Raw genomic sequence first — 72,089 nt, 5'->3', positions numbered from 1 at the left:
ATGTAGGTTTTAGTTTCTCGATCTCCTTAATTCTGGTGATTTTGATCTTTACCCAACTTGATCCATTCATCACCCTGTATTAAACTTTGAAACTGCCCCCTCTCAGGGCACCTGCGTGACTTAGTCAGTTAAGTATCTGCCTTTGGCTCAGGTCATGATCTCAGGGTCCTGGGATTGAGCCCCCCCATCTAGCTCCCTGCTCAGCAGAAAGCTTGCTTCTTCCTCTCCCACTCCCCCTGCTTGTGTTCCATCTCTCATTGTGTCTCTCTCTGTCAAATAAATAAATAAGATCTTTAAAAAAAAAAAAAGAAAAGAAAGAAAGAAAAGAAAAGAAACTGCCTCTTCTATAGTCTTGAACTCTGAATGTTGTCTTTCTTCATTTCTTCATGACTCTTGCCATCAAAGTTCTTAACTCCTCTTATCAACCCCCATAACGATGGGTATAAATTATGAAGATGGTTAGAAACTTCTGTCTATCCTTCACTTCAGTAATCCGATGGATATTTCCAACTGGTTGTCCCAACAGCCACACGAAGTCCACATGCCCAAAGTCAAACTCATCTTTGCCCACAAAATAGGTGGCTTGTTGCTTCTCCAGTTTTCTGAAGGGTGCTACCATTTCCTCTATTAACCATGCTCTTAAATCCCAGGAGGAAAGAAAATGAATCTAAATAGAATGCCAGGTACCACATTACTTATACTTATCATCACCCCCTAGTCTCATTTAATCCTCACCAGAGACAAAGAGGTAGACAATACCATCTCCATCTTTAAATGAGAAAACAGAGGCTGGGAGGAGTTATAAATTTGGCTGAGATTGGAAAGTAGAGCTAAAAGTAGCTCTAAAAAAATAAGGCTAGGATTCAAACTCAGGTCTGTTTGATTCTTAAGTTTGTGTTCTCATCATTCACCAAGAACTTTTCGTTTCCCCTGAAATAACTCTTTACTTTGTTTATCCCTTCCATTTCCCTGCTACCCCCAAGTAATGTCACACCCCATGGGGGAGTCTCTAACAGGTCTCCCTGCTCATAACAGCCAAGGTCAGCAGGTGCACACAACTTGGCAGTAAGTGCGTGCTATGGGAAGACTGATGTTCAACCTGCTTAAAGCACGGTCTCTGGCCTCAGAAGAATTTACAACTCAGCAGAGACTATAGGAGAGAGATGGTGGGAGGACTGTGAGAGGAAAGAGTAGGAGGTGGAGAGAGGGGAGAAGGGAATTGGGTGTGGGCTATGGAGAGAATCTTCCAGTGTCATGGTTTGCTATGGAAACCTTTAGTCTGTTCCATCCCCAGTGTATTTCTATTTCTAAACCCTCCCTGTTATCCACACAGGTACAAGATGGGCAATGATGACTGTAAAATGGGCCCTTCTTCCCCTAACACCATCCTAAATGCAATACCAAGCAGCCTAAGGAAGCACTTCTAGAGGGTGTTTGTGAACATTGGTTGGATTTCTTTTTAATATCAGTAGCTAACAGGGGCACCTGGGTGGCTCAGTGGAGTATCACTAGCTAACATTGTCAAGCTCTTACTAATGGACTAGACTCTCTGCTAAGCACTTGTTAAGCACTACATTAGTTAATCCATACAACAACCACCTTCTGCAAAAAGGTAGGTTAGGCTCACAGAAATGTACCTGGGGTCCCAAGGTTGAGACTGCCAGCTCCAGGTACCTGTGTATGTCACCACTATATTAAAGTACCAACTTAGCACATCCTTAAAAAAAAAAAAAAAAAAAGGTTCTTTGTCACAAAAGTAATGGTCATACTGCATGCATGTGTATATGTGGTCATTATAAATAATAGATAAACAAAAGAAAATGAAAAATCCTATTACCTCACCATCCTGAAATAACTACTGTTAACATGTTGGTAAATGTGCCCCTGGACTTCCCTATGCCTATACACACTTTCTCCTTTAATGAAAACAGAATTATACTGCACAGATAGTTTTATAATTTTGGTTCATAAAACAGTGTATCAGGCATTTCTTTCCTTATCATTAAATAGGTCCTCCATGCTATGGGAGGTTGTATAGAGCTGCTCTATTCCTTTGAATGGATATACCACAACTTATTTAACCAGTCTTTATTGTTAGACATTTAGGGTTTGGGTTTGATTTGGTTTGTCAGCATTGCATTCTTGTAAGTAATTATGTATGTATGTATGTATGTATGTATGTATGTCATGTGTGTATGTCTTGTAAGTAATTCTGTATGGTCAATTCTGGAAAGGTTCCTCAGAGCCTCCTCCAAATCCCTTGACACCGTGCAGCTGGAGCGAACATGGTTTTGTCACACGACACCTCATGTGCCTGGTGCGCTCCTCCTCACTCTCCATTCTCAGCTTCTCAAGTCTCCACCCAAATGCAGCTTCTTCAGGAAACCTCCCAGGATCAGATCCCTTGGTTGTGCTCACAGACACTATCAGCTCCTTTGCTGCACTTACCACATTTGTAATTCATAAAATGGTCATGTAATTCTTTGTCCAATGGCGATCTTCCCTATTAGATTATTAATTTCGTGAGGGCAGCCTCTGTGACTCCCTTTTCCACCATGCTATCCCTAGAGCAGAGCAAGGGCAAAGAGTAGGTACTTAGTGTCCTTGAAAAAATAAATGAATGAATCTTGTGGACATCCTTAACTACTTTCTTGAATAAAACTAAAGCATGGCTCAAATAACTGGCACATTTTTATGATTTTTCATACCTTGTTCAATTGTCCTCCAGAAAAGTAGTGACTCCTATCCCATCGTTAGTGTGTACATAGAGTGCAGGTCTCCCTTTTGTGTGCCTTCAGACAAATCATCAGTTATTTTTAAAAAGCCAGTTGACAATGACTGCCAAATTACATCAACAGTATTGGAATTGACCCCCAAGTCATGTATAGACGGCATGTTCAGTTACTATTTTAGAAATGCACTCAATCCACAGCACAGATCTTTCTGCTTGTGTATTTATTATGATTGTATGATATCATTTCTACTCTCAAATCCTAGGTTACCTGATTTTTACAATGATAACTAACATTTGCTGCGTCAGTGCACCATGCCCATGCTTTTCCTGCATTGTCTTATTTAATCTATGCACAGCCTTAATGAGATAAATGTCATGATGACTCTCAATCACAGTTGAGTAACAGACATAGAAAGGTTAGGTGACTTGCCTGACGTCACACAACTCACCAGTCATGGTGTCAATATTTGAATGCACACAGCCTTGATTCAAGAAGCTATATTCTCAGCTAAGCATTACACAGTTTCCATTTTCAACAAATAGCCCCTACATTTTCAGATTCCACTTCCAAGCTGCCTTGAGTTAAAAAAATCTTGAAACCAACATTATTTCAAAATTGTCCTTCTAGAGATAATTTAAGGACCTACTATCTGCTATACATCTTACATCAATTCATTTTCAGTATTTTTATTTCGGCATTAGGATTATTACCATTTTACAAACGACAGACTGAGGCTCACATAAGTTATATAACTTGCCCGTACAGCTAGGAAGCAGTAGAACCAAAATCCCCATCTTCAACCTGTAACTCCTTGCTGGCTTCCCCAGCTGACTCCCGGCTTTTTACATATTGCTTCTTCATTAACCACTTTTTTTTTTTTTTTAGCCAATATTTTTTATAAAATCAAATCCTCTGCTGGAAAAAAGCACTTGAATAAAAGAGTGAAGATTATGGTTCCAGTGTTGCTGCTAACTCTGTGAACTCAGGCACAGAGGAATCATGAGCTCTAAAGGCCCTTCCTTCCACTCTGGGGGGCCCGGGTGGCTCTGTCAGTTAAGCAATGGACTCTTGATTCCACTCAGGTCACGATCTGAGGGTTGCGAGATGGAGTCCTGCATCAGGCTGCACGCTCAGTGAGTTGTCTGCTTAAGATTCTCTCTCCCTCTGCCCCTCGCCCCCACTCACACATACTCTCTCTTGAAACCAACACTCTTTCTCTCTCTCTCTCTCTCTCTCTCTCTCTCTCTCTCTCTGTAACATAAATAAAACAAATAAATTTTAAAAGGCCCCTCCACTTCTAAACTTGCCACCCCATGCACTGGGCAATGGGAAGAACATCAACTCTGACCCCAAAAAGATCGGTTTTCAAAACGTGGCTTGCCACTTCCCCAGCTGATGGATCTTGGTCCTGACAGTTAAATGTTTTGAAATTAATTTTCCTCATCATTGAAATGGAGATAATAGGTTCCTTGTTGTATAATTACAAGAGTTAGACCTAGCACATGGGACAATTGCTGGCACGTGGCAGGCATCTGTGAGAAGAGGGGCACTGGCGCCAGTGTGGGCTATGTTGGTGGCTGGCACGTGGCTTCCCTCCGTGGCCTGTGCCAGTCTCAGTCTCACTGTAGGACTCTCCACCCACCTTCGTCTCTGCTCAAGCTAACACACACTCACACCTTTGAACTCTCCTGTGACTATGAGACAAACTTTTCAGTCTCTCTTCAGGTGACCTTCACTTGTACGGAAAATCTGAAACTGTACAGTCAGAGTTGTGTAACTATGAGGCTGGCCTATAAAGGAAGCCGCTCTTCTCTTCCTCCTGCAATTTTTTTTTTTTTTTCAGCAACTTGAGGCATTCCCCTTGTGGGCGTGTGATCTCCCCAAAGGCAGCAATAGCTCAAGCAGCCACAACCACAGCCCTCAGCCACTGCAAGTGAGCGTGCAGAGCACCTGGCCTCCTGCAGATCCGAAGCTCTGAGAGGTTCCATCTGGTGGCTGCCCAAGAAAAGGCTGGCCTAGCTTAAAGGCCCCTGGACTGGCCCAGAGCAGTGAGTGCGTGAGCCAGCTGTCCTTCTCCGGTGCAAAGCTGCCTCTGGGAGAACATCAGTCAAATGCCAATGATGTGGGACACTAGACACCAGAAGAACCAACACACTCAGATGACCCTCTGCCCACTCTAAACGCACCCTTAGCTATGGTCCAAGTAGGATGATGAAGTGCTACCATGTCCGTGCAACATCATGTTGCAGGGATAGCAGAAATTTCTTAATCTCAGAAAGAGGACAAGAGCTACAGAAAAGGGCTGTCTTCTCTCTGTTGGTCCTTAGCCGTGGTCATGCTTTGATATCGCTGCACGAGAAAAACGGGCAAAAGATGTGGCCAAATATCACGACAGCGAATCTTTGCATCAAGCTCACTATGTGGCCACTCCCCCCTGGGTTATCTTGGCTCCCCTGCTCTGGGGCTCCTGATTGGGTTCAGCCAGTGGGACACACCAGCAGAACAGAAGGAGGACAGAGAGGATGGAGCACTGATTCCCCTCTCCTCTCCTTCCATGCAAAGTTGTAGTTTCCTGAATGGTTGGAATTCCTCGCAGCCCCAGCTAACCTCAGCTCTCTGTGAATGGTGCCCCTCCTTAACGACTATGACACACCAGCTTGGTGACACCTTTCCTTCCCCTTCAGGTCTCAAAGAGGAGACAATTTCCATTGTCGCTAGTCTCCCGTTGCATCACCATCCCCATTGTTTCCATGTACCTGTCCTCATCTCTGTAGTCCAGTTCATCCCTCTCCCAGCTGAAACAGGCTTCAACTGAAGCCCTTGAGTTCCCCATCGTTTTTGCTAAGACCTAAGAGACTCAACCTCACAGTTCCATCCAGTGCATATTTATGGAGCACCTGCTGTGTTCTGGGAATCAGTCTGGTACTGGTGTTACCAACGTAAGGAAGTCAGTTCCTTCCACCTGCTGACTCGGGGGGCACTTGTAGCATAGGTCTCCCATGGGCCTGTGCAGGACTTTTCCCAAATTTGGTCAGGGCTTAGCTCTTCTCTACGGGAAAATGAATTAAGATGGTGTACATTCTGTTAAATTAGTTCCTGTTCAGGTGTCAGCATCAGATAAGTCTGAACCCAGCGAAAACATCTATGCCTTTAGAAAGCTTCTAAGAACTTTATCCAATAGGACAAATGTAGTGAGTTCAAGGAGGCCGGGGGAGGGGAGCTAAGTGCCTTTCTCAGGTGTCCTCATTTCGGAGAAGGGTACTGCCAACCACCTCGTCCCAAACCGACAGCCCTAAAATCTCTTGCTCCTTCTCTTGAAACCTCTCTCTGGTTCACCGTCTCTTATCCATCATCACTTCTATTGCCTTGGTCCAGGCCCTTAATTTGTCTCATCTGGCTTGGGATGGGCATGGGGAATGGATAGTGTCCTCACCTCTGAACTCCCAGCCTAGTACCCTATCTGGCATCTGGCGGACCCTCAACAAGGTTGATTGCATACTAAAATTCTATCACAGTGGCCTCCTGCCTTTCTTCCCCCACCTGTCTAGCCTGCCTCCTACCCCACCAGGTCTTTCTCAATCAGAGATATGTTTACGTTATTACTTGCAGTCTTTCAGTTGTCCATCATGACCCTTAGCAAAGGGTTGCCGCAGTTGCCAGCCCTGCTAGAGCCCCATCCAAGCTGCCTGGCCTGGCCTGGGGCCAGCTCATGGTCCAGCTTCTCTCTGGCTTTGTCCCCTGCCACTCTTTTGTCACATATCACTCTCCACCTTCCTGCAATCCCTCAAACATGCTATGTGCTTTCCAGTACGTATGGCTTTGTGCCTGTTGTTTTTCCCTTCTAGAAATCTGCCATCTCTATGTCTCAGAAATATGTCTCTCAAGCAACTTGGTTCTTTTTTTTCTTTTAATTTATTTATTTATTTGACAGAGAGAGAGAGAGAGAGAGAATTCACAAGTAAGCAGAGAGGCAGGCAGAGAGAGGAGGTGGAAGCAGACTCCCAGCTGAACAGAAAGCCCAATGTGGGGCTCAATGTGGGGCTCGATCCCAGGACCCTGAGACCATGACCTGAGCCAAAGGCAAAGGCTTAACCCACTGAGTCACCCAGGCTCCCCAAGCAACTTGCTTCTTGATGTCTTCCTTATGTACCCTCCCCTCTCCTGCTCTGGAGCATAACCTCACCCTCCTTCTGTTGTCTTTTTGTTTGCTCCTGCTTCCATGATTGCTCTTGACCCTCTCTCTTGGCATTACTTCTCGACCTGTCCTCATCCAGTTATAGAAGGGGATGAATCCTGGTTCAGAGACCCTTAAGAAATGCTGTTAAATTAGATTGAAGCCAAGATACCTTTCAGCCCGTGATTCCGGGTTTCCCAAAGACAACTCCAGCTTTTGCTTGTGGCCCCAACATAATTTTTCATCAGTGCTCCTTTTCATTCTCAGAAGTGACCCACGCTTATGGTAAATGATATGGTTGCCCCACCTTACTTGAACCACAGTACATAAGTGGCTGGAATGCTTGCTCAGCCTGTCTGTGGGGCCAGCAACAGATGGGCTCAGGTCTCCTTGCCAGTGCTGGCCAGCAGATCCACAGCCCTGGCTTCCAAAGGCCACAGGCCTGAATAGCTGTGGGGCTAGGTCAAAAAGGTTGCCCATGCAAGTTCAAAAGTCTGTTAGCCTGCAGCCCAGTGGGCTAGGACCAATCAAGGCATCCAACATAGTCAAACTTACAAGGAGGGTATGGTCCCATGATGGCGAGTTATCCTTGCCCTATCTATGACCCAGAACAACCCTAACCAAAGTCAGAACAGTAGGGAGAGAGCAACAAGACTCCATGCTCAGTGCAGGAAATCCCTCAAACCCTGGTCCCACCAGGGGCAGGCTATTCACAGTACCTGTCTATACGAAGTGGGGATACTTTATTACAACAACCGTCCCTTAACAAGGGTCAGAGGAATGGCTCCTGGACAAGGTGCCCAGAAAAGAGAAAGAGAAATGATGAATGCCTGTTCCCCCCCACGCCTCCTCCACTTGCTTGACAAGCAGTCTGGTTACCCTAGCCTCTTTTCTGAACTTCCTCCCTCCTCCCCCGCACCTCAGACACTTCCATCTCTGTTCCCTGGGCCCCTCACAAGAATACGAAATGGCCACCCGGATGTGGGGCTGCATAAGGAGCCCTTGGTTCTTTGAAATTCATCTCGAATCCACGAGTGTTTCCCACAGCACTCACAGCTCTGAAATCAGAGTAAAAGGCAACTGAACGCATTTACCAAAAATGTGTCCCTCTGCATGTAAATCTCGAGGAGTTATCTGTACAACCATCTCCCCACAGCTGCCCTCCCAAAAGGTCAGCCTTATTATTTCCAAAAGAATCAAGCTCCTTCTTGACCTCCAAGTTCTAACTTGTGACCTTGAATCCATGCTCCTGACTTTTTGTTTAATTCATCATTTGAGTAGCTTTTGAATAATTCCCATCCGAACCCCGGCTATATTTAGTTTTTCCAAAGGGACATACCTCCCTCATTGTGTATCAGGCAATGCCCTGCTTTAAAAATACATGCCAAGAAGCAAAAATGCAACTTTGAAAACAAAGTGATCACTACCAGACATTCAGAAGGATGTGCATGATGAGCAGTTTCGTTACAAATTGAAAGTGCTCCTGAATTTGCTTGTAACTTCTTAAAGCAGGGACTTTGGGAACCCCTGCCAAGTAAAGACCATCTCTCAAATTATGGTAGAAGGCATTTTGTTTTATTTTATTTTATTTATTCCAAATTTCTTAGAAATACTTTTCCCTTTTTGTCCCCCATCTCAACTTATGTTACATAGAATACAGGTGTCTGCTTGAACTATGCCCTCCAAAATAAAATAAAATAAAATTCTGCACCAAGGAATATGACAAAACAATTTGGTGGCAAAAGCTGTGAATTCTGAGACTTTTCAGCAAATTGGTGATTTATTGCCCACCATGTATAAAATGCTCCATACACTTAGAAGAGGGGTCATAGCTGAACCAGAAATATTCTCTATTTTCAAGGAGCTATCCATTTGGAGGGTAAAAAAGAGAGAATATGAACAACTTACATAAGACAGCAAATAAGCTATGAGATCTTGAATAATTTATGCAACTTTACTGAGTCGGCTTTGTTGATGAGAAAAATGGAAGTTGGTATCTCATAGCCTCTCCATGAGAGTTAGAGGAGGTGATGCAGATTAAGGGTACATACAGTGTTGGGAAACAGAATAGGGCATCATCAGGTGTTAGCCATCCAACTCCTGTAGCTCTTATCCATCCACATGTGTCTCCCCTGGTCATTGAAGAAAGTAGAAAGAAGAGATTATTCAGTTAGGAGAGGAAGGCTGTGTGGAGGAAGTGGAATGTGAGAAGGTCTTTAGGGAAGGGAGATAGGATCAAGGAGGAGGAGTCCATGCTAAGGGAGTGTGTGAACTACAGCAGGAGGAAGGACAGCCTCAGCAGGACCCTAGGCCACGTTCTAGAAGCTGTGGACAGGTCTGGCTGGCAGAAAGGACACCTAACAGGGAGAAACAGGAGGTAAGCCTGGAAACAAAGTTGGAGATCAAATTTTGAAGGAAGTTTGACCTTCCCAGCTGAGATATTTGACTGTTACCCTGTAGGCCATAGGGAGCCACCAAAGATTTCTGAGAAGAGGAGTAATATTGTGAGTTATATATGAGATACATTTTCTGGTAGCAGTGGACTAAATGGATAACAGCAAAGAAACTGATCATAAGGCTATTTTAATAGCCTGGGCAGGAGGTTAACGAGAGCCTAAGGAAACACAGAGACTGTAGAATACAAATGAAAGAGATGTTCTGGAGGAAGATCAGCAGGCCTAATTTCAGGAAGGATGGCTGGAGTCAGCTTTCAGTAATTCACATTTTGAACTTGGGTATGGATGCCATTAAAAAAGTTAGGGAGCCCAGGAAGAGGAACCAGTCCAGGGGCCAGGTGAGGAGACATTTGTAGCTCTAATGCTTGAATTTAAGTCTTCTACTGGCAGGAAGGCCTTGAATAGAAATGACTCTGTTTTATCATCTGTAAAATGGGGATATCTAAGTATATTCTGTAACTTCACACAAATAGCTGTCCTGATTTCCAAGTTTGGGATTCTCAGAGGCTGGAGTCTCTTCAGACATGATTCACTGTAATTTGGGGAGTAAATGAATCACCCTCTGTGGGCTTATTTGTATCTATTACTAATTAGTCAGGAAGACTTACACAGGCTGGAAAAGTAAACTATGGGCCCAACATTCTTAAAAGTATCAACTTGGAAACCAGAAGATGGGTTTCAACTGTTTGCAAAATGTCAGTTCCTTTGGTGTATAAAATTCCAACTGCAGTTATTAAAACTCTATAATTTCTTGGCAACTTGGATGAAATTTATATTACTGTGTCTGCCAGGGTCAGTCAGAAAAATGAACCATATTAGGTATTTTAACAGAGAGAATATAATGTAGGGATTTGGTTAAATACCTGTTGGATGACTGACAAAGCAAAATGAAAACATGCAACTAACACCATGGTAATAGGTGAACTAACACCAAGGTAGTGTTGCTGCCACTACTAAGGAAGACAAAGAGAAAAGAATGGGATCATCAGAACCTACAGCTTAGAGAAAGATTCCATGGAGCTGGGACTCAGAGTTCCATGAAGGGAGTGCTGCCCAGTCGTGATGCTCTCTGAGGGGTCCAGTGAGGCTGACTCTAGAAATGTTGAAAGAAGCTCAACCAGAACCAACTACCACTACTGGGTGAAGCAGCCACTACTCATGCCACTACTTGGTATGAGCAGCCAAATAGGAAGGAACTAGCCCTCTCCTCTGCTCCTTCCCTCCTACCCCCTATTGGAAGAACCAACAGGAAGCCAGCTAACAAAGAAGAAATAATTTGCAGAGTCCCAGCATCACAGATACTACAGAAGGGTGAATTTTGAGCTGAGAACCAATAGTTGAGTAACTAACATGAAGACTTTAAGGCATGATTTGGTAAATATCAGATTGCCGTACTTATTTTCTGAACAAGCAACCACAAAACATAGGAACTGATTCAGATAATAGAGCATGGGCTAGAAATATTAAGCTATTCTCCTACAAGCCTCAAAGAAAAAGAATAACTATTTTGGGGGTGGGGGGAGTGAAAGTTCTTATAATATTGGAATGTATAGAGGAATCTTATTATGTATAGAGATTGAAGCAGACATACCCAAATCCTCCCAATTATCCCCTTGAATCATCCCCTCCCCTGAGTGTTGGCAAGACCTGGAAATTGCCCTTAACTAGGAGAGTAGGAAAAGGTGATGAGATGTCACTCCTTTGATTACATAGTGTCATGTGGATTCTGTTCTAGCAGATTGCAGTGAGAAATGTTCTCCTGCTAACCTTTTCTTCATGGCAAACATCCATGTTATGAAGTGTTGGTGGCTTCTAGGAGGCGAGGTGGCTTCCAGGGACAGCCAGTAAGAAGCAGGGACCCTCGGTCATTCAATAACAAGGAAATGAATTCTAAACAACAATCTCAATGAGCTTGAAACAACCCTCCTCAGAGCCCCCAGTCAACACCTCCTTACAGCTCTTCTGAGACCTTGGGCAGAGGACCCACCTGAGCCGTGGGCAGACTCCTGGTGCATGAAAACCATGTTAGTAAATTAAACTGTGTTAAGAAATGTTTGTTGTTTTAAGCCACTCACTTTGTGGTAATTTGTTATATGGCAATACAAAACTAACAGGGAGACGATCCTTATTTGTCTGTATCCCCTCGACATCCAGCAATGGCCTAACAGCTAATATGAGTTTTCAGTCTTCAAGGAGCCACCTAGGGGAGAGCAAGCAGACAAGTACCCAGGCCATCCAACCAGGTGCAATATGGTCACAATGTAGGGGTGCCCAAGGGGACTCAGAGCCCGGTGGAGAGAAGGCTGACAAGAACAGGGGTATGGGAAGCCTTCAAAGGAGGAAGTCTAAAGGAAGATGAATTCATTAATTAGGAAAGTGGGCTCTATGCAGAAGTTCAAAAAAATTAAATGGTTCTGGATTGCTGATCAATTTTCTTCAACTTCATACATGTAACAGAAATCAGAAGGGGTTCTTCCGTAAATTGTTTTGCTTCCATTGGATTTATACTCATATTCCAGCATTCAATTGAAAATCCAGAATCCAGAAGAGGCAAAAAAAAAAAAAAAAAAAAAAAAAGTGTGCTTGAACTTAAATATGTCTCTTGATAGAGATTAGATTAGTGATTGTTTGTCTTAATAACCAGCACTTCCTCTTGAAACTGTGCCCAAAACAACCTTAAAAAGCTCCGATTTCATGAAACGTGTCACTTCCTCTCCACTCACAGCCCCCTTTTTCCTTCCTTCCCTTGGGTCTCACTTTTTTTTTTTTTTTTTTTTTTTTTTTAATGTAGTACTTCAGTGTTGGAAATAATAACCCTCTGGCTGGCTGATATGCTGTAACTCCCATTTTTCTGGGGAGAGTTTGATCTTAACCAAGGTCCCAGCACAGCAGAGCTAAGATTCAAATCCTCACCCTGGGAGTCTCTAGCTGAGCCCCTTAGCAGTTTTCTTGTCATCGTCTGAACTTGGACATCTGAATTCCCACCCACGCCCGGACTTCACAGGCATGTCCCTCCCTTCCCATAACTTCATGGAGCTGGTTCTTTGGGACTCACACACATGACCAGCCCAGCCTTGCCACTCCTTTTCATGCTAGTCAGGGAAACTCTGGGGCAGAACCATGACGGTGGGGACCAGCGCCTCCTGGCTCCCTTTGGACTTGATTGCCCTGCACCAAGGACTGGAGGACAGAGCAAATGTAAGAACAGAGGGAAGGGAAAAGTGACCATGACTGCTCTCAACCACACCGTGTAACAAGCTGAGGAATTCTTGCATATTTGGTCAAAGACATAAGTCCCTGTCCCCACTCCTGTCTCTTTCACATCGGCTTCCCAAACATCTGCTGATCAACCTCTTACCCATCTCAAATCATCATGGAAGCTGATAGGGAAGAACACTGTCTTCTGTGAGTTCTCTAAAGTGCCATGTCCTCCTCCTCCCATAAGGGCAGCATAATTAGTCATGTAGAAACACCTCGGGGTTACTATCTCCGTTAAGGTGGACTATTAACTTTTCAGAGAGTGTGAAGAGCTACTACTCTATTTTAAATAAAGCTAATACCAAGGGACCCACATTCAAAGTTCTAAAACAGCAGCTACTCACCCACAACCACCCACAGATTGAACGATTAGGATTTCTTTTTTTCAGGTTGGTCTATTATTTATTTAGAATCAGTACTAATTTCTATCTGGATGATGTCATTCAAGTCGACATCTCAAAAAGCATCCAATAGTACAGTCCTTTTCTCTTAAAAACATACTAGGGAGGTCCTATAACACGGCCCTCCATAGCCGTGAGACAACTTCTCCCAAATACAAGAGTGCTCATGAACTAACCTCAGAGGCACCTGAGCTGGAGGTCTCAGAGACAGAAGCCCAGGCATCTAGGGTTCATTTCTCTTTCTATCTATCTATCTATCTATCTATCTATCTTTCTTTCTTTCAATTCTTTCCTTTTTTTAGTAGGTTTCATGTCCAGTGTGGAGCCCAAATGCAAGTCTTGAACTCATGACCTTGAGATGAAGACCTGAACTGAGATCAAGAGTCAGATATCCAACCAACTGAGCCACCTAGGCGCCCCAACAAGGGATCATTTCTGTTGGAGCCCTGGCCTTGGACACCCTAGTAGTCACTGGCAGAGACGTCGAAGGCAAAATTACAACTCAATATTTGGTGCAGCCTTCCCTTTAAATTCTGAGGTGGAAACTGTGGGGAGGGAATTGGGGTGGGAAATCGATGGGTGGAGGGAAAACAAAAATAGAGCCTCTCTTTTAAAAAATACAATTAACTTAAAAATTAAAAATTAAATTAAAAAAAAAAAGGCACAAAAAGAAGTTTCCTTAAGGAACATCTTTGCTGTGTGTCAATTAGTGAGCCTGCTCTTGCTGTAGGTTTTCTCCGCTGCCTCAGAGCCAAATCTTCAGCCTCCCACACAGATCTGTGAAACCAATTGTCTTACCCAAACATGTGGTAACCACAGAGAAGTGAAATTAATAAAACTGCTCCAAAAGATGATTTCTAAAGATGACATTCCTACTCTAGTTTTAGGCTTTCTTTCCTGCGGCCAAGTAAGGGCCTAAAGGGGGAATAGGAGTTGTGAGGTAAAGGATCTGGGGCCTTTTTTTTTTTTAATTTTAGGGAGTTTTTAGTTTAACATAGTTGTTTTTTACTGGGGACTTGGGGAGCAGAAAGGACTTAAGGGTGAAAGCCAAAAAAACCCAAAAGCCAGAATTTATGAACAGATCGAGGCCTGTCATTCCTGATGTGCATGTCAAAGCCAAGGGAGGTGGAGGCCCACACTCAAGACCCCCACAAACACCCTCTGTTTGTTTCTCCCACCCCCACCCATTGGTTGAAGACAACCACTGAGGGCACTGTCGATGGCATACCCAACCTGCCACCAAATGAAGAAGGCCCAGTTCAGCCGCAGCCCTCACAATGCCAAGAAGACAAGTAAAGGCCATCAGTCTCCATTACGAAGACAGTATTTTCCTCCCATATTATCTTGTCTGTCATGTCCTCCTTGGACTCTAAAGGCATCACTGTCTCATACATCATCACCATTTCTCCCCACAAAGATGGAGAGCCCGCGGGTGGGGTCCTTTTTCCAACAGTCTCTCCCTGGATGGCCAAGGGCCTTCCCCAGCTGACAGAAGCAATGCTCAGCTACCAGGGGAGACATTTGCATTCCAATTAGGCCCAGGGCTTTGAAGAGTGGGGGAGGACAGCCAGTTTGTAAATCCAAAGTTTAAATAAACTTCCACAATCTCTGGCTGTGCTGGGAGAGGGTTCCTGTGACACTGAATGGGGAGGGAGAGGAAAAAAAAAACCCTATCAGAAGAGCTCAGGGAATATGGTTACACTGAATCTTGACAGGGCAAAGGCGCGTTGTCTCTGAAAATTGAAATATGTATTAATAGTTATATTTAATTAAACTTGGTAGGCACCATTTTATTAAATTCTTGCAACAGTCTCATTTTACATTTACAGAACATTTTTTAGGGGACAAAATTGAAGCTTAGAGGCTCAGCCAAAATTAGAAGAAAGCTATTTGTCTGATTTCTAGATCTTGATACTGCCATGTATGAATTGGAACACTCCAGAACTTGTGCATATTTCCTAAATAGTAATGTTAATGGTTTCTACTTATTGAGTCTTGGTATGTGTCAGGTGCTGTTCTAAACACCTTACGTACCTATTTTCATCTAATCTGCACAGGTATTCCCTCTTGAAGAGACAGACATCATTATTGTCATGATCTACATTTTTCCAGCAGGCAGACTGCAGCTTAGGCAAATTTAAGTAACTAACCAGATTGTCCCCCACTAGCCTTTGCTATAGTTAGGATTCAGATTCAGACTCTAGTGCCTCTCTATAGCCAATATAAATACTGATTTGTTGTCCGGAAGTATAGACTATCATAGTAGAAGGAAGAAACCATGGAGTGTAGCAGCATTCCTAACTGGGTTCCTCACCAGTGTTAATCTCAATAAAATCAGTTGAAAATGAACCTCAAGGCAAGTCTCAAAGGAGAAAAGGTGTCACCAGTGTGGGTGAGGAAGAGCCAGGCCTTGCCTTGGTTTTGAGAGGGAGAGCCTCTCTCCTAATGGTGAGTACAAGCTTGGTTCATTCTTGGCATCAGCATGGGGAGCCACAGCTTGCTCTCCAGCAGGCAGTGCCACTGGGCAGATAAAGGAGACCAGGGCACTGCACTGCCTGGCAACAACTGGCATATAGGACTCCAGCTCCCAGGCCAGCCAGTGGGCTGGGGTAAACTCACCCTTTCAGCCTGTGTCTGCTTAAAGGAGGTACTAGTTTGTCCTGGGCCCCCCAAACTTGCAGTCAAATGCCCTACCACTGAGCTATACCCCCCGGGCCCCCTCAGATTGAACTGGGCAAGTCTATAGCATGGAATTTGACCCATTTGCTTAGAAAATGGCTGTGATGTTAAGGTAGCAGTAAGAGAAACTCCACCAACTCAAAATGATTTTAAGAGACTGTATGGTTTCCTAACTACAGTCCCTTTCATTCTGTTAATAGAACACTGATCTTGTTCAGCTAATCTTCCTTCTCACAGTCTGATGTTTCACTACACCCATATGGTAACTCCATTCCCTGTGCCACTGAGTGACTAAGGATGGACAAATGACAAATTTGTGGCCAGTCAGCTATGAAGGGGAGCTGTGGAAAGGTTTCTGTTCTGAATTTAAAAAAAAAAAAAAAAAAAAAAGACACACACACACACACAGAAAGTAATGATCTTTTTTTCCCCACTTGAAATTGTCATGACAGGATGTGATGGCTGGAACTACAGCAGCCATGTTGCTGCCTCAGGCTATCTCCCCTGAGAACTAATCCAACTACCCTGAGAGAAAAGATCCTGAGAAGGGCAGCCTAAAATGACAGAAAGAACTCAAGTCCCTTGAAGGCACTGTTAAGTCACCAAATTAACCAACCTCAGAGCTCTCTTACCTAGTACTTTTGATTTTGTAAGATATTTTTCCTTATGTATCAACAGAAGTCAGTGCAGGAAACACTGGTTAAATAAAATTAAATAAGATAATCATACTTACTTGGCAGTGCCTGCCATGTAGGAAATTTTAGCTATGATTACATCCATGTGTTTAAAGCTCCCAGCTCTGTCTTCTCTCCTGCCTTTTGAGTCAAAAGTCTAATAATGAAGGCAGTTGGTCTATGTAACCCATTTCAGGTCTTCAAGAAGTCTCAGAAATATTCAACCTAAAAACATGTATATTGAACCATGGCAACAGTCTGAATGGAATCTATGCAAAGCACAGAAGTTTAAAGATTTGAGCTAATACTACCACCTTATCTCACCTGACTACAAAGTCATAAAAACCCACAATAAAATATACATTCACAATAAATTGTGAATTTCCTGGTCTCATTAATTGAATCAAAACTGAAAGTAGTGTCTTCCCTCTTCTTTGTAAATTGCACACTTTATGAAGAAAAAACAATAATATTCCCAGCCAACATGTGCCTGTTATATAATAAATACACATTATAGATTCTTTGAAAAGAGTGTGAATTATGGTTGGATCCAGCTACTTTGAAGCATACCATTTTTCACTTAAGACTAATTAGAGGATTGTTAATTAGCAAATCTTACATCCAATAGATCAGACAATGAAGATTTTTCACAACAATTGTAATATTTAGTTCTCTTTTTCTCATTTTGACAAAGCCTACTAGAAAGATATCATTTATAAAAACCTCCTGTCAGAGCTTATAACCTGGAAATGATCTGAAAGAATGAGATGATGTGGACTCTCCCACCCTTAACTTTGACTTGCTGTGGGATCTGGAGCAAGTCATGTCTTTTCTGATCTAATTTTTTTCCCACCTATGAAATGGGGAGGTTGAATTAGATCAGAGTTTCTCAACCTTAACACTATTGGCCTTTTGGATCAGATAATTCTATAGATGTTTAGCAGCATCCCTGGCATTTACCCACTAGATGCCAGTAGCACCCCCACCACTGTCCCAGTACAGTTGGGACCATCAAACACATCTATTTGTTTGAAAAATTACCCCAGGCAAGAACCACTGATTTAGATTAGGGGACATAAATGTAGACAAGTGTCAAGATACTATACAAATGAGAGAAATAGACTAAATGAAAGAAAGGCAAATTTGAGAACATGTATCCTATCAAAAGTGGAGAATACTCCTCACCTCTAGTGGATGCTCATCATATATTACAGTTGTTCAAGAGAGGACATGAATCCCATGATTCTGTGAAATAACTTGACTTCCCCTCCTCCTCCTCCTCCTCCTCCTCCTCCTTCTTCTTCTTCTACAACTTGAAAACTCATTCCTTGTAGCAGTTAAGAAGGTAGGTTCTGGGGGTAGACTGCCCGAGTCCAAATCCCAAGTTCAAATCTTACCAACTTCAATATTTAGCATGTTCCTTAACATGGCTAGGCCTTGGTTTTCTCATCAGTAAAATGAAGACAATAGTAAAACCTATCTCATAAGATTATTCTCAGGATTAAATAACACAAAACATCTTAAGGGATAATGCACATTAAGTGCTTAACAAATATTAGCTATAATTATTCCTAAGATAAAAAGAATACTATAAACCAAATTAAATACAACTGTAGATCAGATTTAGCCTAAAGACTACAGGTTTACAACTCTGAACTAGAAGATTTCAAGGGTTTGTTCAGGTTCCCTAAGGTTTTATGATTCTATTTTATGGAAGCAGGGACACTGATTAGCCTCTGATTAATTCTATAGAATCTAGTTGAGGAGACAGAGCTCTGATACAAGCAGAGACCGGGTAGTCAGAACAGAATTCTAACCAAATGGCAAAATATGTGTCCTTGGAGATCAGACAGAGAGGTTAAAGAGCCATCCATGCTTTTTATTTAAGAAAAGATTGGGTTTTGTTTCTCTTTTTAAAAAATGTACGTGAAGAAGAAGAGCATCAAATTTGGAAACTGACATCCTCAATAGTATCCTTTTAATGGATGCCATGACAAAACAATGAGTTATTACTTACTTTCTAGCTAAAACAAATTGACAATTATAAGTTGGTATCATTAGCCCAATTGCTTTTCAGGGAGATAGCTGATAGAGGCAATAATAGATTGGTTTCTCCATCCTTATCCTCCCACTGGAAAGCAACATATCCACTCCTGATCAATACTTTGATCTGAGTTACTTATAATGCTGTCAGACAGGAGTGTTTGCTTCACTCCAGGGGGAAGAAATAAGATAGTTTTGCAAAATTTAGGCCAGGCATTAAATTGTCTTGGGTTAGCTGTTATTCTACTCTAGAGCCACATAACCACATCAGTACTACAGATGATCACAGAAACTAAAGGACAGCCGGAATAAGTGCTGCTGCCTTTATTAAAGCTATGACATGGAGGCATGGAGTACAATGAGCTCATGGTTGCCCATGTGTTTGAATCACATTTCACAAAAATTATTTGAGCACACACATTAAAAGCTTTAAAATAAAAGCTTAAACCACTTGACCCATAATCCCCCTTTCAAGAATTTGTCATAAGGAAATATTAAGAAGTTGGAATCAAAATGTATGTATAGAGATGTTCCATATAATGTTATTTATAATAGAAAAAGTAGATGCCAAACTAAGTGACCAATATTTGAAGAGTGTGAGATTAATTAAGGAATAGCCAATTAGAAACAGTATTTCAAGGAGTATTTTGTTGCATGAGAACATTCTTAATATATAATCTATGCAAAAATGGTGACACAAAAAAAAAATGGTGACACAAAATTGGATATGCAATGTGATACCAGTTGTGTGTGTGTATAGTACATAAAAATGTGAACCCTAGTTATTTTTAGGGTGAATTATATGTAATCTTTATTCCCATTTATAAACTTCTTTGTATTTTCCAAATCCTTGCATGGACCTTAGGTTGCCACACATAGTTGTACAGTTGTGCCCTGCAGAAGGGAACCAAGTCCATGGAGTACTCCAAGTCATGGGCCCATGCACTACCTCTGTTCAGAGAGGATGACTTTTTCAATTCATAGAATGCCACCATGAAGGATATTGGTTCCCTCTTACATTTCTATAGTCAGAAAAAAAAGTAATATAAAAAATATATATACCTATCAGTACCGTGGGTAGATAAGCATCTGTGTGGTGCCTAAGACCTCTCTGTAGAAAGGATATACACTTTTAATTATAAAATTAGTGACTGATGTGGTTTTCAATTTAGAATGAGAAAATAAATCACACACACATACACACAAAAATTCTGGAGGTGTAGCGATGAGATCTTTTCTCTCTAGTAATTTAGCGGAAATGCTTACATGGAAGTGCTCTTTCATTGTAAGTGGCTCCCCTCCCCATCAGAACACTCTCCAGCTTTTGGCAATGCTCAGCTCTCTTGGGGGGTTCATGCAAGTGAAGGACCCTGGATAAAACTTATGTTTCATTAGTGTCACAGTAAATCTGGCTTTGATCTTCAGGGAAAGCAAAACTGGATAAACTCAGAACCAGATGCTATTTTCACAGGTAAGTTTGCCTAAATAATATGGTTCCAAATCAAACAGTTTAAAAAGTGACTTAAATACCCAACACTACTAAAAGAATGATTTTAGTTAGGGCATTCCATAAATGTTCATTAATGTTTATTAAAATACGGCAGAGAAATTGTCTACAATTCAGAGCAGATCTGTCCCTGGTGAACCACCAAGAATATTGAACTAAGTTCCTATCATGGAATGGTAATAGCAAAAAAGTATTCCTTCAGTTAAAACAAAACAAAACAAAAGTCCAAACAGCAATCAGAACAGATATTCCCATAAATACTGTCAGTCAAAACTTAACTGCCAAAATATCTAGACAACAATTTTAGAAAGAGAATTTTTTGAGCAAAAATCTATACCAAACTCTAATATATAAGTGAATAAGTATTTTAAGTATTTATATATTCTACCCACAATGTATACAAACACCTAGAACTATAACTGTCTCCAACATGTCAGCAAACATGACATGCTACATGCTCCTAGTTCAACTGACTCTTAAACTATTTTAAAGTTGAAAATGACATATGTAATGCTGTCCAACTTCACAGGTTGGTCGTAATGCCTGAATCTTTAAAAAAAAAAAAAAAGTATGGAGGTATAATATTCTGCTGAAATTTTTGTTTATTTATTTGAGAAAGAAAAAGACCATGAGGAGGGAGCCCAACACAGTACTTAATTCCAGGACCCTAAGATCATGACCTGAGCCAAAGGCAGATGCTTAACCAACTGAGCCACACAGGTGTTCCTGGAGTTATAATATTCTTATTCAGTGACATCCATATAAGATACTCAAATTTGTGCCAGAATGGGGAAAAAAAACCTACTGTAAATAAGATTGGAAGACAATATAGTCTGTAGGGAAATATTCATAATACATATATTAGACCATGTATGTATACATACACACATACATATATGTATATATATGCACGCACATATACACATGTGTGTATGTACATGCACACATATATGTACACATACACACACACACACGTGTGTGTGTGTATAATTGGGATTCCAGAAAGAGAAAAAAATAAGAAAGGGACAGAAGAACTTGAAGACATAATGGCTGAAATTTTTTCAAAACTGTTGAAAGACATTAACCCACAGATACAAGACCAGCAAACCCCAAATAATCTTAAAACAAACAAACGAAATCCACATTTACATACATTGAAGTCAAACAGTGGAAAACAAACAACAAACTAAACCAGAAAATCTTGAAAGCAAATAGGGGCTTCAAAAGGTGGAGGACGCACATATTTTATATAAGGAAAGAATAATAAGAATGGGAACTAGCTTCTCATCAAAAAAGTGGACAGGGCACCTGGGTGGCTCAGTGGGTTAAGCCTCTGCCTTCGGCTCAGGTCATGATCTCAGGGTCCTGGGATGGAGGCCTGCATTTGGGCTCTCTGCTCAGCAGGGAGCCTGCTTCCTGCCTCTCTCTCTCTGCCTGTCTCTATGCCTATTTGTGATCTCTCTCTGACAAATAAATAAATAAAATCTTTAAAAAAAAAATAATGGCCAGAAGACAATGGCCTGACATCTTTAAATGCTGAAAGAAAAACCTGCCAACTCTGAATTCTATATCTAGTAAGCATATCTCTCAATAGTGAAGGTGAAGTAAAAACATTAAAAAAAATTTTTTTTTAAGATTTTATTTATAAATTTGAGATGGAGAGAGAGCATGAGCAGGAAGAGAGGCAGAGGGAGAAGCAGACTTCCTGCTGAGCCAGGAACCTGATGTGGGACTCAATCCCACTTCCTGGGATCATATCCTGAACTGAAGGCAGATGCTTAACTGACTGAGCCATCCAGGCTCCCCATAGACATTTTTAGACAGACAAAAACTGAAAGAGTCTTTCTCCAGTACACTGCACCTCATGGAACATAAAGTTCTGAAAGCTGAAGAGAAATTGTATCAGATGAAAACCTGGCTCTACAGGAAGAAATGAAGGCCTCCAGGAAGGGAAATATGTAAGTATATCAAACATTATTTTGAAAATGTTTTCCTGTATGTGCAGTATGTCTAAATTTCTTTAAAATGCTTTTAATCACTTAAAGTAAAAATAACCATGCATTATAGAGTGTATATAGGCAGAAGTATAACAAATGACAAGAACATACAGGTTCAAAGGATGATAGTTGGGAAATTTACTGTTCTGAGAACAGAGAGAATGGGAAAAAGGCAGTATTTGAGGAAATAATCACCAAGAACTTTCCAGAACTAAAAAAAGACAAGCATCCTCAGATCAAATGAGTGCCACTACTCATATGCACAACAGGATTTTTTTAAGTCAATCTATAGACATCGTAGTGAAATTACAGAAACTCAAGAACACACATAAAACACTGAAAGAAAACTACTTTGTAAGAAAGAAAATTTAAAAAAAAGACAACATCTACAGACATTTAAGTCTCAGGAGGTTAGCACTCACTGGTGATCTTCTAAAGAAATGCTTTAGAATGTACTCCAACCGAGAAACAAATGAATATAGAAGAAAGGAGTGGGATGTAAGAAACACTTATAAGCAAAGAATACAATGACTGGATTAATTCTAAATAAGTATTTATTTTTAAGAGCAATTTAGAAGTCGCAGTCTGTATTATATGAACAGTGAAAGTGAAGGAAGCACAAAAAGAAAGGTTCTTGTCTTGATCTAGAGAGGGACATAGACTGATTATAACTCTTGTCTTTATTATAAAATATGTGTTCATGGATATGTAACAAAAACTACAAAACAAAAAACAACCTTTAACCAATGAAAGGATAGAAATGGAGCATATAATTTTAAACTAACAGAAGGGAAAGTAGAACAAAGAGCAGTTACTAGCTTTACGTTTGTAAGAGCAAATACAATTGTATAGAAGGATAATACAAAACTTATCTGTGTGTTTCTATGTGTGTATGTTTCTGTGTAAACATTGTGTGCACCTGTGTGTGTGTATATATATATATATATATATATTTTTTTTTTTTTTTTTGACAGAGATCACAAGTAGACACAGAAGCAGGCAGAGAGAGAGGAAGGGAAGCAGGCTCCCCGCTGAGCGGAGACCCCGATGCGGGGCTCAATTCCAGGATCCTGAGATCATGACCCAAGCTGAAGACAGAGGCTTTAACCCACTGAGTCACCCAGGTACCTTCACCTGTGTGTATTTTTGATATCAGTCTTTGTGTGTGAGTCTGGCATGTATCTATGTGTACCCATCTCATCTGTGTCTGGATATAAATACTGTTATGTATTATTTTTCTTCACAAAAAGAAGATCCTACTGTACTGTTCTTCCTTTTCTATGTAGCATTCCATAAGTGTTATAAGCAACCTAACTATCACCAACCCTGATGGGCAACAAAGCCATGAAGCTTGATCATCCTAGGATGATCCCTAATAGGGGTGTGGTGAGGATTAAATGAGCTAATGTGTGTAAATCACTTGAAGGATGCCTGGCTTATCAACAGCATTCTGTAACTGATGTGGTATTTAATATTCAGAGGAAGTATTTAGAGGAAGAATGGCACAGAACCAGCCATGGGCTGATGTTTGCCAGGGTGGAGCGAAGGGCAAGTAGTGCTCTACTTTTAGGGTATTTTCAAATTTTCTATAATAATAATTCTTTGTGAAGAATAATCTCTAAATATTAGGTTTCATGACAGGAAGTGCCAAGGGGAAACAATCTTCACTTTGGTCGCAATTTTGTTACAAGAAAGATATGATGTTAGTACACAAAGCAGCTGTTAGAGGAAGAGATATCATCTACTCTTGCTCCAAGATGTGAACTTAGAGGCTTTATCAAGGTGTTGGCCCTCCTGTCCTCTCCCAACCTCCAAAATCTATCTCTCAGGCAGCCTCATGGTGCCTGAAATATTTTCAGGAAAACCTTAGCTTAAGTTTTTATAACCTAGTCAAGAAGGTGAGGTTGGGGGTGGGGAGAGGAGCAGGAGGGAGCAGAACTGTGCAAAGCTACAATCATTGTCCTGATAAAACACACTGATATGTTTATACTCTTCAGAGAAAAGATTTTGATGAGAAGAGAAGGGACCCACTTGGGTGGCAGAAAGGGAGGAACACCCGGATGGGGAAGCAGACCTCTCTGTCCAGATGGGCTTTTGTCCACCCTGAAGGAAACACGAGAAATTGCTACAGGAGGGAAGAAAAGAGCCTCTTTAGTCTTGCTACTCGAAGTGTGGTCTACAGGCCAGCAGCTCCAATATCATCTGGATGCTTGTAGGACACACAGAAACTCAGCCTCACCCTAGACCTACTGAACCAGACTCTATTTTAACAAGATTCCAGGCCATTATCATGCACATTAAACTGTGAGAATGTTATTGCTTAACCCAAGACCTAGATATGACCAATCCCAAGCAAATGTCTGGAGACAGAGCTTTCTGAATGCATGGAGGAAAACAGTGCTAGCTTTGCTTTTATTCAGCAACTTTGCATTCATTCAGCATCCACAGGATGTATAGAATTGTGTAATGCTGTGGTTCTTTGTTTCTTATCCTTTACTCTAAGTTAGAATCACCTGAGGTACTATTAACAACTTCTGTTGCGGCACCTGCGTGCTGTTGGTTAAACATCTGCTTTTGCCTCAGGTCATGATCTCAGGGTTCTGGGATGGAGCCCCCATACCAGGCTCCCTACTCAGTAGGAATTCTTTTCTCTCTCCCCCTCTGCTACTCCCTTTACTTGTCTTTTCTCTCTCAAATAAATAAAGAAAACTTTAAAAGAACAAACAAACAAAACAACAACAACTGTATAGGTCCCACCCTCGGAAATCCTGATGCAATTGATGATAGCAGCTGGCTGTTTTTTCAAGACATGTTGTACGAAGTAATAAGACTCCTGCTGGTGAGCCATCGGGCCTACCCGTGCTGAAGACAAAGGCAGTGAATATACAGGAGTCAATGCCATAGAGGAAGGGAAAATTAATCCCAGCCTTATATTGTCATTTTTCTTTTGCAGATGGCTCAGAATATATGAAGCTAGTGCTGGTTAGTGTGGGTGGTTGGAGGGGAAGGAGACTGATGTGTTTGTGATGGGTTTTATACTGTTTGACCTTTCTCCAAGTAGATTAACCTGTTGCCTGAGTCATGACCCCTTTGGGGATATGTTTCTTACAGCCTCTTTTTCTGCCCTTCCTCCTTCCCCAACACACACATACAAGAGAGGCCAAAAATTGTCACACAGAAGCTGGGTGGCCTCAACTTCTGCTGAGTCTCCTTTCTTTGGTTTTCTGGGACTTAGGGAGGTTAAGCAGAACAAAGCTGTCAATCAACGTTGAAGCTGTCCTGAACCAGATACCGATGTGTAAATTTTCATCAACTTCTTTCTAGTTGGGAATTACTTATTTCTGAACTGCCCCATCAGTAAGGAAGTTCCCGTTAGCATAAGTGGTCCAGTTGTATCCCTTAGCATCCACTACCAGAAAATTGAATACAGTAATCGTGTCCTCTGCTTCTATGTCTTTAACCTCGCTTAATTAAAAGTATGCCCCTTGCAAAGTAAGGACAATGGGAAGGTTAAACTTGGGCCATGGCCTGTCTGGATTGTTTTCTCATCAAAAATTTTTAGCAAAATGAGGCTCAATCAGTTGAGCGACTGATTCTTGATTTTGGCTTGGGTCAGTATCTCAGGGTGGTAGGATGGAGCCATGCCTCAGGGGCTCACGCTCAGTGCAGAGTCTGCTGGGAATTCTCACTCTCTCCTTCTCCCTCAGCCCCTCCCCCCACTTGCACTCTCTCTCCATAAATAAATAAATAAATAAATAAATCTTTTAAAAAATTAAATAAGTAAAAACTTTTAGCAAGACTCAAATTTAGAATTCATTGAGGCAATTCAGGCATCTCAATCCCCTTTCCTTTGTCTTCATAGGTCTCGTTCAGGGATAAGAGAAATGAGAAAATAAATGATTAGTGAATAACCAAAGCTAATCCAAGTTAAGAAGTAAATTAATACATGAAAAGCACAATGTGTGATGAAGAAATGGGTGTAGGTACAATAAGCTCTGACTTCCAAATGCTTTGATCAGTTGGAGCATTTAAAACTTCTAAGGGCATGAAATGCCTGTGCTGATGTGGCACTATGGAAGGGAGAGGCGTGATTAAACTCCAGACTGCCTGTCAGAGATGTTCCAGTCTGCTCACTTGTGACACTTCTGTGGAGTTTCCGTATGAGAGCAGGCTGTCACGTTCAGGAAGAGACAGCACCCGCATATTAACTCCTCCTCCCTTTGATGCCTATAGAACTTGGCCATTAAAATCTGCCTTGGGCTAAAACTCAGCAGGCAAGTTTCCAGTCCAGGAACAGCTTTGACAAAATTTTAATAAAATTAGAACCAGATTGGCATTAAGGGATTTGAGTTAGAGAAAAGTTGATCTATATATGTATATAGACATGAGAATGGCCAGATTCTCACTGTGGAATGTTACCTAGCAGTAACCCTTGGCTTGCTAGTGTTTGGTACACAACTACTAGTGTCCTCGATCCATGGATTTTCTTGGACACTGTGAAGACATTTCAAATGTGTGGGTGAATTTTGTGAACTTCAGTATTGTTCTGTGCTAGCTAGCTAAAAAAGATAAAACCTTTAAGAAGAGCGGGGGGTATTCCAAGTCATTTGAGGCATTTGGTTAAGTTTTGTTTTAAAATGGTAGAATAATTGCATTACTTGAAAACACAAATGTGGTTTCATTTGAAAACTCAGCTTCAAAATATTTAGCTTTTCTATAAGATTCTTGGTACTTTAAGCAAAGAAGATAGACTTACTTCTGAATATGGGCAGCACATACACCACTATGTTTATCGTAAGAGATAAAATAGCAGCTGCACTTCATTTAAAAACACAGAAAAAATATCAAAGATCAGAGGACTTCCAAATATGTAATTAATCCATTGGATTCCTTCTACAAGCCTACAACATGCAGGGGAATTGCAAATCCCAGTCCTGACCCTTACCATTTATTAGGAACCATGGTTACTCATAGTGATGGAATCTTTCAATCACTTTGACTTCTATCCCACATACTCAGTACACAACAAACACACTACGGAGAAACATTGGAAGCTTCTTCCCTAACATTTAGTCTTGTCTAAGGTTATTAAATAGAAAAGCAGTCACTTGACATATACAATAAGGACCTTCCAATTTATTTTTCAAGTATGCCTTGGAGATGTATTATACCACCAAAGACTGAATGATCCCCCACAAAGATGCTTCATCAGGATCTTGTTCTCCCTGGCTCAGTTGCTCATTTCATGAAAGTCTAAGAGAGATCATGTTCTAAGAATGTTATGTAAACTATCTAAAATTGATGTGAGACTATTTTCACCCTGCCCACCCCTACTCTACTAATGCTAAAAGAAGGAGAAGGAGAAGAAGGAGGAGGAAGAGGAAGGGAAGAAAAAAATACAAATCAGAGACTATAAACAGGCTGGCTCCCATGAATGTCTATACTCTAATACCAAGGAAGAAAATATATTAGCTAAATAGTCATCTTTTCATAACTAGAACCACTCTCAACTACCATTTGATTCTTTTGGGATTCAAACTGGCATAATAACATTAAAGTTGGGGTTTATGGGTTTTTTTTTTCATTTGTTTTTAACACACATAGAAGCCAACTCTATTGTTTTAGTTTAATCTGTTTTCTTGCTGCACTGGCAGATTGATTTTGTGTATTTCTGGGTTTTTTTTCTCCATTTTTCCTGATGTCATAGTTATAGACAGTGTGTCGAAGAACCCCTTTGTGCATTTCAATGCCTGACCTCAAGAGCAGTGAAAGGCTTCCAGGACAAGTTCTCCTAAAACACATCCTCACTTCCTAGGTTAGGTCTTCCCCTTAAAAGTGCAACACTTTTAAGTGTTCTTAACAGAAAATTTATGGGTTTTTAAAAGATTTTATTTATTTATTTGAGAAAGCAACAAAGCAAGAGACAGAGCCCAAGGGGAAGGAAGAGGAGAAGGGGAGAGGGAGAAGCAGACTCCCTACTGAGCAGGGAGCTGGTCAGGGGACTCGATCTCAAGATTCTGGGATCATGACCTAAGCCAAAGACACTTAACCAACAGAGTCACCCAAGCATTCCCCAAAATTTATGTTTAATATTTCCTGGTTTTTGTCTCCAGAAGATCCTTTTGTATAAATTCTGTAACTACTTTGGCTCAGGGTCAGGGAAATCCTTACTGTGAGCCTATTTTGGGAGTGTTTCATTTCTTGGATGTATTTTCTGCTTTGGCAAAAGTCTATCAGTTGGTTGAGGGGTTTTCTTCCATTTTATTTTGGACCAGAATCTTCTACATCTCATGTGTGCATTTTTGTCCCTGACTAGGGCCTAAGATCAGATGACTTCCCACAGAGTCAAATATGGAGAAAACAAAACAAAACTCACTGGACCTTATAGCAGGAGGAAGAAGTGGGACATTCCACTTTCAGAGCAGTTTAAACCAGACTGCAATCCCATGGTACAGTAAGAATCCCTCCTACATGGTGCTTCTGTTTGGAAGTGTTATGGCAGGTGGTATTTTGCCATCAGTATGCTCAGCTCATGGCCAGTCATAGTGAACGTGTGATCCCTAATCTTACATTTCCTTCAATCTAGTTGAGGGAATAAGCTACAGACATGTAAAATGACTAGCACATTGCTGGCAAGGAGATGCTAAGATACATTTCTGAGGATTAGCTAGTAAAACACACCAAAATCTATTTTTCAAAAATCTCTCAGTTTAATGATTCTTCTGTAGCTATCTACTATAAACACAGCATCCCTAATAATAGCCCTTGCTTCCAATTTTAGTTCAAAACTTCTTACCCTGGCTTATTTCTCATTAACCTCCTAGTCAGTGAGATTCTGTTGTAGATTGATGGAATGATTTTTTTAAAGATAGAATGGTGGGACCCAAAAGATACTAGAGCTGTTGGTATACTGTCTTCTAGTTATTTTAGCCCAGAGATGACTATTATGACTCAATAAATCTATTATTGGAATCAAAACTTTTCTAAAAAAAGTGACTTACTGTTGTAACTGAACAAACCTCACAAATACAAAAAGTCATGTGGTCACAGTATCACATGAGGTGGTGAAATGTCAGCCACAGACATCCACCAAAAAACACTCTAGTGTTCACTTGCTCAATCAAAACAAACTTTTTTAAGTACTACACTATGCCAAGGAAACTACAAAGATGAATGGAAACAAATGGTTCGGTAATACACAAAGGAACAAATAAACAAAATACAGTGTGATAACTACTATTAGCAAAAGAACCTGAAAGTATTATACAAGCACCTGCAGGAAAAAAAAAAAAAACTTTTAAGAAGGAATCAAGAAAGGCACCAGAGAGAAAGCAACTTTTTCTTTGGGTTTTGAAGAATGAATAGGAGTCATGAGAATAGAATGAGTAGCAGGCACAGCATATATACCTAAACAACTATATTGCCATTTTGAACAAAATGAAGTTTAGAAGCATGAAACACACATTTCCAAGTGAGTAGGTTGGAATGTTTGGATAAAAGAGCATGGAAGAGCCAAAGGGGCTATGGTTAGGAAAAGCTAACTGCAGGATTGTGAAGGGATTGTGAAGATTATATATATATATATATATATATATATATATATATATATATATATATCCCTTCATTATATATATATATGCAAGGAAGGAAATATATATATTTCCTTCCTTGCTTCCTTGCAATATATATATTGCAGGGAAGGAAACTATTAAATGCTTTTAAGGAGAAGAATAAGGTGATTAATAAGTAAAGGATAGGGGCTCCTGGGTGGCTCATTTGGTTAAGTGACTCTTGATTTTGGCTTAGGTCATGATCTCAGTGTCACAAAATTGAGCCCCGTATTGGGCTACATGCTGGGCAGGGAGCCTGTTTAAGATTCTCTCTCTCTCAAGAGGAACTTCCTTACACTGTTGGTAGGAATACAAGGTGGTGTAGCCACTCCAGAAAACAGTATGGAGTTTCTCAAAAAGTTAAAAATAGAACTACCCTATGACTTAGTAATTGCACTACTAGATATTATCCAAATGATACAATCATAGTAATCTGAGCCCAGATGTCCATTGATGGATGAATGGATAAAGAAGATTGTGGTAAACACACACACACACACACACACACACACACACAGGGATATTACTCAGCCATCAAAAAGAATGAAATCTTGCCATTTGCAATGACGTGGTTGGAATTAGAAGTATTATGCTAAGTGAGAAAAGTCAGTCAGAGAAAGAAAATGATTTCACTCATGTGGAATTTAGGCAACAAAACTGATGAAAATAGGGGAAAGGAAGGAAAAATAAAATAAGATAAAAACAGAAAGGGGGGACAAACCATAAGAGACTCTTAACTATAGAGAGCTAACTGTGAAAGAGGGGAGGTGGGTGGGGGCATGGGGTAACTGGGTGATGGGCATTAAGCAGAAGGGCACATGATGCAATGAGCACTGGGTGTTATATGCAAATGATAAAACACTAAATTCTAGCCTGAAATTAATACTACACTGTATGTTAGATAACTTGAGTTTACATAAAACTGAAAAAAAAAAGAGAGAGATTCTCTCTCTCCTTCTCCCTCTGCCTCTCTTCCCCACATCTCTAAAAAAATAATAAGTAAATGATATAAAGACAGAGAGATATGAGGCAGACAAAGAAGGCCAATATTACAATAGCTGAGGAAAGACATAATGAGAACTTGGGCTAGTTATATATTTGTTTTCACCTTGTTCCAGAGAAAACTAAAGTTGACATCCAAAGATATATAAATATAAAAGGCATAAAATAAATGTGGGGCCAATGAAAAACAAGGACCAAAAGGCTCCTTTTGTGGTAAAGCCACAAATTGAGAGTTAAAAATAAATATTTGTTATTGATTGCCCAAGAGAAGTACAACTCGGTTTACTCAGGATTGACATGAGACAGAACATCTCCTGAGTGAAAGGAGGTCTCTGCGAAATCATGAGTAACACCCCTACCCATCTCTTTCAGGCTAGCTCTGCAGATCTGGTTTGATACGTGGTTAAATTTCATGTTCAAGCCATCCTCCCTTCATATTGCTTTGTTGGGCTGAACTCTTAATAAAAACTGGATGGCTCAAGGCTGGAAAGTACTCCAAGTAACAAGAGTCCCAAGTTATTCTGGACTGCCATTAATCACATGTCTTTTTGTCTTAGTAGATGAGCAAGTTGGAGAAAGGACTGATATCTTTTCTAAAGGTTGAGGGAGGCTTTTCATAAGAATGGAGGAAATATAAAAGAAAACCTTTCTTTACTGGAAGTGACCCAAGGGAGGGTATAAAGGTAAGGTAGTTCCTAAACAGAGGCAGAGGTGATGAGGATGGAGAAGAGAAAAGATGCTTGAGAAATATTTCCAAGGCACAAACTAATAAAGCTATTCACCAATTGGACATGAAAAATGGGGAGGAAAAGAAAGGAGAGTTGAAGTTGTCTTCAAAGTTCCTTGCTGAGGCACTTGGATTAATGGTGATGATGGAAGAAAAAAAGACGAGAAAGAATAGGTAGGATTTCTGGAAAATATGATTAAATCCAGTTTTGATGAAGTGATATTTGAAGTAAGGTATTCTGGAGGCAGTTAAAAAGAGGCATCTAAAACTCTAGTGAGGTCTGGAATGAACGGATAAACTTATAAAATGCTGACCCCTTGAAAGCAGTTAGAGACCTGGTAGTGTATGAAAGCATCCTGGGAAAACCCAAAGCATAAAAGAAAAGAAGATGGGCGTGGGGAGAAAACAGGGGGAGATGTCCAAGGAGAGTATACTAGAGAAGAAACAGTGAGAGTTAGGCAGATGACCCAGAGCTAATAAAAGCCTCAAGAAAATAATTCAGACCTTGAGAATGTCTACAAGGGAAGAGTGGTATTGCAGAAGTCCATGGAGGAAGATGGGGAGGAAATGGCCAATTGAGCCAATAAAGTTTTGGGGGTGGGGGGGGGGCGAATAAGGATCAAAAAGATGCCACAAGGGTCATCTGTAATGTTAGTCATAATAGTTTCTGTGGAAGTTATTTAGAGATCAGCTCTAGAGGCCTGATACACGGTGGACCACAAAGGAGTGGAAGAAACATGGGTGGGCTACCCATACAATAAATCCAACAATGAAGTGAGGAATGAGATTAAGGCAGTAATGTGAAGAAGAGGTAGAGTCAACAAACATTTTTGGTTGACAGATGTTATCACAAATAAGTTTGTGAAATTCCCTCTTCAGTCGAACTGACTAGAATTTCTATCTTTGTAAGAAAGTAGCTTTACCAGTTAGGGAAAAAATAAGTTGCAGATAAAAAAGAAAACCAAACTAATGTGCTGACTTTAAGGAAGAAGGATTTATTTGTCTCATATGACAAGAACCCCAGAAGTACAAGTTAGGGCTAAGACAGTGGCTTAAGAAGAAGGAAGGGCAAAGAGTAAAAGGGAAATGATTACTGAGTCTGTCTCTTTTTCTCAGGAAAGGAAAAACTTTCTCAGAAACCTCACTCAATTCCTTCTGCTTCGTTTTCATTGGCCAGAATGCTGTCACATAGCTATCACTAGCTAGAAGGTGACTAGGTAAAAGGGAGTTATGCAGAAAAGTTAGGTCAGCCCTCACTATCACTCACGAAGAGTGTCTGTCACCCGAGTGAATGATGAAAAACATAGATAAACCACCAAAATGAAGACAAAAATGTAAAATCTGCCTGATAAAAAAGAAAAGAATAATTATATGCCTCCCCATCTACCTACTCGATGAGGAGAACTCCCAGAGACAGGGTTGAGGAGAATTTGTATTTTTGTCTTGACCCCAGCAAACAGAAGATTACTATCCCAGACCCCAGCTTTAAACCATATACTCTTAGACAATGCCTCATACCCTTATACTTGTTGGCAGAGATCTAAAACCCAAGGTTACCACCTCTCCTATTTCATAAATGTTGATCTCCAGGCTTAATTGCTGTCATTGCCAACATTACTCCTGACCTAATTCTTGGTGATTTCAGTATCTAAGTAGATGATCCTTTTAAGATGCTAGACTCTTGGTTCCTTGACCTCCTTCCCTCTGATAATCTTACCCTCCACCCCGAGATCCTCTTTCTCAAGTCCATACTTTAACCCAGTGCTTACCAATAGCCATAACACCTCCATAATCTCTATTTTAACTATCCTACTTCCTATCCCCCACCTCCTATTTTTCCAACTCTCTCCCTCCAGTGCCTTGACTCTAAAAATTGTTCCACTGCACTAGAACCTACAATCCATTGGGTTTTATCTTTTCACTGTCCACACCACCTTCACGCAGTCATTCCTTTACTTAAATTCCATAGTTAATCAGTTATTCCTTGGATCTACCTTCAGTTCTCTTGCTCTGTGGGCCCTTCAACTTACTTATATTACAAAACCCAATCTTGATTGAATCTATCTCCCTACCTACTTCAGGTCTATACCCAAACAGTTGGATATAACTGAAGAAAACTATAACACTTTGAATAGATTCATTTTATATGCTTGACCATTAATACCAAGAGAGCCCTGGATACTGCTTGGCAATCCTATTGCATTTTGCTGTCCCATTCACTCTTCCACAATGCTAGACAACCATGCAGCATTTTTTTCTCTCTTTTCAAATCCTATTCTCCTATCCATTTTCATTTACAAATGATTACCATACTTCTTATTTCTCTTGAGAAAATGGTAAAAATCAGAAGAGATACTCCACATGTTTCAAAACCACTTCTCCCTATAATAGTCTGCTCTTATTCTCCACCTTCCCACCTGCTATTATGGAAGAACTCTTCAGGTCCTGTTTAATGTCAACCCCTCTGCTCTCCCTCTATGATTACCAGTCTTAGCTACCCAAAGACATTGCTTTGATGATGGCCTCCATTTTACCTCAGTAATCTGTGTGACTTTTTAAAAATCACTCTTATCAGTGATCAAATATGCTGAAATCTCCCCAATCTCAAAAAAAAAAAAAAATGTTTGGTCCTCATATCCCCCTCCAGCCATCACCTAAATATTCTGTTTCCCTTTGAGGGAAATACCTGAAAAGAGTTTTCTGTTCCCATTGTTTGCAATTTCCCTCTCCTTATTCTTTCTTCAACCCATGCCAATAGGACTTTTGTTCTAGTCACTTGGCTAAATAAACTCTATTCTGAGTCACCAGTGAGTTCCAAGTTACTAAATCCACAGTCAACTCAGGCCTCATCTTACTTGACCTATCAACTGCATTTTCTTCCCTTGGGTTCAGGGACATCAAATCCTCCCACTTTCCTCCTAAATCACTGGCTGCTCTCCTTGATTGATTCCTTCTCTTCCTTGCAAATCCTAAACACTAGGTCACTCCAGGTAACAGCCATCAAAGCTCATCTCTTTTCCATGTGTACCACTTTCTAGGATAAGAGTTTCATCTGGTCACACAGCTTTAACTGCAGGTATAGACTGATGATTCCCAATTTTGCATTTCCAGCCTGGACTGCCCCCCCAACACACTTCCAGATTTCTACCTCTAGCTGCCTGTAGGACATTTCCATTTGAATATGCAGCAGGCATTTCAAACATTAAGATATCCAAAAACTAAATCCAGTTTTCCCAACCTTCCCCTGGCATACTTCCCTACTTCAGATGAAATCAACTTCATCCTCTGGTTGCTCAAACAAAAATTTCATGGTCACCTTTGATTCCTTCCCCCCCACATTGCTCTTAACTAATCTGCAAATCCTGTTAGTTTTGCCTTTAAAATTTCTTTAGGATGTGTCCTCTTCCCACTAGCTCCGCTGCTACTACTCTGGTTCAAGCTGCCATCACATCTTGCCTGAATTAACTTGTCCCCTGCTCCCAACCTGGTCCATCTGTAGTCTATACTCAACATGGCAGCCAGAGAGATCATTCATTATCTCTGTCCGGGTAAAAGCTGAAATCACGTAGTAGCTTAAAGGTCCTGCATCCGGAATTCTGAACCTTCTTTGTAGACGTGAATCTCTGGCAGGCAATTGAAGTCCATAGATTCCTTCTCAAAATAACATTTTTAAGTTCATAAAATAAAAAACATAGGGTTAAAAAGAAGCCAACTATACTGAAATAGAGTGAATAAAAATGAAATAAATCCAAATATGTGATATATTAATATCTGAGCTTCTTTATTACACTAAATAACAATATCTAGCAGACCCTGGGTAAGAGGGTCTGGTCCTTGCTACCTCGCTGAACTCATTTTCTACCATTTGCCTCCAACCACTTGGCTTAAGCCACCCTGGCCATCTTGTTGGTCCATCAGGCATGCTTCTGTCCCAGATACTTGGCATTTGCTGTTCCCCAAATATCCTGTCCCTCCTTCAGGTGTCTGATCAAATGTCATCTTGCCAGTGATGCCTTCCCTGGCTACTCCATTTAAAATGACAACTCCCTTCCATATACATACCTTGGCTCAACCCTTCCCAGTATATTTATTTTTGTAATATTTTTACCATCTAAAAGATAGATAGAGGGGCTCCTGGGTGGCTCAGTGGGTTAAGCCTCTGCCTTTGGCTCAGGTCATGATCTCAGGGTCCTGGGATTGAGCCCAGCATCGGGCTCTCTGCTCAGCGGGGAGCCTGCTTCCAGCCCCCCTCTCTCTCTGCCTGCCTCTCTGCCTACTTGTGATCTCTCTGTAACTGTCAAATAAATGAATATCTTTATTCAATATTTATTTTATATTTATTTATATATAAATATATTTATATTTATTATTCAATTATTCAAATAAATGAAAATCTTTAAAAAAATAAAAGATAGATAAGTAGATGATAGATAAAAAGAGAATGCCCTGGTTAATTTTTTTATTGTTGATTTATGCATATACACATAAATATAAGTTTTATGAGGGCAGGGATTTTTATCAATTTTGTTTATTGCTGTATTTATAGAAACTGGCACATTATTGGTGCCTAACAAATAATTATTGAAAGGACAAATAAATAAATGAATTTCTCCCTCCCAGATGGGAGACTCTGAGGGTTGCCTCCTTCTGAGCCAGCATCAGGGATGTGACTGCTGACTTTGCCCAAGGTTTTGTAAGATCAAAATATCCATTGTCATATAGTCCCCCAAATGAAGCTGATTACTTTGAAAGCCACACCCTGGCTGCACAGGCACTAGACAGTCCCTGACTTGGGTATTTGACCATCTGGCCACTTTCCCTGGTGTTAAAGGAGAATGGCCTGGCCATGGCCATTCTTTCTCATGTCAGGGCCTTTTAAATAAAGTTCCACTCCAGAGACCCAATATAAAAGGAGAGGAAAGAAAACTCGGTGATAGATAAGATACCACAAGAGTCTGTCAGAATCTTCACAACAGAATAAAATAACACTCAGGGTACTGTCGATGAACGCAACCATGAAGGAGCACACCATTTTCTTAACTGGGACACCATCCAATCTACGTACAGTGGCACAACATATTTCTCCTCCAAAGATGCCAATTTCAAACTATGACTATTGATCTCTATCTAACCCTGAAAATTAATGGTCCCAACGAGAAAAAGTGACATTGAATCTTTGGAGAGTTCCAGACAATAAAAATAAAACTAAGGGGGCTATGTCAAGTTCTAGACTTGATAAGTGTGCATGTCACAGTTTTAATGCATTGTGTTGAGCATAACATATAGAATTAGAACTAATGGGCTTTTTTAGTTTTAGTTTAATGGGGCTTTTGTTTTGTTTTACTTTGAATCATTTCCATTAGAAGACTCCATGGAGCCATTCTGTTTTTCAAGGTATCTTTTAGTGATTACAGGGTGAAGGGGCCAAAAATGAAAAGAAAAATGAATGACTCTCCATGGAGTCCCCTTTTTCTCAGGGAAGCATATGTTAACATGATGGAGGTGTATATCCTTGGGAAAGAGGTAACATCTATCAGATGGTATTAGGAATATCCAGGAATATAGTATTATTTAGGGAGAGATCTTTCTCCTTTTCTCTCTGCAGACCCATATTCCTGCAAGAATGCAAGTTTCTCTTCTGATATGTCTTCTGCCCCTACAGGATTTCCTTTGATATTCATTTAATTTGATCCAACACAATGCTGTCATTGGATTTACCCCAGATCCTACAGCTTTCTGAGAATATCTTTAAAACTTTAGGCTGTAGACAAATCTTATACAGGGACCTATATGAATAAGATATGAAATATTCTTTGAGAACCCTTCGTGTTCCCCCAGGGAACAAGAAATTACTGAAGTCAGAGATCCCAGAGTCAATTCCACCTAATCCCCACCAAAGTATGGACAAGGCAGAACTGGTTTGGCAGCTCTTCCCTTTGAAAAAGAAGAACACCTGGGAAGGGAGAAAGAGAGAGTTGGTGGAGGACATTTGTGAACCTTCCAGCACTTTGTCCTTTCCCCCAGCATACCTTGTAGTGGGATAGGAAGTTGCAATTTCTAGACATTTCTCCACTGAACTTAGGCAGTTTTCTAAGTACAGGGACTGGAACCAGTTACTCATCTGGAGTTTCCTGGTTGGCAGTATATACCAGCCTGCCCTGGCAAGGCGACATAGTGAGTGATAGTGGGCAAAGATCATCTCTGCACTTTTCATAGAGCCAAGGCAGGTGTGAAGGGGCTTCCTAAGATTCCCATTGAGCTAGCCCACCTAAGCTCTGGAAACAGAAAAACAGAAGCCACTTAAGTTTTGTCACAGAAGGAATTTGGGGCAAGGAATCGGTTATACAGGTGATGAAGGAGCCAAGAGTCAAACAGAATGATGAGACCACCCAGAAGTTAGCAAAGTAGGAATGAATACTAGCTCTAGAATGGAAAGACAAAGGATGGAGGTGGTGTCAATTGGAGGCAGGGACCAAGGACAGTGACACATCTATCCAGTGGGAGCTAGAGTCACAGAGGACACCCATGGCCGCCAGCCATGCCAACCACAACCTCCAATCCCCTGCCAATCCTCCCATTTGCTAATTCTGGATAAAATCCAGCCTGTACGGTCCATCCCTTGTGGTAACAGAGGGTAGCAAGGAAGGATAACAAATAAGCTTAAGAGTAAAATGCCTAAAACTGGCATGGGACAGCAGAGTAGCATAGGCCAGATAGCCATAACTCACAAGCTTCCAATGTTGGAAGGAGGAGTACAGTGGGATCCCTGGAGACATTCTCCAAGGATGAGGGAAAAGAAGCAGCACTAAGCAATGGTGCCCTGACACTGTCAGGCTAGAATGTGTCATCCCTCAGGCCCCACATGTAGGCAGCACCCCAGGTACTATCCAGGCCAAGAGAGTCACCTGTCAGGACAGGTGCATCACCAGCACCTGACAGCAGACCAGCAAGAAATCAGTGGCTGGGCTCTGCTAGGAAATACTTGACTCCATCCTAGTTGATCCATTTTCTTTTGCGTCATGTACCTTCTTCACCTGTAAGAGAACTTTCTGCCATCCCTGCAATGCAGGTGCATAGGCAAACTGAAGGTCCCAGAGGAAGGGAAGAAAAATCCTTGAGAAATAAACAGAAACCATGAAATTGATGTTTTAAACTGGATCTCACGAAGGAAATAGAGACTTGGATTTTTTGTAATTAGAGATAATGACTGGGTAGGATTGTGGAATAGAAATTCTGGGCAAATCATGCTCCTTGCAGAAAGTTCAAAGATAGTAGTAAAAGTGAATGGGTCAGAGGTGTGTGTTTATTAAGCTCTTGTCTCATCGTTGCAATCCATCCTGCCATGCTCTGTTTTGTAACCCGGGGCTAAGATTCAGCAGAACTATTGCGCTTTGACCAGTGATCCTTTTAGGTGCTCATGGGAGCAGAACAAAGAGACTGGGGGGGGGGGGGGGCGGAGAGAAGGGACTTGCTCATTCCCGCTTTGTGTCTTGTTTATATTGTTTCTAGTCTATGGCCTTTATCTTAGCAGGAGCTATTGGTCCCAGTCCCCCCAGTGTTTCCTGCACAACCAGAACACACTCAGATATCCCTGTACCAGATGGCCCCTCCAAAGTGACCTAGGCTTTAGCTCTGTGTCTATCCCCTTCTCCAAGCTTCTAGATTTTCAATTACCCAACTTCTTCCTTCTGTTCCCTTAGCTACTTCCTGTAGCCACAATTTCTGGGACACTTTAGTATTCCCTTTCATGTTTTTTCAGCCTTCCAGTGCCTGTTTAACTACATCCTTATTAAATTCTATTTAACTGAGGAAAGTTAAATTCTATTTAACTGGGGAAACTGAGGAAAGTAAATTTATGCTTGCCTTAAATTGATGACAAAAATCTGTACATCAAAGTTCAAAATAGGTTGTGAATATGTTTCTATAGCAGGCTTGCCATAGGCAGAGGAGCCTCGATTTGTGTGTCTAGTGCTCTTGTTAGATGTCCTTTATGCAAAAGTCAGGTTATTTTCAAGACTCTCAAGATCTAAGATTTGAACCTCTTGAGTGGAGACAGCTGGAACTGCTCAGGGTCTTGATCTGCCATTAACATGGTTACCAACCCCGGATGGAATACTTAGGATCTCCTGCCAGTTCTAAGAAATGTTTTAGAAACGACCTGGAAGAGAAGACAGCCCAGAAGTGATGCTATTGCTTTGCTGGAGAAGACATAGAGCATAGAAGCAGCCCATTGGATCAAGCACCACGGAGACCAGAAAGAGTCACAGAGAAGAATTTCCGCGTGGGTTTAGGAGCAAGAAGATTTTCAGTGATCTAAGTAAGTGTGGTCTCTGTGGAGCGGGGGTGGCAGAAGCTGGTGTGGACAGACTCCAGGAGTGAGTCAGGCCAGCTTTTTGATGCATCATTTCATTAGTGCTTGGGAGTAGCTGCTAGGCAGGTGGAGAGCCATGTGGGGTCTGCTCGTGCTGACCTCCAGCGCTCTTGTGGGCACTGATTGCTGTCTGTGCACAACCTGGGGCAGGAACCAAATCTGATCAAGAGGCCTTGGAAATCATATTCTCCTCCACTCAAAACTCCCCAGTAAGTCTAGTACAAAGCATTTTCCCCTCCACTCCCAATGGCCCAAATCCAGCTGATGCTCCAGAATTGCTCAGGACTATTCTCCCTTTCCTAACTACAAAAAGTGTAAAAATGCATCCTAACGGCACAGAGAGATTTTCTCATCCCTGTTGCTCTCGTAGGGAAGGGAGATGGATTTCCTCGATCATGTCTTATCTCACAGAAGATTGGGCAATGCTTGGGACTCAGAGGTCAGACAGAGTGGGCTTACACCCTGGCTGGGCCCAGAAACTTACCGAAGTTCTCTGACTTCCAGTTTCTTCATCTGGGTCGTAAAAGAGGTGATGCTATTTTCCCCAAAGGGCTGCTGTGGGAAATAATTAACCAAGCATCTAGAGCTGAGTCTGGCTTGGAAGAGGTCTTTGGTCAACAGGAGTCAAGTTAGTTGTTTTCAGGAGCCTATTTAAATCATTAGATTGCATAATTCTCTCAAAACCCCTTCAGAAAAAATAAATATTTAAACTCTGTTTTGGATGCTCTGGGGAGATTTGCAAGTGGTTGGAAGATCTTATCTTTCAGGGAAAACCTTCTGATTATGCATTACTTCATTTTCCCTCACCAGCCATGCCCCCATCCCCAACAGGGTTCTGACTGTGGCTGCTCTCCACGAATATCTGGGTTGAGAAGAACTTAGGAATTTGGGGAGTTAACTGAAGGAAATGAGGACAACCCTTCGGGACAGAGGTCCCATGCCCCTTGCCATCCTTGGGGTCTTCAGACTCCATTTATAGGTGCCCACACTATGGAGCTGTGATGGACAGGTGCAGTTTTCTTCTCCAGCAACTCTTCCCCTCTCCTCCTTCAAAGGCACTGATTTATTGGGGTTATTTTGGGGGAGGTAGGGTTTGTTTAGGGTGGTCCATCTTCCCTGATTCTCAGCACCAAGAGCTATGGGATTCCACCCACAACTTATGCTTAAACCAATGGATCGTGGCCCTCTCTGGTCACAAAGATTCATCCAGGAATGTGCTTGTGACCTAAGTTGGTTCCATATAGTGAATTTCAGGGATTTGAAAAGAAATTCTGTGACAAAATCTTTGCTCTTCTCTAATGGGTTTGGCCTGATGGTGGGATAAACCTGGAGTTTCTGGCACTGTAAGGCAGAACCTGGGAATAAGTCTGACAAAGGAAAGGGTTAGATCGAGAGAAACTCCAACTTCAAATAAAGTCAAAGCCAAATCAGCATCTGAGTTTCCAATGGCCAGAGAGAGTAAATTCTCCATTGTGCTGAAGCCAGTTCAAGCCTGGATTTTGTCACTGGCAAAATTTGTGACTGCTGCTAAAGGAAACCTCAGAGTATTTGAACCAGTATTTATCAGAAGAGATAAAATCCTGACCCTCCTGGAACTGCTACAAAATTTACGATTGATTGCTTTCTCTTAGACCCTATATTCTATATGCCTGCCTAAGGAAATCTCCATTGACCAGAGAAATGGTAAAAAAGGTAGAAATGTGATTTAAGTAAGAAGAATTCACATAAATTCATAAGGTACTTCCCTACAGACTAAACTCCCATGATCATTTTGCAGATAAATTCTGATAATAGCAATATATACAATAACGAAAACAACAATAAAGACTTACAACTGCAAATAACATTCCAGGGGGGTGTCAGAGCCCAAGTATTTTCAGTGAAATGACTCATCTATGAGTAGACCCCTCCCCCCACTCCTGCCTTAAGCAAAGTCTCTTCCTTATGAGCCTTCTGAGGGCACCAAGCGATACCACTCTGCGACCTACAAAGAGTTTGCTTGGTGGAAGTCCCGATGCTAACCACCTAGAATAGTGAGTCATAATTTGTACCAGAGATGTTGCAGTAATTACAATACAATGAAAAAGCCAGTGCTTTTCATTGTTTCCACTTTGGGATAGACCTTGGCCTTGTGGGCTAGAAGCTAAGAAACCAGCAAGCAGCAGCTTCAAAATCTGACATCCCTGGCTCTTTGTCATCCACGTTTTTTGCCCTGAGGGCCAACCAGGTAAACCCTTTTGGGATGCAGAGCAGTTTCTGGCAGATTCCAGCTGGGTTCTGTATGAAACAGCAGCAAACTGTTCCTTTTCTCCTGCACATCCTGTGTAACAGCTACTCCAGGGAAGGAGAGGCAGAGGCTAGCCAGTGGCAGAAGGTTAAATGATGTCGATGGAGTCCTCCCTGCAAACCCAGCCATCCTCAGGACTGTGCGTTCCCATCACACTACCTGAGAAGATACCCGTGGCATGAGAGAGAAATCTGCCTGTCTTCCCTTCTCTCTCTCTCGCTCTCTCTCTTTCTTCCTTTTTCTTCCTTCCTTCTCTTCCTCCCTTCATTTCTTTCTCTTATTTTCCTTTTTTTCCCTTTGTATTATCTTCCCTCCTTCCCTCCCTCTTTCTTTCTTTCTTTCTTTCTTTCCTCTTTCCCACCTCTGAAGGATTTGGAAATTTTCCTTATCTTTTATCTATCAGGAGTTCTGGCAGATAAAAAGTAGACTTCCTGGGGTGCCTGGGTGGCTCAGTGGGTTAAGCCACTGCCTTCGGCTCAGGTCATGATCTCGGGGTCCTGAGATCGAGTCCCGCATCGGGCTCTCTGCTCAGCAGGGAGCCTGCTTCCCTCTCTCTCTCTGCCTGCCTCTCCATCTACTTGTGATTTCTCTCTGTCAAATAAATAAATAAAATCTTTAAAAAAAAAAAAAAAAGTAGACTTCCTAACCTTCTACTAATAACTTCCACCACTGATTTTTTTTTTTCCCCTGTATCAGGGATTTTCAGTTTTAAGTAACAGACACTGATTCTGGATAACAAGCAAAACATTTTATTGTAAGGGTATGAGATAGTCTACAGAACTGAAGGAAAAACTAAAAAGAATCAAGCATGAAAAAGCTGAGAACCAGAGTAAGTCTGGGATCCAGGTAGAAACTATGAACTTTATTTTTAGGGCTCTGCAATGGCCACTTTCCTTCATTGCAATAACTGGGCTGAAGAGTCAGTTTTCTGGGTGAGAGAATTCCATGGGCCTAGTTTGGCTCAGCTGCCCTGGGCTTGGATCTCAGGGTCCGTTGACTGACAGCTCCAACAAGACTGCTCTCAGTAGAGGAGGGAAAGTTGCCAAGGGGTTATCAAGAAAAAGGAAAATGGCACCTGGGTGGACAGAAAAACAAACAGATGTCATGTACAGTGCCTTTGATCAGGTTGCCTCCTCTACCTGGAATGCCCTTCCCCACTGCAAACTCTAGTCCAGCTCAGACATCACCTCCATCAAGAAGTCTTCCCTGACTCAAACACATACCCTCACCAGTTGCTGAGTTGGATATTCCACAGTTTTCTGGGTTCCCTTCTCTTATTGCTCTTAAAACACTGGAGTGCTGGTGCCTTTGTGACTCAGTCGGTTAAGCATCTGCTTTTGGCTCAGGTCATGATCCCAGGGTCCTGGGATTGGGCCTTGCATTGGGCTCCCTGCTCAACTGGGAGCTTGCTTCCCCCTCTGCCTGCCACTCCCCCTGCTTGTGTCCTCTCCCCCTCTCTATCTCTGTCAAATAAATAAACAAATAAAATCTCAAAAAAAAAAAAAAAGCAAAAAACACTGGAGTGTAATTCTCTGAATATCTGAATTCTTTGAGAAAAGAAACAATGTATTATTCAATATTCTACCTTTAGCTCCTTGCACATAGTGGGCACTCAACAGATGTCTCTTGGATGATCAGTTGGAAGGAAAAATGGGCCAGTGATGAATCTGATACTTTGTAGGATCTGGACTATTTTGACTTTAAGTTATAGCAAGCAGAAGAATCTTTATATAGGCAGAAGAATTCAACTATAATACATCAATCCAATAACTATCATCTTCAAAGCAGTAGCAATATAAAATTTTAAAGGATTTTTTTTGCAGCTTTTGGAGCAGAGAATATAAGCACCCGTTTATTTTGTACACAATAGCTAGTAAAGCAGACGCTTAGTAAACACACCAGGTGAAATAAATTAAATCAGAACAATTCACCTGAAATAGCTATCGGCGCCTGTTTGTCTTCCAAGTGAAGGTCTAATTCATGGCGCATCAATCACGCTTTCCCATTCAAGCTCATCCGAAAATGCCCACAAATTTATAAAAGAATTTGCCAAGTGATCTTCATGCAGATGCTTCTTGGTTAGGAGGGCGCCGGTCCACAGGACCTGCCTGGCTCCCGAGAGCTGCGGCCTTAGGGAATGTTGAGAAAACATGTAGCTGGCTCAGAACTGAGGTAGGGACTAGTGAGGGAGTCGCATGCTCCTCCACCTCTAGCTGTACGTCCCCTGCAGGAGAAGCATATTTCCAACTTTCTCCTCAAAGATTGGGTAAATAGCTACCGCAGTAAGGCTGGGAAACCCTGGGTGTGGCTTTGCTCTCCTACGTCAGGATCAGGTCTGCTGGTCCTCTAGCGTGGGCCTTTTTGCAGGTAGAAAAAGGAGCTGCCTATGGGATCAGATTAGAAAGACTCTTCCGCAGGCACCTGAATTAGCAAAAGGTGCATACTCCGGATGGAAGCGGATGCGCGAGGTGTGTGGTCCTATATCAAGGGGCATCACTCTGGGAGCAGAATTGGGACTGCATCTTGGGAAACCAAAAGGAGGGCTCACCTATACACGGCATCCCTGCCCTAGATGAGCCCTTTCTCCAAAGAAGACAGCATGATTCAGACTCAAACCACGTACTACAAATCCAGGAGGCATTATAGGGAATAAACAGGTCCTATTACACACTATCTCCTTGGAGAGCTAACTGGAAAAGCCATAAGGGAGGCCAGCCTCGGCATCAAGAAAGGGAACCTGTTCTTTTAATTTTAAAATGCCAAGCATAGGGGCGCCTGGGTGGCTTAGTCATTGGGTGTCTGCCTTCCACTCAGTTCCTGATGCTGGAGTCCTGGGATCCCCCCCGGCATCGGGCTTCCTGCTCTGCTCGGGGGAAAGCCTGCTTCTCCCTCTCCCACTCCCCCTGCTTGTGTTCCCTCTCTCACTGTGCCTCTCCCTATCAAATGAATGGATTAAAAAAATCTTAAAAAAAAAAATAAAATGCCAAGCATAGGGTAAAGTATAAACATCTGTGTATATACTATCAACAACCTAGATTTAATAATAACATTTTATCCTATTTTCTTCAAATCTTATTGAAGCACCCCCGTGTTCTGCCCTGACCAAACCACTACCAACCCCTTCTCCTTCCTCAATCACCAGACTGTCCTCTAGTTGGTATCTGTCCTGCCCATGCTCATTTTTTATACTTTCTGTGTATTTTTACACAAACAAGATGTGTTTTGAAAAAAAATAGACAATTTAGATATACCTATACAATAAATGCATATAAGCATCATGTATTATATGTAAATATATAATAAATACAGTGTAATGTAACATATAATACATAAGTAATGTGAACAATGTAAAGTTGGGTGTGTTTTTATATTTTTATCTAAATGGTGTCCTATAATTCAGACCCCTCCATAGTTTGCTATTTATATGCCCTGTTATCTTTCAGAGATTGATCCGTATTGGTAGATGTAATTCTAGCTTATTCATTGTAACTGCTGTTTAAGACGGCATATGACTAATTCACAACTTACTTGTCTATCCTGTTCTGGATGGGTATTAATTCACTCCACCTTTTTGTCTTTCCAGTGATGCAATGATCATTCTTGTGCCTGTTAGTTTGTGCAAGACATTTTCTAGGATATATACTTACAAGTAGAATTTATGGGTCTTAGGAAATGCACTTCACCAGTTTTGAGAGATGTTGCCAATGTGGGCTCTAGAATGGTCTTCCCGACCTGCACTCTAACCAGCAATCTGTGACATGTGTTTCCCCACAGACTCACCAAAACTGATTGGTATCATTTTGGTGGTAGTATCATTTTGGCCAGCTTCATGGGTATAAAATAGTATCACACTATGGTTTTAATTTGAATTTCCCTTGTTATTAGTACGATTGAGTTTCTTTTTCTGAGTGTTCAGTTCATATTATCTGTCCATTATTCTTAGATTATCCTTTCTTGTTAAGTCACAGGAATGTTTAAAAATAATCTTTTATTAAGAATTCTTTGTTGATTATAAGCACTCTAATATCTTTTTTAAGTCTCAAGCTTGTACCTTAACTTTATTTATTGTGTCTTTGTTGGTATAGAAGTGTAATATTTCAATTTAATCATATTTTAAAACCTCCTCCTGGGGCGCCTGTGTGGCTCAGTGGGTTAAAGCCTCTGTCTTCAGCTCAGGTCATGATCTCAGGGTCCTGGGATCAAGCCCCGCATCAGGCTCTCTGCTTGGCAGGGAGCCTGCTTCCCCCCTCTCTCTCTGCCTGCCTCTCTGTCTACTCGTGATCCCTGTCTGCCCAATAAATAAATAAATAAATAAATCCTTTTAAAATAAATAAATAAATGAATGAATGAATGAATGAAACCTCCTCCTTTTGGTGTATGCCATTTGAGGCATAAACCCCTATGTTTAAAAGTTCCCTATGTTTCCTCCTCAAAGTTTTAAACTTTCCCTTTCCTATGTACATCTTAATCCCATCTGGAATTTACTTGTGTCTAAAGTGTGAGGTAGGGATTTCCTGTTTCCATCAATCATCCCAGCACTTGACTAATTCTTCCTCTCTCTGTAGATTTGTATTTCTGTCTCTGTTGTGAACCAAGTTCCCATGTGTTCATGAGTCTGTTGTGGAGACCATTCCATCAGCCTATCTTTCTCTCCCTGTAAAAATACCAAATTCTTTCACTACTCTCAGAAAAGGCAGTTTCACTGATACCTGAAATGATGCCGTTCTTTGGGTGAGACATGAACACCTCAAGGAAGGACAGTGCTCTAAATCAAAGACAATATGATGGACATATCCTGCTTAGATTCCTTCCAGTCTGCCAGTCTACTGAGAGATATATTGACAGAGAAAATCAAAGAACCAGGACACTAAGAGCTTCCAGAAGGGGAAAAGAAAACAGGTTTGGATAGAGAGGCTCTTGGGCAGAAAATTTTTTAAAAAACATATTTCCAATTACTCGGATTTTTTTCTAGGTTTGCCTTGAATGTAAATACATTTGTTCAGAAATATGGTACTTCAAGATATCAATGTGCCCCCACGGTATTACAGGCCAACTCTTATCATAAAATCATAGCCAGCATCAGAGCTCACATTTACTGACACTTGGGCTAAATACATGATAGGCACTATTTTATTTAATCCCATAACCTGGGTAATTTCCTTGAAATACACATGAGAAAGTTGAAACACAGAGAAGGGAAGTGGCTTGTACAAGATCACACAGCCTGGTGAGTGACAAAACTCAGCTTGTGTTCTTTGCCATTAGATTACATTGCCCTATGCATTGTAGAATGTTCCACACTGGAGTGGGATTATCTATTTTTGAGGGGAGGGAGTGAATCTTATTTTACCATTACATCCTCAACCAGAGCACTGTGTTAGTCACACAATAGGCTCTCCATCAATATTCGTAGACAAGAATGAATAGATGCATGTTGTCTGTGGGGTCTGTGGTTTCTGAGTCATGAAAGGCCTCGGCGGTTTATTTAGTAGGCTGGGGAGAAGAATCTTCACCTTACTTCCTTTGAAAGCCACGCCAGACCTCTTTGTTACTTACCCTCAAATGATGGCCTGAGTTACAAACACACAGCAATGTACTTCTTCCTACATCGATCCTGGAAATGTACAAATAGGGCTGGGGATGAGGGCACACAAAGATCAGTACAAGCCATCCTTCCACCTTGGACATTGGCTTTCAACTTCTAGAAACGTTCCCATTTCCCAGATGTGGGAAGCATCACTGGCTTGGTTTCTCTGCAGAGGTAACAACTTTGTCTCCTCACAAGGCTGTGTGCTAAATCTGAAAAGTAGCTTGCAGCTCAACCCCACAGAGGCCACTGCTGTGATGGGGATTCCCAGTCAGTACAGAGGTCTCTGCTACTCAGTGGAGTTCCCCAACATGAGATGTAAGTGGACCACAGAACTCATTGGTCTCTCGGCCCTTGGGGAACTTCACCACCATGACATCTCCTCCAATGAACTGGTTTTGAGGAAAGCATCTGCAAGGAGGGGGCGGCTGTCCTATGTTAGGAGCTGATTTCAGAAGGCCTGATTCTCTCCCCAGACTTTGTAGAATTAAATGGATTGATTGGTGATGACTTCATAGCAGGTAGGCTTCTAGTTCCCACCTCCTTGGATCACCCTGTTCACCGTCTCTGAACCAAGATCAACCTCAAACCCTCCTTAGGCTACACACTGTGGCTTCTGTTCTAGGCATAAGCATATAGGAAGCTTTTCAGTTGAGAAAGTGTCTCAATGTTAACTTCCTTGTGCTAGGAATTCTTATCCACTGTCTTAATCATTCACTTGGATTCTGACATTGACTCACAATTCCCTGGAAGCTCTGTACATTCTGAGTGTCCCCCAGCCATGCCGCGTCCTGGTCAGGCCTTACTGCCAGTTAGCTGATCCAGCCTCAGGCACCACACCCCTTGCCATGGATTCACACACCATCTTGATCATTGACATGCAATCCCATGGCCTAGAGAAGGCCCCTCACTTTCAAATTTGACAAATATGTCCTGAATACCTCCTATGTTCTAAGCACCTTCTTCTAGACATGACAATAATGAACCAGTTCCTTCCCTCAGAGACATCCATTCTAGGGAGGAGGAAAGAAAATCTATACACAAATAATGAGTGAACATGAAATTCAGTAGTAACGAGCAGCAGTGTCAATAAATAAATAAATAAAATAAGGCTAGGAATAGGAGTACCATGGGAAAGAGGTGTCACTCTGATAAAGGAGCCAAGGAAGAAGGTAACATGTGAACGAGATGTGAATGAATGAGAGAGAAAGCCACATGACGATCTGGGGGGTGGGTGTGGGGGGGCGGGCGACACACTCAGCAAAGCAGCTGAGGTGGAAATGAGTGTGGTGAGGTGGGAGAACAGAAGGTAGGCCAGGGTGGCTGGAAGATGGGCAGAGAGGAATAGAATGGGGGAGATGAGGCCACAAGAGAAGACCCTAGATCCCACGGCTATTTGAGGCCATGGTGAGGTCTTCTGATTGTACTCCGAGTGTGCCGGAAAGGCACTGGAGAGTGGAAAGCAGAAGAATGACAGGATCTGAGGTATGTTTTTAAAGAACTGAGGAGGACAAGACTGCAGGGCACAAAGGGTGGAGCCAGACAGGACTCTCTGGAACAGAGTGTGTGAGAGACAGCAGAGGGGACGCTGGCCGGCAACGGTGGAGTTGATGACAAGTGGTCAGACCAGCACAACTTCTGTCAGCTCTTCCTGAGAGGCCGGATGGAGAATGCGTGGAAACAAGAGGAGCTGAGGATGTCTCCCAGGGCTTCCTGCTTTCTGAACATAGTTCAGAGGTACGAAATGGGAAAACAAGCACATGGAGATGGGTTCCTCACCAGCCATCCCTTTGGGAGACCACTCTTCTTGGCCCATTCGACCTCAGCCTGAATCCCCAAACCACTGATGGGCATCTAACCTGAATTACAGACTTAATGATAGGAAGAGATGAAAAGTTTCAGGCATGTGCTCTCTGTAGAACTAAACCGTGATCCAGTGACAGCTTATTCCCAAGAAGGTAGTACTAGGGATTCTCGAAGCCAGTCTCAGGCCCCCCCAAAACCTGGAAATGACAGTTTGGCTGTGGAATAAAGAGAAAAAGGCCCTTGGTGGGACTGGCAAACATATCTCCTTCCCTGCCCTCCAAGTCCAAGCCCACTGCTAATCAACAATGTCATTCTTATTCATGTGACTAGATGCCACCTCACACTTGGTACCAACTACAACAGGTCACACAGCCACTACCAGTTAATGACAGATGACTGCCATTCTGGCTTCTGATGGGTCATAGTGGTTTAGTTCTTCAAGGTCGGACAGTCCTGAGGTAGCCTTTGACGGTCTCTAGCCGAGACAGCTTTCAGCCACATTATGGATACGCCAGAAAAGGAAACAGATTGATAAAGCTTTGCCCTGGACCCTTTACATAGACTGTCTTGTCATGTTGTCGCACAGTTTGTCTTTGGTGACAGTGTTAATTATGCCCCGGTACACTCAGGCATCCCAGCACCTGCTGTGGTCACTAACTACACCACTGCATTCTCCCTGACAGGTCCAGGTTCCTGAGTGATTCTGGAAGCTTCACACCTCAGCTGACCGCTTTCCCAACCAGGACTTCCATTTCCCCATTCTCTCTGCGCACAATACCAGGAGGTAATAGTTTAAACCACATATGTCTATTTCTGCCAGGTTGTCAACCAGCTGATATGTAATATCCTTTTCCCACAAAATGATGCACAGAATGGGAATTTCTGGAATTGTGACAGAACTTCTGGGAAGAAAGGTATTTTGGGGCAGGGAGATTTTAGGCCTCTCGCAGGCATGACACCAGACAGACAAGAGTCCAGATGGGTCGCATCCACCATTGCACGCCATAGAAAGCCAACCCTTTTTGGCTTGTGACCTACAAAGGGCCATTTTGAACAATATTTGGGGCAGAAGAAAATCAGCGTGCCATCCTGACTCTGCCAAAGCTCTTCTACCACTGTACACATAACACCTCAACTTCTAGCTATTGTTTGGAATTGATTTTATCCACACCAAACTACATGAAGAAGAGGCTCAAAAGGGAAATTTCTTAACCGTGTATAGGACTCTGACCACATCCTGCCCAGAAAGGAGGGGCTGGGCTGTGGATCACTGTCCAAGACATCTAAATGCACAGTCCTAGTGGTTTTGTTTTTTTTTTTTTTTCTGGTTGTTTATTTTATTTGGGGCTCCACACTTGGACTTTTGAGAAAATTCTTAAATTATTTTAACTAACCCCACCCACACAAATAGAATGACTCACCCCAGAGGGGTCTAGGTTGATGTCTGGTGAGACAGGGAGTTTAAACAACTGCTCTAGAAAACAATGTCTTAAATTACCCCTGTAGCAACTGCTGCTCGGAAGCAAGGTCCAGAGAGAGGGCATCCTGATATTCTTTCATAGATATAGCAAAGTCCCAGTCGAAAATAATGGCACACTCAAATTGTGAAGTAGGAGGAGAGTTCATGAGAAAGAGACTCTTCAGAGACGTGGCCATGGTATAGGGAAAGAAGAAAGAGTGTAGCATCTGGGGCTAGCCCCAGAAGCCCTTCCCTTACTCTCCCTGAGCCTGAAGAGGCAGAGAAGGAGCGGTTTCCAAGGAAACAGAGGATTGTGAGGAGAGGGTCCCCAACAGACAACAAGAGCTATATGACTCACAGTATTAAGACCCTGGCAATCTACCTTGTCCCTACAGGAAGGGAGTCAGGGGAATAAATACCCAGTTTCACCCTTACCTGATTGGCAGATCTCCTGCTTGTACCTCCCACTGGCCATTTGCCAAAAGGAAGACCAGGTCAGCCCCCAGTGCACACAGCTGGGTGGAGAAGGGTAGACACTGGATCTGGGGTGGGAATGGGGGGGGGTATAAACAGAAGATATGTAGCAGATATGGTACATTTGTGTATTGGCAAATAAGTCAATTCCAAGAAAAATAAGACAACTCTTTGAGATTTCTCTGGCTCTAAAATTCTCGAACTCTACATATATTAATTTTTTATTATGTCATTTGCTACCTTTCTTTCCAAATTACCCAAGTACTCCCTTAAAAGAATGTATTTAAATCGAGGGTGGAAAATGGGCTTTATCTCACATGTCAATTCCAGTCAATGTCCATTGTCTTGTTGAGGATTGGGAGGCCCAACTGGGCTTGGCAAGAATAAGTGCCCACCATGGGCACTTATTGATAAGTATGCCCACCATGGGCTCTGGAAGGGCAAGGGGTAAAGAAATCCTCATATTAATATCCAATGGACTACAGCAAAAGGAGAAAATGAGATAAATATCCAGATAATTTGATTTTAAATTTATCCAGAAAAGAAATTGAGGAAGACACAAGAATATTCCCTTTAAGTTTGTGTATCTTTATATGTTTGTGTTTAACTTCAATCTATCTAGTACAGAAAAAATTTTATATGAGTACTGCAGACACAAGTATCATGTCAGGTTCTAGGAACATGAACAGTTGATACTTCTGATTTTATCCTACTGGTGGTTTTATGTTCACATGGACACATGTTCACATGTGAAATGGCATAGACGATCTTACAAAATGACTTGTTATCTTTATGTTTACTCTCTAGATCTGTAAAGTCCAATATGGTAGCCATAAGTCATATATGGACATTTTAATTTAATTAGAATTAAATAAAATTAAAACTTCATCTTTTCAGTCACACTAGCCCCATTTCAAATATTCAATAGGTGCATAATATAGAACAAATATAGAACAGTTCCATCATTGCAGAAAGTTCTATTAGAAGGTGCTGCTCTAGAATCCAAGGCGTATTGTTGGACACAATGAAAATGATGTGTCTTTAAGGGTCCCTTAGGCATTTTTACAAGCTTTTTATTTTAATTCCAGTATAGTGAACATAGAGTGTTATATTAATGTTTCAGGTGTACAATATAGTGATTCAACATTTACATATGATACCCAGAGCTCATCCCAACAAGTGCCCTTCTTAATCCCCATCCCCTATTTCGCCCATTCCCCCCCCCCCCCGCTCCCCTCTGGTAACTATCAGTTTGTTCTTTATAGCTAAGAGTCTGAAGTTTGATTCGTCTCTCTCTCTTATCTCCCTTTGCCCATTTGTTTTGTTCTTAAGTTCCACATATGAGTAAAATCATATGGTATATGTCTTTCTCTGACTCACTTATTTTGCTTAGCATCATACTAACTCCATCCACATTGCTGCAAATGACAAGAGTTCATTCTTTTTAATGGCTGAGTAATATTCCGTTGTGTATATGTACCACTTCTTCTGACACTAGGGCTGCTTCCACAATTTGGCTACTGTAAATAATACTGCAATAAACACAGGAGTACCTTATCACTTTGAATTAGTATTTTTGTAGTTTTGGGGTAAATACCCAGTATATCACTTAAGTATTTTAGTAATCCTATTATGTATGAGGCAATAAACTAAGTGCTTTATAAGCATTATCTCATTTAATCCATGCACGAGTGCGTGTTCGTGTGTGTGTGTGTGTGTGTGTGTGTGTGTGGTGAGAACACTTAAGTTCTGTTAGAATATTTCAAGTGTACAGTATGGTATTATTTATTATAGTCACCATTCTGTATATTAGATCCTCAGAACTTATTCATCTTATAACTGAAAGTGGTACCCTTTGGCCTACACTTTCCTGTTTGTCCTTCCTCCAGATCCCAGCAACCACCATTTTTCTCTCTGTTTAAATGAGATCAGCTTTCTTAAAAAAAAAAAGATTTCACTTATAAATGATACCATACAATATTTATCTTACTGTTTTATATTCCTTAACATAATGTCCTCCAGATTCATCCACATTGTTGCAAATGGCAAGATATCCTTCTTTTTATGGCTGAATAATATTCCATTGTATAAACATCATGTTCTTCCATTGCCAGACATGAGGGTCGTTTCCATATCTTGGCTATTGTGAATAAGGCTGAAATGGAGATGGGAGTACAGATATCTCTCTCTGAGATCCTGTTTTCCTATCCTTCATACAGGTACCCAGGGGTAGCATTGCTGGATTATTTGGTGATTGTGCTTTTAATTTTTGGAGAACCTCCATCCTGTTTTCCAGAGTGGCTGCACCAATTTACATTCCCACCAAAAGTGCAAAAAGGTACTCTCCACATTCTCACCAAAATTTGTTAGCTCTTATCTTTTTAGTAACATTCATCCTGACAAGTACAAAGTGGTATCTCTTCATGTTTTTGATCTGCATTTCCCTGATGATTAGTGATGTTAAACACCTTTTCATGTCCCTATTGGCTATCTGTACATCTTCTTTGGAAAAATGTCTATTCAGGTCCTTTGCCCAGTGTCTCCCCTAATTTTTACAACCACTGGATGAGGGAGGAATTATCACTCCTGTGTTATAGATAAGGGCATGAGAAGCAACTCATCTGATAACCACAAGGTAGTAACTAAAAGAGCTCAGATTCAGAACCAACTTATCTAAGTTGAAATGTAATTTATTTGCCAAACCAGCATATTTCCTTACATAATAGATTATTACCTGTTGTTCAAAATGCATGATAGAGTGGAGTATGACATATCCTTGAATTAAACATTCTTCTATTAATAAGAATTAATAAGCAAATAAATGTCACACTACTTTTATCTCACGAAACAAACTGAGGGTTGCCGGGGGGAGGGGGTTTGGGAGAAGGGGGTGGGATTATGGACATTGGGGAGGGTATGTGATTTGGTGAGTGCTGTGAAGTGTGTAAACCTGGTGATTCACAGACCTGTACCCCTGGGGATAAAAATATATGTTTATAAAAAAAAAAAAAGTCACACTACTTTTATCTGCATCAGTCAGGGTCCCTTTGAGAAACAAATGGCACACTGGAACAGCAATTGAGGACAGTTTAATAAAGTGATGACTGTTTATCAAGGTGTGGCAGTGTTCAGGAAAATCAACAAGAAAAAGGGAATACCCAATGGCAAGTTGGAGTCAGAAGCCATTACTACCCAAAGCCTGCAGTAGGGGTGGACCAAGGGAGAGAAGCACTTACTGGAACCGGAAAGGGCTGCGGTATGGAGAAGGTGCTTGAAGAAAGCCATGGTCTTTTGTAGAGGGACACGGTGAACTTCGAGTGACTCAGTAGCAGAGAGCCACCTCACGGACCAGCTACCCTCCAAAGTGAGGGCAAGGTAGTCCATTAAGACCATCTAGGTAGTACAGCTGACTGGGGTGCACAGCAAGACGGAAAAGTGGAAAAGAGGGACACATAGAAGATACCATGCGTACTGTCTTTCCGTGTGGTTTGGAAAAAGACTATGGACACAAGGGATGAGGTTGATGTTCGTAGGAATTACGTGGACTAACAACAGACTCCTTTACATCTCAGGGAGTCACTTACGGCCAGGCCAGTCGAGGTAGATGAAAAGCCCAGCCTCAGACCCAAGCAGGCCACTGTTCTGTTCCTGTCACTAGTTCAAGAGTAGTAAGTGAATGTTAGACTTCACTATGGGATTTCTGTCACGCCAGAAGCTAACCTGAAACAGGCGCATTCCAAGAACATTCGCTTGGTTGAAGAGGCTGCTGGGCTAATGGCCCAAGCATTGGCAGTGAGGGTCACAGAACCGAGAATAAGGATCATGTGTGGTCTTCACTCCAGGGCCACATCTGTGGAGCTGCCCAGTGGAGCATTCGGGAAGAATCTCTGAAGACTGTTCATCAAGTGCCTCCTGCCGTCCCAGATACCCCCGCACCAGTCAGCCAGCTTCCCTCCTTCCCTCTCCATTCCTGGGCACAGCATTCCCTTTTATGGAGTTCGGACTTGGCGCCCGCTGCTCCTTCTCCCCAGCTCCCCCTCCCCAGTCCAGCCTGTCAACTCCTACCCCGACTTCAAAACTCACCCTGGGGATCCCATCCTCCGGGAAGCCGTTCCAGTTGCTATTCTGAAGGCTGAGGGGCTCCCTGCCTGAGATCCTCGCGGCGCTTGGCTCATCCTGCCGTTCGTTAGCGGGTATCAGAATATAGTGAAATGAATCAATTTACATGTTTGCCTCCTCAGCCTCGGTGGGAGCTAAGTGCTTAGCCTGAAAGAGGATGGTTTTCATTAAATGGAGTCCCTCAGGATCTTTGAAAGCCACTGTGCTAGGCACGGTGGGTCTGAGTGTGGCAGTGATATGGACGAGGGAGGAAAGAGGTAGATGAAGAAAGACTGAAGTCCCAGATCCCTGCCCTCAAAGGAAGACTCATCAGATCAAATACAGGATGCCCAGTTAAATTGGAATTTCAGATAAGCAGTCAACAATTCTTAATGTAACTTTTGAAATAAATCTCACACAAATAGATTCAAGTTCTGCATGGGACATACATGAACTAAAAAAATATTTATTTGAAATTCAAATTTCACTGGGCAGCTTGAATGTTAATTTGTTAAATCTGGAAACCCTATTCAAAGGCCTCGTACTCTAGTTGCTGAAATAAGATGCGACGGCCCGGGTCCTTAGCACCGCCAGGCTTTGCAGAGCTTGCGACGAACACAAGGGAGGCGCAATTCGGGGGCCAGGGGAGGCCCCCCGGGGCAGCCCTCTCTGCTCCTCAGCGGAGGGGTCTCGCCAGCAATGGCGGCTTCTCTCTCTCTGGCTGCCCCAGCTTGTAGAAGCGTGGTGAGCTTCAAGCTCCCCCTGCCTTGAAGGCAAAGTTCCCAGACTTAAGTCTGACTGGCTGTGTCGCTTTCAGGAAATCACTGAACTCCTCTAAGTGTCATTTTCCTTTCCCGTAACTGAAAAACTCAGACTCGATTTAAAAGGGGGGGGGGGTGTCCCTGTGATATCCTTAGGGATTCACACAGGACCCACTCTGAGAAAAATTAGAATCTTCCTATATCTTCCTCTGCTGCCCCACCCTTTGCTGCCTCCCGCCACTGACAGACACAGGCCCCAGGCATGAGCCAAGAAACGAATGCTTATTTCATGTCTCATCCCTCAGAATCTTCTGTATCAGGGGTCAGCAAGCTTTTGCTATAAAAGGTGAATATTTTAGGCTTTGCAGGCCATCTAATTTACAAATTATAAACTATTTTAGGCTTTTCAAGTTTCTGTTGCAACCACTCAACTCTTCCATCATAGCATGAAAGCAGCCAAAGACAGCACCAATGTGTAAGCAAACAAGTGTGGCCGTACCCCAGCACGACTGGATTTGGAGGCACAAAAGGCCGAATTCATGTAATGCTCATGTATCGTGAAATAGTATTCTCCTCTTGCTTTTTTAAAAAGCGAATAAAATACAAATAAAATGCTGACCTTGCGGGCCATTAAAAACAAAAACAAAAACAGACAGCAGGCCAGATTTGGCCCTTGGCTGTGGTCTGCCCAGGCCTGTTCTGTAAGGACCGAATCGTTCACCTCTGATAAAGTCTTCAAGCTGGAGGGGTGGTCCGCCGCCTACAACTCATCCTCTACAGCAGAGGTGGGAAAAGGGCCTGTCTGAGCCCTTACCCAGCCCTGGCCTCTGCCAGTTAGCTCGCATTGTCAGTCCAAGGAAATTATATCACCACTTCCTGTCTCATCCTTCTTCTGTTTAAAAAAGGACCCAGGATGAAGGGGCGTTATATTTAGCAAGCTGCTAAATAAAGTGATTGGGAAATAGAAATGAGGTCAATAAGGACAGACACTTTGCCGGGACGGTCCAAGTATTGGGTAATCTCGAAAATCATATGGCAAGAGAAATAGAGAAATTAAATTGTTTTCCTTGTAAATTTTCCACCATGATTTTTTTACTTCATGGAAAGCAGAGTAATGTGTGAGGTCATTTTTCCTTCATACACAATTCACTTTCATGGAGTTTTTTTTTTTTTTTAAAGATTTTATTTATTTATTTGACAGAGAGAAATCACAAGTAGATGGAGAGGCAGGCAGAGAGAGGGGGAAGCAGGCTCCCTGCCGAGCAGAGAGCCCGATGCGGGACTTGATCCCAGGACCCTGAGATCATGACCTGAGCCGAAGGCAGCAGCTTAACCCACTGAGCCACCCAGGCGCCCCTCATGGAGTTTATTTTTAAAAAGGGGAGGGGGGGAGTTTCTTTCAGAAACAGAGAAGCCCCAGTGCCTGACTGAGCCCAGAGAGAGAATTTTCTCACGAAGGCCATTTCTTGCCCCCCCCCCCACCGCCCCGGCTTCCTACACTGCTTCCCATCCCCAACTGGCATATCCCAGTTTTCCCCCGTGACAGATAATCCTCATCTCTCTTCCTTTTCCTGCAAAACTGTGGTTCTTACAAATACCAGGTGTAATGCAAAACCAGGAACCCAACACAAACTACCGTGCTTAGAAATCATGCCATTTTGATGATATGACTTCAGAAAGACAGGGGGGAAATTAAAGAAAATTCTTAAAACATATGAGAGTGCAAAGTGTCAGGTAAACAATGATATAAAATCCCAAGTATAGAGAGGAAGGTACTTGTCTCAATCACCTGGGAATTTTTACTGGTGAGACATGGCAATCAATTATAAATGACAAATCCTGGGGATTTTAGAAAAAAGGCCTTGCAGGTGACATGAGGGGAAAAGATCAGGTTTTGATAAAAGTAGAAAGCATCCACCAGAATGGAATGATAATTAGAGATAATAATAGTCAAGTACGAGGATGCCAGCATATTGGTTTCTACCCAGCAAGTTACAGTAGGGTCAAACCTCATTTTTAATCAGTTTGAACATGCCATTTTTATTTCTTGGCTGATGAATTGTTCCCAGACAATCCTGGTGTATCTACAGAGCATTTAGTTCAACCAAGGTCAAAGACAGAGGTACATTCTCCGTACAGCCTCATTCCCTCTCAGTTGCTTAAGTAAATGGCTTACGAGAAGCTACATGGAGCACAAAAGCGACACCAGAATTCAGGGCCTGGTCCTGCCCACATTGAGCCAAGTGAATGTGAGCCCATGAACTTCTCTGAGCCTCCATTCCTTCATCCACAGAATGGGGCTGATACTTTGTTTCACTTCCCACACATCTCTGTTGGGAAGCTCAAGCAATATGATACGTAGAAAAGGCTCTGCACATAATAAAACCAGAAGTGCTTCTTATGATTATTATTGTTACCGAAGAAGGAAGAGTTGTTTGAATCAGCTGCTGTGTTACTGAACGGCAGCTTCGGAACTGGTAAGGGTTAATCAGCACGTGTCTTGGTCACCAGTTAGGCCTGGTGAGTCAGAGCCCCAGAGCACGAGGCCCAGATCATGGGCTCCGTGAGACCTGCTCATCTGATTTGGGCAGCAGAACCTTTCAAGTCAGAAAATCTGGGATCGAATTACATCTTTCCTCCCTCCTCGCTAGGCAAGTCCCTCAGTCCTCCCAACCCTCAGTTCCCTATCCCTCGGACTGGGACATTAATAATTAATTGCAGGGTGTTTGGGAGGCTCAGACACCACACGGCCATGCTCTGGTACCTAGCAGGTTCTTCTAGGAACAAGCAGGAACAAGTGCTGTAAAGGGAAGAGGTGATATTTTTAACCCTTAGGAGCTATTTTGCAAATGCACATGAAGATTGCTTATGCAGACAATCTTCTCAGACCTACCCCTACTTCTTGAAAAAAAATCTCAAAAGTCAGGGCTCACTAGTGTTGGAATATCCGTCTAAAAAAGAGAACACATAAAGGGCACCTGGGCGGCTCTGTCAGGTAAGCATCTGCCTTTGGCTCAGGTCATGATCCTGGGGTCCTGGGATCGAGCCTCGCATCGGGCTCCCAGCTCAGTGGGGAGTCTGCTTCTTCCTCTCCCACTCTCCCTGCTTGTGTTCCCTCTCTTGCCGTGTCTCTCTCTGTCAAATAAATAAATAAAATCTTTTTTAAAAATGAGAACACATTATAAACCAACTTCTTTCAATTACATTTGTTACTATCATATGGTCCCTGAGATATACAGAAAACTTGGATAATTTGACCTAAATTGGCCATAAGGCTGCTCTATGCTCAACGCTGTAGCTCCTCACCATCCCTCAGACCAGCCCCTTTGTCTACACAATGAATCCTTTCCCCACCTCTATCTCTCTTGCCCCGATATTAGATACAGCACCCCAGCCAGCTGAACGTCTCAACTGTTTCCCAAAGGCATCCTCTGCCTGGAAAGCCTGACATTGTCCTAAGTCAGGCATCCTGGGAACAGATAGTGTGAGATGCTGCAACGTGTGTGCAGGCTCACTGGGGAGCTCTCACTCCCGTGAGGGAGTGAGGGGTATGGGATTGGGCGAAGGGAGAAGTTGAACCATGATGCATCCAGAACCAAGGCCCCAGCAGATGCCACCTGAAGCCTTAGGGCTAAGGTGGCCCTTCAGGATATCAGAAATTGACCAGTCATGAGAGGTAGGCTTCCCCCAGGGAGGAGATAGAACCTTGGGTGAGACGCAGAGCTCAGAGAGGGATTCAGCTGAAATCCATCAGCAGCCAACCCTCCCTGCAGCTGGGCAGTGTCTGTCTCCTCCCGAAGGGGCATCTGGGCAGTGCCCCACCACACCCACTATTCCAGTTCCCAAACCATTGCCCAGACCTCAAGGCCCACATTCACCATGGCCTCACCATGTATTGTCCCCCTCTTCATACTTGAGATATGGCCCCCAAACCAAGTGCCTCTTGCATCACCACTGGGTTCAGAACTGACAAAGTTCAAACATCTATTTGGTCTACTTCTCACAATTCCAGTGAATGTAGAAAACAAGAGAGTTATACCCCTTAAACGCATGCAGGGATGAATGTTCTTCTTCCAGTTAAAATTTCCAAGACCTCAGCATATTTAAGCATACTTAATTCTTCTCAGTCTGGTTCCTCATTTTGTTTATAGGAAAGAATATTTCATTGGTAGTGATACAATTCTATTCTTACACAACAGCCATTGGGGTTTTCGTTTCCTTTATTTGATGAATAATTTTTCTTTATAAAGTATTCTCTTGAAAATATAACAAGAAGTGCTATACACTGAAAAGAAAAAGTCAGGTTAGACAAGCAGGGTCAAATTAATAAGAAATCTGCTAAATTATACAAAATTACACAAAAGTATCAGCCATAAAGTAAATATGGTCATAAAAACAAACCAGCTCCTTTAAGAACTGAAAGCATGAGGGGCGCCTGGCTGGCTCAGTCTGTAGAGTGTGTGATTCTTGACCTCAAGGTTGTGAGTTTGAGCCCTATGTTGGTGCAAATTTTAAAAAATGTGAAGAAATGAAGATTAGTGTCATATTAGTGTCATGATTTCACATATTGAAATAATTTATTGGATCAAAAATATGAAAATGGTTGCTTTGCAATAAATAAGTTATATGAATACAAAAATCGAGTAAATGAAAAAAATGAAGCCAAATTCTTCAATCAAATGAAAGAGATATATGTATGAAAGATATACATATATTTCTGTTTTTTCATGTTCACAAAAATTTATAAAATTAATTATGTGCTTATATATTATTTTACATGCATTTATATACAAATATATATAGGGGAACACATGTATGCGTTAGGGGAATACACACATTATGCCTCTCTAACAAATTATTATATAGCTATTGTTTTTTGAAAAATTATACCCCTTCACTCTGACAGACCATGGCAAACTGAAGGGCTAACGTATGTCCAGCTCTGAGTCAAGGGTAAAGCCATCTACCTATGAACCCAACATGCTTCGAAATGTACAATACAACACCCTCCACAGTATCACCCTTAGACCCAGGCAAGTGGCCCAAGCTCCACACCTCAGAGCACCTGTGCTTTGGAGGTCTTGCACACATTCTTCTAAGTCTTCGTCGAATGCCTGGGACCTATGAGGGCTAGCTATGCCATCCGGGTCCAGCAAACCATTGCCTACAGGAGCCCTGGCCCCCATTTATCCTCTTCAGAACACTCTTCAACCCTCTCTCCCAAGATGGCATCAAACCAGGTACTGCAAAAAATCCCTGACCTCACACCTCTTCTTTGTCAGAGCCTGTGGTCCAGATCTGTTCCAAGGGGTTAGCCTGGCAACAGGTCACCCCCACCAGCCAGCATGCTGTGTCTTCACATACAACTGGCCTGCCAGAGTGGGTGTGGGCCTACTGACTCTGGGTGACTTATGCTGGACATAGGATTATTCAGGGCAATGGGCTAACGGTCCACTTTGGGGCATCTGTAGGCCTGTCAGTGTTCCCACGGCAGTGCTGTCTCCGTCTACAAAACCCCGGGTGGTGGGGTGGTGGCAGAGGCAGTCCTCCCACAGCTGGAAAGCTCCCCCTGACCCCCCATCATTGCCAGCCTGAGAGTGGTCACCGGCCTCTGACATGCTCCTTGTCTCATGTCGGTCAGTCCTCAGCGGTGCCCTCACTCATCTCCAAGGTTTTGGGAGATTCTTACTTTACCGCATACCCTTGCAACAGAGGTCCGCATGTCTCCAGTCAATGTGGTAACATTGCATTTTCCCAGACTGGCTTTTTTGTGGGAATGAAACCACTCTTTTCTGCTGGGCCCAAGAACTGTCTCCCACTGTCCACATTGAAGGAGAGCACTAGGAATGCTCCAATTACAGTCTAAAGCTTTTGAGAAAAGACATGGCTGAAAATGTGTCATTCTACACTTACACTAGATAATTGCCAACAGTCGACTGAACATGACCTACACATAAATTATTGTTCCCATTTTGCTGTATCCTCTGGGTAAAAGTTGCACTTGTGGTCATCAGCAAAGAATCATGGGAATGATCCTTAAGAGTCACAGGAGGCCCATATCCGTGGGCAGCACAAGGAGGCTGAAGTGCCACGACATGACTGGCACCAAACAGATGGTTCTAAGATGGACAGACAAGGTCAGGAGATCTACCCATGGTGCTTCAACAGAAACAGGCTCCAAAGAATAATAATGTATCTCTTACCATTTTCCCCTGGTGGGAGAGAGGAAGTTAGCCAGGAAGGAGGCATTTGACAAAAAGAAGACCAAGGTGGTCCCTGAACCAAAACAAAAAGAGGTGGCACCCAGTCCCCAGGAGAACCTTCTTCATAAGCACTGACCGGACAGCAAACAAAAATGCAAGAATCACTTCTTTACCCATGATTCCAAATCATCATTGATAAATGACATGGTTCCATTAATTTTGTTTTTTTAGTCAAAGTCGTTATATAAACAGGGTCCTGCAGAAAGTATTTTTCTAGGACTCCGTACAACCTAGAAGTGGCCCTGATCTTATGTGTGTGTGTTTTTTTTTTAAGATTTTATTTATTTATTTATTTGACAGACAGAGATCACAAGTATAGCAGCAGACAGAGAGAGAGGGAGAAGCAGGCTCCCTGCTAAGCAGAGATCCCGATATGGGGCTCCATCCCAGGACCCTGGCATCATGACCTGAGCCAAAGGCAAAGGCTTAAGCCACTGAGCCACCCAGGTGCCCCTTATGTGAGTTTTTTAAAAATCACCCTGAAACCTGGAGATACCGGAACAATATCTTTCACAGGCCAGTGTTTAGTGTAGCAAATTTTCCGAAGGCTTTCCAGATTGTGGTGAATATTATTATTAGAGTCACTTGGTGATACCTTGTAGCAATCCAATGGAATGTCTTCCAATGGAATTTTGAAAAACCTAGTGACTTTAAAATCAAAATAAACGTTGAGACCATTTCCCTTGGCTCTTGTCAGTACTATTCCCCCATGCTCTCTTCATTCTTACCTGTTTTTGTTACCCACTATTTTAACTAAAATTTCCATAACTGTTTAAATTTCAAATATACGTAATTTGTATTTGAAGACAACATAGTATAGCACTGGTCCAGGATGCTCACTACATCTGACCCACATGCTTCTTCACCCTCTTTTCTTCCTCCTGTTTGAAGCAGTTTAAAACTCAAATAGACGAATGGAAATGTTTCCCGGTTTTCATAACTTCCTAAGAAGAGACTCCATCACTCTGCCTGCTCACCCATCCCAATGCCTAACAATGCCCACACTGCTTTCACATGAGAAACTCATCCTTGATGTGATGAACACATCTCTCAACTGGGGCCCTAACCAGAGACATCTAATGACCCCATCCTAATCTAACCAGGCAAACAAAACATTTTTTAAGAGGCTAGTAAATTCTCTAACAAGACCATGCCTTAAATCCCGTTGAATATATCTGCAGACTCAAAATATGTTTCTTTTAAAATTTCATTCTTACACATGCCAATAAGTCCCTTCCCTCGAAGAATATTTAAGCCCCTTTGATTAACTCGGTGGTAAGCTATGAACATCAGGCCATCTATGGTGAACTTAGTCATTGGTTTATTCTAGTCTCCTGGGAAGGGGATCATCATCCCTTCAGGGTCCTCCCACCCCTTTCTTTTATCTATCTCTATGGGGTGACCCAAGTTGGGGAAAGTTTGGAACTTTCTGGTCGTAGGCCAAGGTCATCAGTAGGTACAGCAATAAGGTACAGGCACCAACCAATCAGAGCAGACACCTACTGACACAGCTGATGGGGTCTTGCCGGTGAGATCCAGGTGATGTCAAGTCCCATCCATCAGCATCGATCCACACAAATTTCCAAGGGGACTTGTTCTAGGATCCTTGTGACCTGCCACTATGGCACCCATGGTTGAAAACCGGTATCTGCCTGCTCTGTCCTCAGGTTGATGAGTCATTGAAGGTCACCCAGATGATTCCTGAGACTGGGTGACTTGATAGCCAGACATGGGAAAGGAAAATTAGACTGCAATGATTCCCTCTTGGAGCAGTTACAAATTTTGTATGTTAAAAGAAATGGTAAATGCAAATGGTTACTCTTTTATGCTCATCTCAGGGGAACAGGAAGTTTTTCTCTTTGGTCTCTCCAGGGGCTGCAGGCTTTTTGGGGTGTTACTTAAGACTTTCTCTGCCAAGACCTTCCTATCACCTTTTATACTTGGCTGCTGCAGAATCATGCTGGAATGGGAGATTTACCTACAAGAATTGCTTTCTTTCTCTTGAGCTTCATCAGGAAGCAAGGCACAGGGCCTAAACTCTACCCTATCCTATCCTGTCCCATCCTGTCCTATCTTATTCTATCCTCAGGTTCCTCAAAGGCTCTGTAAGAGGGAAGCAGAGCACTAAAAACTTGTTCCAGCTGCTCACCAGCCTCTAGCCTCTATTTCTCCCTGTGGGTACCTGCTACTCAAACCTGATCTCACTTGGGCAGAAAAATACGAACCATTCCTTCCCACTCTTTGGTTTGGCATAAACTGTGCACTGAAACTTCCAAAATCTTACGCTTTTGGAGTTGAGACTTTTTTAGAGAAAAAGTCTCAGCTTTCCAGAGTATTGTCTTTCCAAGGACTTTAAAAAATAATTTCAGGGGCACCTGGGTGGCTCAGTCATTAAGTGTCTGTCTTTGCCTCAGGTCATGATCCCAGGGTCCTGGGATCAAGCCCCATATTGGGCTCCCTGCTCAGCAGGAAGCCTGCTTCTCTCTCTCCCACTTCCCCTGCTTCTGTTCCCTCTTTTGCTGTCTCTCTCTGTCAAATAAATACACAAAATCTTTTAGAAAAATAAATAAAAATAAAAAATAAATTCAGAAACTCAAATGACTTCTTGGGATCAGCTATTTTAGCCTTCTCCTAAAGTAATAAATCCCACTGAAGTAATGGGTAGAAGTTTGCAAAGAAGGGAGGAAATTGTGAAAAAGTAAAACACACATACATTCACCCCTCATTATCTCCAAACTGTATCCTTTCCATACATTTTGGGAGAGGCTCTTTCAATATCCAAGACAGAGACCCAGAGGCCCATAAAATAATTTGCACGGATAAAAATCAATCAGTCCTTTATCACTTGTTGTAATTAAGATGTGCATATAAATAGTTAATCAGTAAGATATGACAAAGATATTTAAAATATAAAATATCTTCATTAAGAAAATTCTACTCCACTTAATATACTACTTGTTCAATAACCTCAGCTCAAGAAAAAGTTAAGATAGTACTCTTTTTTCCCCCTCTATTTTTTTTTTCCCCAAAGAAAATATTTCAAGAGACCCCACTTCTCATATATGTGTCATTGTATTCTAAAAGCTTTCCCTCTTACAGAAGGAATGAGGTGACTTTAAGGACAGTTAAGATTTTTCACACTAAATTTTAAGGGCTGATGACTGACATAAGTCAACCATTAAGGTTGCTGACAATTCACTTCCTTGTTTTTAACACTGGTTTAAAAAGAATACCTTCCCTCTTGTTTCTCCCCCACCCCCGCTCAAATCCAGGAATTAAGAAATGTATATTTTATATGTAAAAGAAATATTCTGTCCCTGAGGGAAAATTGAAAACTATGCTCCGTTTCCCAGTTAACACAGGCATTAGCATGTGTCTTCCTTACAGTCAGGTAGACACAATACATCATCTTGGAAGTAAAAGTGGAAACTCCAAAGAGGAGAAGAAGGAGGGAAAGAGAGAGAACTTATTTTTGTCAAGTGTCTCACAGAGTACAATAAAGTCTTCCATTGATCTTGTTTGACCTTGAAAATAACATATGCAGCAGATGAGGCCAAGATTATTATCTTTCCTATTTTACAGTTAATGAAACTGAGGCTCTGGAAGATTATGTCTCAGGCAAGGCCACACAGCTAGCAAGTGATGAGCTAGGACAAATACAAATCCAGGTATTCTAATTTCAAATCCATACCCTTTTCACCAAAGCACAACAGCATCCCCAATTAAATGCACATAGATTTGGGAGCTGTGATCATTTCCCTGTTAGACCATTCCCATCTACAAAAAGTTGTGATTTTTTTTTTTTTACGTAACCGTGGAAGCCTATGGTGAAAGTGCTACTACTCACCTGTATGTATGTTTCTCCTCTCATTTTAGGAGACATAATAGAAATTTTTCAAATTGTCTTTGACTTTTAGTGTTCTCTTATATTTGACAGAGAAAAAATCTTAATGACTAACTGCTTCAGAAAAGGTCCAAGACTGGTGAGTTTCACATACACACACACACACACACACACACACACACACACATTTTGCTTTGTATCAAGTCATTCTTAAATAGGGTGGATTCAGGCTTTGAAAAAACAAAATTTATATAATGGAGGGTGGTCTTTTTGAAGAACACAAATTACAAATAAAATTACTACAGAGTATTTATTGATAATTAAATTATGACAAATTAAAAACATTAAAAGCTGAGAAATACCATAGTGTCACAAAATCCACAAAAGAGAACATAATATTTTTCATTCATTAAGTGGCCAACACACCTCAATAATATTTCTTCTTACCTTTTTGGCTACATACTCTTTCCTCACTCACCCCTTTAGGACCATGATTTTATATTTTTTAAGAGATGGAACAGAAAGATAGATATCTTATTTCTAACATAGTTGGTCAAAATTTGTTCTTATTATTGTTGGTAATATCATATGCATATTTAGGATTATTGTCAACTTTGGGAAGACTTCTATGAAGCCTCTGCCATATAGGAACTGTAAGGTTTAAGAAGAATTATCCACAGACTAGTTTTCAACTCTGTATATCTCAAACCTTATTTCTCTTCCACAGTCCACATGCTTCCAGTACAGGAGACCATCTGACACATTAATACTAAGACAGAAACTTTGCCTGAATCTGTGTTAAGATGTGAGGTAAGCTGGCACACTGGACAACAGAAACATTCCTGGAAGACACATGTATACCAGGATAACTACGTAGGACATGGAAGGGATGGAAAACATATAAATATCTCCCACTACACCCATACTAAGTGTATCCTTGGTTGTACTTTCTCTAAGACAGATTTTGAAAATATATAAAAGGTATGGCTTGGCCTATACCAGCTGATATGAGAAGTGTCACATGAGAAGAAGTGAGAAGGAGAGGAAAGAGTGAGCTTAACTGACTGTAACTAAAACATCTAGAAACTCTCCTGAGTGGTGAATGTTTTAATAAAACTCAGGCTGATGTCCAAAGCCAACATGATCCACGGCTTTTGGGATTAAATGCCCCACGCCCAGATAGCAAATGTCATTCAGGAAATCCTAAATTGGCTTCTCTTACTGAACTGGGTCCAGTCATGTCCCAGATTATCTATCTGTCCTTGCAACAGAGACAGTCTCCCAGTTACACTGCATTCTGTGACCACTCACAGGAGGCAAGACCATGTACTGACGTGCCTAAGATAAAGAGAGATACTATCTATTGGCACAGAAAGGTTTTGAAGCAGCCACATTAGCTAAAATAGGACCCTCTGAATTTTGTAATTACTCAAGTGGATTAAAATGGAAAGTGGGTTGAGATTATTCAAATGGGTTAGAAGTTAGGTGGAATTAACCTGCAAAGCTCTTTGGGGGAGATGTGTAATTTGGAGAATTATAGGATAGTAGTGGTTAAGCTCCATGAGGACAGGGACCTTGTCTGCTGTGTTCACTGTCACATCCTCTACCTACAACACTGCTCAGCACCCTCTGTGTTCAACTAGACTTGGATGGTTGGATGGACGGACAGAGGGATGGATAGAAGGAAGGAAGGAAGGAAGGAGAGGGAGAGGGGAGGAAAAGCGGATATGGAGAGGGAAGAGGGGAGTAGTGGAAGGAAAGAAGAGAAAGGAAGGGGTGGGAAGGGGAAGGAAAAAATATGGGACGAGAAGAAGAAGCGGGAACGGAGGGAGGGGGAAGGCCTTTGCCTTAGGTAAATTGCAATTCAGTATGTTTCAGTTTCCTCACCTAAAAATGAGAATAAATAAATAAATGAATAATAAGTAAATAAATAAATAAATAAAGCTGGTGGCTCAGTTGGTTAAGAGTCTGCCTTCAGCTCAGGTCATGATCCTGGAGTCCCAGGATCGAGCCCTGCATTGGGCTTCCTGCTCAGCGGGGAGTCTGCTTCTTCCCCTTCCTCTGCCCCCAATCTAGCTCAAGTTCTCTCTCTCTCTCTCTCTCACTCAAATAAATAAAATCTTCCAAAAAAAAAAAAATAATAACGTGAAATGAGAATTGAAGTAGTCCCTCCCTCGTAAAGCTGTGAGGATTAAATGAGCTAATACACATAAATCACTTGCTAGAGGGCCTGGTAACTCAGTCTGCCTTCGTTATTACGGTGAATATTTGATCTTCATTTAGTTCCTTCAAGCACTTAGTCAAGCTATCCAACAAAAGAGGATATTGTTACTGACTAGCACAGAAAAAAACGAAGCTAAATTAGAAGAATAATTAATGGGAAATCTGTCAGAGGGCCTGAAATCCTTACTCTAAAAATTCTCAATTTCATGGGAGAGTTCTAGAGGATCTGGGATCAGATCAGTGGGTCAAAGCAGGAACAAAAAGAAAAGCTGCTGTGCAGTATGGCAGGGCCTCATCTCAAGCCCCGGTTGGGTAAATGCAATCAATAACATCCTGTCAGTAACTTTTTGTGGTCTCATGTAAATATAGGGTACCTGAATAGAGATAAAAACTGTCATTTCCTCTCTCAAGTTGTAGCATGATGATTTATCTATTCCTTTGAAAGAACCAAACCAGATAATTGCCCAAACTTTCCTAATTATATATGTCCATTGTGAAATATGTGAGGGAAAAATGGTGCAAGATGGCACAATATTTTTAGGACATTTGCAGAGAGGAACACTAGAAAGAATAAGGAACAATAAACTCAATCCAATGGACAAGTCACTGTAACTACTCCTAAGACAGCTAATGAGGGAAAAAGTGTCATGGGCTGTTTAATCAACCCTGAACTGTGGGGTTGACTAGGTGTTTTCCAATTAGCTAATACAAAACAGTAATAAATGGCCAGCTGCATTTTTTTTTTAAGTAGGCTCCACCCTGAAATCAAGAGTCGGCTGGTCTACCGACTGAGCCACCCAGGTGCCCCAACCAGCTGCATTTTTAACAGATGCTTCCACATACTTAAAAAGAGTTATTGTAGACTTATTTTCAAACTTTGAACTTGACTTGGGATGCTCATGAAGAATTTTATTATTCAAAATAATTCAAAATATTCAAAATTATTATCAAACCCATGATCTTCAAAGAAACTTAGGCTTACAAAAGCAGTATGAAAAATCACTGAGGTGGGAAGTGAGTACTGTTTTAACAGATAGGCAAGCCTGTGTGAATAATGAATCCTTTACACAGAGACAAGTTTGAGGTCTAGGCACAAAAGACCAATTCACAACTGGTCTCCCACCGTTTCCAAACTGCTTTCACCCTAATGGGTGAGGAGTATCACATTCAACACTGTCTACATTGAAAGCTACATAAGATGTGTGACAGAGGGGTGCCTGGGTGGCTCAGTGGGTTCAGGTCATGATCCCAGGGTCCTGGGATCGAGCCCAGCATCGGGCTCTCTGCTCAGCAGGGAGCCTGCTTCCCCCTCTCTCTGTCTCTGCCTGCCTCTCTGCCTACTTGTGACCTCTGTCTGTCAAGTAAATAAATAAATAAATCTTAAAAAAAAAAAAAAAAAAAAAAAAAGATGTGTGACAGAGAACTTGGTGTTTCAGACAACCAACCCCATGGAGAAACAGCATAACATTCTGGGCAGGCAACTTAACAAGCCGCAGTGGCTTCCCAACTTGGGCTCAGCCCAAAGGCTCCTCTTATCTCACTCAGCAAGGCAAAAACAAAGGTTGACACCATCTAGCCCAGACCTGCAGACCTAAGTCCTCCAGACTCAACACACAGACAATCTTACTGTGATCAAGTATAAGGGTGAGGGGCTCCTGGGTGGCTCAGTCAGTTAACCAGTTAACCATTTGCCTTCCACTCAGGTCAGGATCTCAGGGATCAAGCCCCACATCACTGAGGAGTCTGCTTCTCTTTCTCTCTCTCTCACTCTCTCTCAAGTAAATAAATAAAATCTTTAAAAAAATGTGTAAGTGTGGGATTCATTCTGTTTTTCCTATGCCTCTAATTTTTGAAAAATCAGCTCATTTGTGTAAACACTACTAGTGATTATTTTCAAAGGTATATTTCTGAAGCTACTGGATATTATTTTAGAATAATCTTTACTTGTTTATTATATGGGTCAATATTCATTAAAGATTAAAGTAAAATTATATCCACTCAAACCCCAATAACTAATGAGAAAGAAACATGGAGAAAAGAAATTGATCCTGAAAGTCAGACAAATGAGTCGAAGCTTTCAACTTAATAGAAACAGAACCTGGAATAAATTATTTGACCTGGAGAGACTATCATTGATAAATGGAATTAAGAAACCTCACCTTATAAGGAAGCTGTGAGAAACAGTACATGTGCCAAAGAGATAATAGAGGGTCAGGAAATACTCCATTATTGTTATAGTCAAACATGAAGATTTGGTGGTAATACAACAAAGACAGGGCATTCACAGATTTAAGTTTCACTCCTGAAGGCCCAAAACTGAGCATTATGATACTAGATAAATCAATTGGGGCCCACTGCCTTATCCCTAAATGAAATAGTTGCAATCCTTGTATGTAATTTTAATGGTGAAAAATACAAATACAGGTGTTCCTGGGTGGTTCAGTGGGTTAAAGCCTCTGCCTTCCGGCTCAGGTCATGATCCCAGGGTCCTGGGATCGAGCCCTGCATTGGGCTCTCTGCTCAGTGGGGAGCACTCTCCTCTCTCTCTGCCTGCCTCTCTGCTTCCTCCTCTCTCTCTGCCTGCCTCTCTGCCTACTTGTGAAATAAATAAAATCTTTTAAAAAAATACAAATACAAAAATCTCTAAAAAACTAAAAACCTTTAATTTAAATTAAAATATAAAGTATGATTTGTGTAACTGCTGGGACATCTGCAGTAGCCACATACCCAATGTGTCTGTTTTTGCTGCTCATCTGGGCCTATTTCCAGCTGGGAGCCCCTGAGTTCTGTGCTCCTCTCAGCTAGTGTGGCACAGTGGCAGCACCACACCACATTCACTCCCTACCCGGTTGAAATCATACATTTTTCCAAGCTGAAAAATGTAGCAGTTCTAGATAGGACATGGTGGGTGCTTTTGAGTAAAAAATCTGAAGCAATTTCTTTTCTTGGAAATCCTAAGAGGGCTGGCTTTGAGCTTGCCTACTGCCATTTTGACGGTCTCTGACCCTTTCCGGATGTGTCTTGTCTTCCTAAGAAGTACTTTTCCTGAGTCCAGGATATATATTTTAACTACTTATTACCTAAGTTTAGCAAAATGATTCTCCTGCAAAATAATGAATGGAGGACCTTGAGTTTCTTCATCTTATACACAGTATATAACAGTATTTCATGATGATGATAATAATAGTAATTATAATAAATAACATTGGACATTTATAATACTTGAGACATTATACTAAGTGCTTTACAAATATAACTGCATTTCATCCTCCCCATAACTTGATGAAGTAATTTTCATTGTGTCTCATTTACAGAGATGGAAGCCAAGGCACAGAAGAATAAAGCAGCTTGCCTGAGTCTGTGGGTATTAGAACCAACATTCTGACTCAAGACCACACCCCCTTAACATTTATAACACTCCTGGCTTTTGCTCCCAAACCAAAGTTTCAAAATTTACTTTGAAATATCAAAGGCCTGTATACAAGCCTATTGCTAACTGTGAGAATTTGGTTTGTGAATTTATAACACATTTAATTAATCCCTCTCATTTTATGACTCAAACCCACATGTAATTTGCATTGTCACTTAAAGTAATGAAACTGGCCTAATTCATAAATATTCAGTTTCTCCAATTTGTACCAAGGAAGCTTCCT

General features: G+C 41.7%; 1 long non-coding RNA gene across 1 annotated transcript; it reads right to left on the bottom strand.

Moving 5' to 3' along the window:
• Positions 1 to 42,653: 42,653 nt before the first annotated feature.
• LOC131828919 (uncharacterized) lies at positions 42,654 to 53,706 on the bottom strand. The gene is made up of 4 exons (XR_009352607.1): positions 53,238 to 53,706; positions 51,209 to 51,315; positions 47,478 to 47,555; positions 42,654 to 42,996 (listed from the first exon to the last, which is right to left on the bottom strand). It is a non-coding gene; the product is annotated as an uncharacterized LOC131828919 (long non-coding RNA).
• Positions 53,707 to 72,089: the final 18,383 nt, after the last annotated feature.

Source organism: Mustela lutreola, chromosome 4 (assembly GCF_030435805.1).
Source record: "Mustela lutreola isolate mMusLut2 chromosome 4, mMusLut2.pri, whole genome shotgun sequence".
Classification (NCBI taxonomy): Eukaryota; Metazoa; Chordata; class Mammalia; order Carnivora; family Mustelidae; genus Mustela; species Mustela lutreola.
This window is presented reverse-complemented; position numbering and strand designations above follow the sequence as displayed.